This window comes from Passer montanus, unplaced genomic scaffold (assembly GCF_014805655.1).
Source record: "Passer montanus isolate IOZ18808 unplaced genomic scaffold, ASM1480565v1 scaffold18, whole genome shotgun sequence".
Lineage (NCBI taxonomy): Eukaryota > Metazoa > Chordata > Aves > Passeriformes > Passeridae > Passer > Passer montanus.
This window is the reverse complement of record NW_024365381.1, coordinates 6,781,173-6,852,721: the sequence shown is the minus strand read 5'-3', so window position 1 is coordinate 6,852,721 and position 71,549 is coordinate 6,781,173. Positions and strand designations below refer to the sequence as shown.

Here is a 71,549-nt window from a genome sequence, read left to right as displayed (position 1 = left end):
GATAAATCAGTGCCTGCAGTGGCAAGCACAAAGGCACAGGGGCTATTGTGCCACTGACTCAGCAGTGAACACAGGGAACAATGCTCTTCCACTTCAAGAGTCCCTATGACTGTTGTGACCTCATGGAAACAAAGAGCAGCTCTGAATTTCCCACCTCGGGGCGTCAGAAGGCATTCAAGACACCAGCAGACTCATCAGGACATCTTCAGCCCTCTGAGTGGCTTCCCTGAGCTCTCTGAAGCCCAGAAATCCCAGGCTTCACTACCTGTGCACCTGTGTGACTTTGCAGAAGCATATTGATGTCTGTGGAGTGCACTGGCCATTCCAACGATCCTGCAGGCTTGGTAATCACCTCTCATCCAGGAAGACTGAGAGCACTGAAATGGACTTTAGCACAATTATAAAAATTTTTCACGAGGTTTCTTTTTGTGGTTGTTCTTTTGGTTGCTTATTTTTTTTATTCCCCCTGAAGTACTGTGCTGCTACTACACAGAAAAGCCTTGCTGAATTTATAAGAAAAATGCCTACTGATGTTTCTTACAGTTAGCCTCAGGAAAGTGGAGCTTTTTTAGTGTTCTTATTGAGATGTACTGCTCCAGAGAAATAACCTGGAAAGGCCATGAATGCTATGCAACTACTTACATCAAAGAGCAACACTTCAATTAATAAATCCCTATTAACATCTCTAATTCTAATAACTTCCCAACATTCATAGAAATCCCAAGCCTTCTCCTCCAGTTACTGTTTTTATGTACTCTCAGTTATTTTTAGGAATTTCAAATGTTCAGTCCCAAAGTCCCAACATTTTGTAAAAAGTCCTTGTTCTTGCTTTGTGCAGCAGAAGGTATTAATTTAGCTTAGAGCAAGAAATCTTGTGAAGAACTGTAGGCTGGAAAATAAAACCAAATTGCACGTTTGCTCAGAAAAGGGTAACAAGGTCTTTGGAGATTATACTACCACCTAGAGAGTGAAAGCAGCTACTTGAAACAGTATGTACATAGCACAACTACAAACTCCATTTTTTTTTTCTTCCTGGTACCTATTTTTCCTCTAACTTCTCTATCCTGTTTCTTACATCTTTGCCTTGTATTCTTAATGTAAAGATGTGCCCAGTGATGTTATGGAATTGTATAAGCTAAAGTAGTTGCTAGAGAACAAGCAAGGAGAGGTAGTTTCCAACTTCCACAGCTTTGTGTTCTGAAGTCTCTAAAGCCCTTGTTTTGTTTTTTCAGCTGGTTGATATAGATGTATTGAGCTTTACTTGGATTTTTCTGCATATATCAGAGATAAGAAAAAAGAACACATTTATCCTGTAAGAGCAAGAAAGAATTTTCTCTCCCTCTGTAGCAGCATTAGCATTACTTGGGTTTTAAAGAAATCCCAGAATATTGTTTTGGTTGCTCAGATAAGAATGATTTATCTTCTTAGATAATGACAAAAGTCTATGTATAGTGTTGGTCTAGAGAGCACTCTTCTGGAAATGGGAGACAACTCATCTTCTGGGTGACAAGCAAAACTAATATGGCTTCCAGAGTAATAATTCCCTTCAATTTTACATAAGAGAGAAGGCAGTTTGTGATTTGTTTTTCCATTTGCCATAAATTTCATTTGACTGAGAATGGCTCATGGTCACTTGTCCCAAGATAGCACTGAATTTGTATAATTACTCACAACAGCACTCCAGCTGACAAATTGAAGCCAAATTGAAGCTGTATTTCAGCTGCACTTCAGTAGTGGTTTTTATTCCCATTCAGGAATTAACCCCATCTGTCTTCATGCAGCACTTCAGTGAAGGCACAAGATGACTGCAGGATCAAGATAAATACACTGTACATCCAATCTCTTTTCAAACACTTCTGAGTGTAATTGCAACACATCCATCTTTGATTGCAAATTCACCAGGCATCTAAACACACATAATGGCAAGCACATAACTTTTTTCAAGAATGTTTTACTTACCTTTATTAGAGACAAACTGGTCTGGCCTTGCTTTGGACTCAGGTAACATTTTATGATGAAGGCTCAGTAACATTCCTGCACTTATTTCAATCATTTCAGGACTCTTGACAATATTTCACAGAATCACAGAATGGTTGGGTTGGAAGAGACAAAAGTGATTCATCTGTCCCAGCCTCCCTGCTCAAGCAGGATCATCCTAAAGCACATTGCACATGATTGTATCTGGATGGTTCTCGAGTATCTCCAGTGAGGGGGACTCCGCAACCTCTCTGGGCAATCTGCTTCAGTGCTTAGTTGCCCATACATGAAAGTGCAGGACCCTGCACTTGCCTTTGCTGAATCCCAGGCAGTTTCTTCTCTGCCCATCTCTCCAGCCTGCTGAGGTCCTTCTGAAGGGCTGCACAGCCCTCTGGGGTATTGGCCACTGCTCCCAGCTTTGTGTGCTCAGTGACATTGCTGAGGATGCATCTGCTCTTCATCTAAGTCATCATTGATTAATTCCAGTAAACAGAGAAGAATTATGAGGTTTGTTATGAAGTTTGTCCAGCAGTTCAAGATTGCAGTGTCTAGTGATTACATCACACAGATTTAGAGTGGGAAATTACTCCTTAACATGAGCTTCTAAAGCCTTTTTAATTTCAAATGTTCTTATAGCTCAAGTTTGTCACAGTCAAAAGCTGCTGTTGTTTATAAAATTATAAAAATAAATTTAAATATTAAATAAAGCTATTTCAAGAAGAAAAACACAGTTATGAAAGAAAAATTTGGAGGTGAGAATTGCTTTCTAATTCTGTCTTCAGTTCAAGGAAAGAGAAATCTTTTTCTTCCTATCCTGAACAATTATCTCTGATGTGAAAGTGTGCTAATACTGAATGTGCAATAGATGGAGAATCCTTTCAGAAAATATTGGGAGGAGACACAAAATGACCTGAAACTGAACTCCTCAAATAAAAAGCAAAACAGTCTCTTAGATGCCAAGAAGTCCACAGGGAGTCAGTAGTTCATTTGTCTTCTGTGCTTGTTGTTCAAGATAGGAAAAATGGGATCTCTTCAACCATCACTTCCATGGTATAAAAACAGATACAAAGCTAGAAGTGCTCTTAATTGCCACACAAGTGGGACCTCTCCATCATTTATTACATCTTCATAAGTCAGACACAATGGGGTCAATTTGCAACCCATACTCATCCAAGTGTTTGACCTCATAACTTTTCATTTCTTTTATGACTGCCTAGAAAAACCCTGACAAGTAAGTTTTGCCAATTTCTGTAATCCCAGGGTTTGAAGGACTTCATGCCTAGCATCTTTAACTCTCTGCTACATCTGGTAGTCCTGAACTGTGCTGCTGAGTCTGCCCCAGGCCCAGTGATCTTTGTGCCTTTTCAGTATGCACAGTTGTTCATCTCATTCTAGTATCCTACAGGTTCACACCTAACTCCATAACCGATTTCTGTGCAACTTCAACATCAAATACCCAAAACATCCTTTTTCCCTACAATTATCAAGTTTCCTCTGCCTCAACATGATCACAGCTGCAATTCTCACGCCAGTGTTTTCAATTTCTTTTGTTATAGGTACTATAAGTTGCATCTTGCTTTATGCACTACCAGTATCAACCTTTCTAGTAAGCTGGACTTAGATTAGCTCACCTAAGTATCTAAGTATCTAAGAAATACTGCCTTACAGGGTCTACTTCAGTCAATTCTTCTCCCTCCTTCTACCCATATTCTTCTTCATGATGCAATATGCTTTCCTTAAAATACGTGGTACAATTTCATGAGCACTTGCAAGACTTGAATTAGCTGCTGGGCAGTACAATACATTGCTTATTAACATTTACATGTTAATAAGCAATCACGTCTTCCATTGTGGAAAAGGAGGTGGGAAAAATTAATGTTTGATCAGATTTACAAGGTTTCATATTGACCTGGTCTAGTGGTAGTGGTCTATTTTGTAGTACTAGAAATAAATTTACAGGAGGGATGCACCTTATAAAGGGGGAAATAGAATAACACATGGCAATTTCATTATGACTACAGATGGAAAGAATCCATTTGAAATATATTTTGAAACTTTGGTTTGGAGATGTTTGGCCTTTGGAGGCTATGCAAGGACAGTACACAGCAAAAAGCCATCACTATGGAGTCTGACACATCTGATGGGCAAGTTTCTGGAGAATGTTCTGTTTGTGACAAGCTTAGCAATAAAGCATGGACATGACATCAAGTCCTACCCCTGCAGATGGCAGCAGTACTTCAAATTTCAGTTCCACAGCACAGGATGTGGTAGAAGCTGAGTCAGATTTCCAGAGTGAAGGTACTGTTGACTGTCAGGACCCTAAAGTGATGTGTTGTTACTCATCAGCAGGTTACTGATGATTTTTCCAGATGGAAGATGAAAATTTTAATATTTGCCAAGTAGCAGAAAGTTATTCCTGAGCCTTGTGGAACCCCTCTTGGTTCCAAGCATAATCAGCTCTTACCCTGCTTTATCTCAAGTACTGCAGATGTTATTTTGAAACCAATTTATATTCTTCAAGCTAGCAACAGCATTTGACTTTGTTGGCTTGGAGGAGACAGCACAGTAAAAAAAGCAATACTTCAATAATAAATTCAGCTCTAGCAAGATGTTGCTAAAAGAAATCCTTCCAGTGGCAGATAGCTAGCCCTAACTACTGCAGGATGAAGCAGGATGATCAAACAGACCAAGATACCTCTTTATTCATAGTGTACAAAAAAGGTCTGAAGTACTATAATTCAGCCACCTGGAATTTTCAGTGCTCTGCATGGATTCTGAAGGGTTTGAATTTAGATGTAAACAACTTCACCTCACACCCCCAAGATTAATTGTTAACATTAAAACATTGACAGTAAAATTTTTTTTAATGTTAATAAAAATTAACATTAAAAAATTTCAGTTGAAACATCCAATTTTAATTGGGGTTTGAGTAATGTGAGAGATTTATGCAGAGCCATATCCTTATCTGCTGCCAGCACAAGCAAAGGGAAGACCAGCAGTACATACTGGACAACCATTTCAGCAAGGTCCAAACCAGGTACCTGCTCTTGTGTCTGTTGAGTTGTTTGGAAAAAGGACGAGTGAAGAACTGTATTCTCCCTACAACTCTGACAAGCAGCTGCCCAAATGCCCTCAATGTGTATACAACAACACGAGTTCAGCTCCACACCTGCAGCTTCCCAGTCCAAGCCTAAAAGTTCTGCTTAACATTTAAGCCTAGGAAAAAGTCTAACTCCCAACATTCCTACTTCCCAGTGTCTTGTGGAGACTTCACCTGGACAGCGTAGTCTCAAGCACATGAGCCTGTCAGGCAGAGACCCAACATCCTTGTCCTTGTGCCCACCCTGCAGCCAACAAAATGGAAAGATGCCAGCAGGCAAAAATAACACAAATTTCTGCAGTGGTTTTGGAGAAGAACCAAGAACTCCTGCGTGAATTACCTATAAGACATGATGTGAAAAACAGTTCAAATGATCTGAAGTTACTTGTAGTTATCCATACACACCAGCTTTCCAAGTCCCAGCAGACTGTGAGCTACATCTTGGCAACAACCACTTCATCCTCCTAAATTGCCATGGGCAGCTTTTGTGTCTGTCTGTTGCTATTAGAGAAAAAAAGACTGTTTCAGTTGGAAGAGACTACAACAATATTAGTTTTCATTCAGCTGCAGATAATGAAGGCCCTGCAGAGCAGTACAAAACAGAAGAAATCAGGGTTTCAACTCTGCATTCCTGACAAAATATCTCTACTTATTTAGAATATGAAGTAGTTTCCCTTCCTTTTTCTAGCTCTTTTGACCTAAGCTGACATCTTCAGCTTTTATGATTACATGGGCTCTTCTTCCCTCTGATGTGTCTCTCCTTTTTTTGCTTTCTATCTTACTAGAAATAATTCAATAAAATAAATTATTTATATGTAATTATGACAGTAGATATGTCATCATCATTGGAGATGAATAAAAATTCATCTGTAGTTTTCATTTCCTACTTTTACTTCTTCATCCTTTCTGCAGTTCCCAACATTAAATTTTTATTCTACAAAAATTCCAGAAATACAATGAGCAGTCAACGTCATACAAGTAAACCTACCCAGGCAAGCTTACAATTTGTTTCACAGGAGTTCCTCTAACTTTAAGGCAAGGATTAGGAGCTAATTACATTTATTATTTTGTATCGATTCAAGATTGTGGCGTAAGCTTTGGTTTTTCATCTACCTCTGCTACCACTAGCTCATTGCTATGAGCTACTGTTTTCACAAATGCATTGCTTTATGTTACCTAGGGTCCTTTCATTTTAAGCACAAAGTCTTTGCAAGTGAGGATGATGGTATGGCTATCCTTGGTGGACAGTTGTCTATTTCAGCATCATTAGTAGAGTTCATGTCATTTCCCAGCTTAAATCAGAGGCAACACAAAAGCAATAATCATGAAATCATTTAGTAGCAGTTTAAGTAAAACATGGACTGTGAAGTCTGAACTTTAGATTGTTGTGTGGATTTCTGTAGGACAATTTCAAAGTTGGATGGGTTGGATTTCTTGGATTATTCAGAAGATTTGTGACTGAGGCTGTAAATTCTGCCCACTGCTAAGACCAGTTCAATAAACAAGTAATTGCTAGCCTAGTTTAGACTCAGGACTTTTGTGTTCCATCTCCTGCAGTATACTATTTATAAGATTGCTGAGTGCTTTGTAAGACTGTGCTCCAATAGGAGGGGAAACTATCCCTGTAAAGCCTTGGCATTCATCAAATGAAAAGCGTTATGTGATTTGCTACTAGTTTTCCTGTTTAGTGTTCTGTGAATTGATGAAAGAGAACAAGAGAGTGATGGTTACCTCTCAACATAATATAAAATTTGCCTTAGGTGGAGACACTATTTACTGAATATTTCTTTCACCCAAAGAGAAAAACTAATGATGGCATTTGCTGTTTTCATAACAACCCAGGAGAGTGCTGACTCTGACAGGCTGCTACTCCCTGATGGCTAAATAGCTAAGGAGAAGTAACGTGAGAAACAACTCCGCTGAAAATAACTCCAGCCATCATCACTGAAGCACATGGACTCATTCCTGCCATAAGCCAGTTTCCCCTGTAGCAAAATCCCTCTTATTCCCCTCCCATGGTGGTGGTTTGTTGCTCAGGCTCCCTTTAACATTGTCACTTTTGGTTTTTTCCTTTATTCCACTGTGTAAACCAGAGGACAAAGGGGAAGGGAGGAGCTGTCAAAACCGATGTGCCATTCTGCTGCTGAATTACTGAGCAAAGAGGATATTAGTAAAGAAAACTGAAACTTAGGTGCCTAGGTGTTCTGGGAGCTGGATTCTGTTACCAGAATATTTCCATTCTGAAAGTCAGTAAGAGAGAACAAAAACTGCACTCAGCCACCTACAGTGATGGAAAGACAGGTGGAAAAAAATAAAATAAGCAAAGTCAAGAAGAAACAATAACATTGGAAATCTACCTGGGATTACTTGTACAACCCCAATGGAAGACCTCACCAACATACATCTGCAACAGTTGATTCCAGGCAAACCTATGTACTGCCCATGCTAGTCAGTCTGCAAGTATAGAACCAGATGAACCACTGGTTACATTGATGAGTGGAAACTTACTACACATGGACACTTGGATAGTCTTAGTGGGGGTAGCTGAGACACTAATTGTTGCATAATCACCCACACTTTAACATACACTACAATTTTTAGAAAAAAAGCAAAAGGATTAATATCAACAAAATGGCAACAGGGTGAAGCACTAGATTGAGAGTTCCAGTAGCTGTTGGTGACCATCCAAAAAGAGCGTCCCACCATTGGTGTTCTCCATCTCTCTTCACCTGCTCCATCACACAATGTATTTCTTTCATATTGTGATGGACAGTAATCGGAAAGTTTTTGTTTCTAGGTTTTTATTGGGATGAATCTAAAAATAACAAACATTTTGTTCAGTATCAAGACAAATGTCTTGAGCTTTGATGGTGCTACTTTTACAATGGAATCCTTTTTGCTCTCATACAATACAAGCATTGACATCAATAGTTTGCCACTTGCTTTCATCTTTTTGGGCCCATACTCTATGCTCCAGAGGACAGAGTATAGTTCCATTGTGATTTAATCCTAACGCAATGGCTGAGTATATTTTATATATTGAAGTATTGTGAATTGGTGAAACAAAAACTGTGGCTGTGCTTCAGATGGGATCATAAGTAGAATTGTCTGGATACCACCAGGATTGGGGCTTATTTTCAAATTGAATAATGTTATCCCAATTTACCTTTTGAATTTCAACAGGTAAAGTACCTTCTTCACCTTCCCTTGTGACTGGAGCTATCATTGACTGCACTCACAGCTGAGCTTGGATAAAACTAAGAGCTAAAGAAACATTGGTTCGAACTGTGCTAAGTGCATCTGTGATAAATGGAGGATCTTTTTCATTAATTCCCTCCCACTGAGTTAATATGTCCCTTAGAAACCATTGATTAGCTCCCCAAACCAAAAGGAAAGATTGTAGAGGGTGTTTCAGCTTATTTAGGTCACTAATTATTGTGACAAGTTTGCTCATTAATACCTCAGAGTCTGTGTCATTAGAGCTCCCAGTCCTATTCCCAGAATGCCAGTCACATCCTGTCTGGTTTGCTAGGAAGAAGGGAGGGCTTGTTCATGCAACCATGCTGTGCATCCTGCATAAGGGGTTTTCAGGAGCAAGCTGGTTGGACTGTGGAAACATTATTCTGCATTAACAGCTCAACTTACTTGAGGAGCCCTGTTGGGTTGAATAGCTGCTGCTGTTGACCTGTATTTTTGAATAAGTAGGGAAAATGTTGTAGATGTGAGGAGACAGTTCAATAGGAGGCTGAGTTATTAAATATGGCTCTTCAAAAAGAATTTCAAATTGAAGGCCCAAGATCAATCAAGAGTTAGGGTCTGTCTAAAGACACACATCACAAGCATTGGATGGGATATTTTCAAGGTCTGCTGGCACTCATGCTTAAAAGAGCAGGTATGTATGTCCTTTTCCCCTTTGGCATAGTTTACAACACTTATTTCCTCAATGTGGCTCACAACAATGTGACAACAACTGTTGTCAGGCATTTAGCATTACTTTGAATTAGGCATCCTATGGAGGCGATGTTACCTTTCATTCCCTTTAGAGACAGGATGTGTTTATTTTAACTCTTATCTGTGATGATCCACTCTAGCTTATAAAAGAGGATGTTATATTGCAGCGCCATTGCAAAAAAAATTAGGCCAGGCATAGATATGTCTACAAGCACATATTCTTATATCCATGGCTACCCCATTGTACATAAATTTCACAGTTTGTGTTCTGCAATTAGGATATCAAGTGACAGTTCTACACCCTGTTTTTCCCATAAAAAATGCAAGCACATGCTGTGTAAAAGTAAAACCTAAGAGAATTTCTTATTGTTACTTGGTTTAGTAAAATCACTGTGGTACATTTTCATTTCAATGGGTTTTTCATGAGTAGACCCATTGATTGCTCTGCACCCTATTTTTATTTCTTCCCCAGGCATTGTTTGAAGCACTGGTATTTCAGAAATACCATGGTTGCAATGGGTTCCTTTTCCATCCTACTCACTTGTGAGATATAATTAATCTTCGTGTACAACCACAAGGTTCAGGTTGGCCTTACTTTTGTGTGGAATCCCAACTCTTGCTGTATATTTAACATCTGCTTGGGGACCATGGCCATTCTGTACCTTGATTATAAGCCAAGAGGAATTGCATTGTAATATTATAAATAGAATAATATAATAAATCCAATCTATCGATTTGCTGCCCTCAAAATTTAGGTTTCCATATAACTATGCCCAGAAAAAATAGTATTACAGCCAAAAGTAATGATGGTACTCCTTGTAGACATTCAGGGTTGGTGTAGGCTGATCCAACTGCCAGCACTGAAGAAGGACTCACACCAAAAGTTTACAGAATAGCTCTCTTTACTAATAGAAAATTGTGACAGGTAAAGATTTGAGGATAATCAGTGGTGGTATCTGAGTGCAAAAACATTTTCATAGAAATGCAGACAAGCTCTGATCCCCACTAAAAGTATTCAGCACCCATAGATCATGGTTCTTATGTAATGGCCTCCCCTATGGGCAAGAAGACAGGTTCAGTCTGTCAGCGATCCCAGCAGTTATAATGGAGTATTCACTGAATTTTTCCCATTCTCAACTTAGTATTACACTATTTCTTTATGTTTAGATGGAGCTTGAGTGACTCTAGTCATATATGCATTTGTTACTGATTGGTGTAAAATTCTTTCGTCACTGCTAAAGAGTCCATAAAATATGGAGCGCATGCTTGGTGAGGGGTGGGTAACTTTGGGATGGAGGTGTGCATTAATGTCACAATTAGGTTCTAATGAACCAAGTTTCTCTGAGGAGAACAATTTCTTCACAGCTGTTGGCACAGCAGCAAGACATCTTGTCCTCTCTCCCCTGGCTGACAGGTGCTATGCAGTCCATGAGTTAAAAAGCACCATCCACTTCCCCTCCCTGCAAGGCTTTCTGTAGAGCCTGGCCACAGTGTCTGCACTCTGCTTCACCCTTGTTCCACTCCCCTTAGCAGGTGCTATGGTTGCAGATTGTGTGTATGGGGAATCACTATGGAATATTGCATATTGGAATAATTTTGAGGAATAGGAATAGGTTTTGAGCATGCCAACCACATTCCACACATCAACTTCATTTTGTCCTATAATTTCTTTACCATTATAACTTCTGGTAGGATATTAATAGAGCTTCTAGATTTTCTCTGATTTTACCCCCAGCCATTTTTCCACAGCCACAAAATCCAGGACCTCCTACAAAGTAAAACTGTGCTGTGATAAATAAGTGTAACAACAGCTGCCTGAGATGAAAAGTTGTCCCATTAAAACACTTTTCAGCCAACAAGAATGGATAAGGCAGACAGGGAGCTTACTTAGATTGGGTGGTTATTCTGCAGTAGTTATGTTGAACAGTGAGAAGACCTGGGTATCAGGAGTAATAAGCAATTCCAGATGCATCAAAAAAGAGCCATAGGAGGAAACCAAAATACCATCCACTGCCTCTGAACAAAGAGTTTCTCTTAATTCTGAGAGAATGAAAAAAGCTGGCAACTATGCCCAGCAGCACTGAAATATCTGAAGATATTCCTGTGAAAACACCTGTCAGTATGGGCAAGAATGATTAAACACAGCTAGATCTGAGATAGGATTTTCAAAAACCTGAGCAGTCAAATTTTGCAGACTGGTGTATATGTGGTTGTTCACAGTTATTTATGTATATTATTCAGCATAGGATATCTGGATGATAGAGTCAAGAAATAAAGCAGAACTAGGCTATTATTCAAGGGAATAACTTTCTAACTGATGTTTTCAGAGTTTTAAAAGTGCCTCATTATGCTCAAATTAGAGTTGCCTCTCTATGAATGACTGTGTTTTGCCACAGATACTTTGAAAACTGTTGATGGAAGGGAAATTGCTATGCCGGTAGACTGGTTGGGGGTTGTTTTTAAATGACTATTAAGAATTTATATTGCTTGGTGCAGAGCAATAGGTGCAAAATTGCAAAAATTGTATTTTGGCTGCTGAGTTAGCCCAGGAACTGAATTTACAGCCAAAGGATAAACCTGCTTCAGGAATAAGAAAGAAAAATCCCTGAAGTTATTCACAGTGTACATTTCCAAGCCAAGAAACACAGATGAGCCTGATGCAGGCCATCTGGCATGCTACAAGAATTGTAAACATTATTACAGAAAACCGTGCACCTGGGGGACAGTTGAACCTTTTGAAGGGGCAAATGGCTTCCCACCAAACAGAGAGTTAAAAATCCCATTGCCGGACTGTTGGTCCCATCTGAATTTTCTCAAAGTTGATGGGCTAAAGGCTGCAGAATGAACACATGTTCATCAAAATGGGAACAGCTTAAAATTTGAAACAATGTGTTTTCTAGAGATGATAATGGTCAAAGCTGGAAATCTGATGAAGATCTAATTTGTGCTTTTGAAGCTGTTATCTGTCAAATCTGAAGCAGCAGGGTGTGGCTGAAAGACATAGTCAAATTGATGGGTTCATCCACTACTAAGTACTCATATTTTCCATACTTTCCTTGCATCAGCACTCCTAGGATTTCTGGAGAGGAAGCAATGGGGGCACATAGGAAAAAGTGAACAGGTTGGGAAATAATTTGAGTGACTGAGCAGAAATTATTTCTGAGTAAAAGTACTCATCATGACAAAGTGACATCTAATATTTAACTAGTCTGGAAGTTATTTAGGAGAAATCTGGTGATGATCATGGCTGCAATATCTCTGACAGAAATGTGCAATTGATGGGGATTTCTCAAGGAGAAATGATTACTACACAACTAGGGATAAATTCACTTCTGCCTCAAAAAAAATATAACCAAACTCATGCAAAAATATACAAATGCATTTTAAATACTGCAATTTTGTGTCTTACATTCAACCATAAATAGGAAAAACTGAGAAGGTGGCCTGGTGCAGTGCAGGTACAAGTGTGCTGCTAGAGATCCACTGAGGATGTGCCAGGGGACAGTCACAGAGGGAAGAAAAGACTGGGAGGGAATGTGAAAAAGCTCTAGCCAGACAGCACAGAAGACAGAAGCTATAAGAGTCCAAGACCCCTGGGAGCTCAGGTGCCCACAGCTCATAGCTCAGCCCTGTCTCAGCATGTTGCTGTCCCAAGGCTCCTTGGGGGATACAGTAATATTTATCACAGTGGGTTCCTTCTCCTCTTTGCCTTTCCCGGTTTCTCCTGTAATAGTCTCTTGTTTTCCATATCCTTACCTGCAATTAGCATCCTTGCCAGTCTCCAGACATGGCAAGGGACATATCTCTGGTCTAGAAATTCCCCTTGACAGCATTTTTCCTTGCTCTTATGTCTACCTGCCAGTCATTGATCTAAACTTTTTGGGAATAGAATGATACAGTATACAATATTTTCAGATCTAATGCATTTCCAGACATCATCACATTTAACCTCTTACTCAAAGCAAGGCTATTTGTGGTCAAGTAGCTCAAAAACTTAATCTCTAGCAAGGGAGATTGGACCACATGGCCAAAGAAGCTGCACAGTATTTGATCACTCTTATTGCAAAGAACATCATAATTTCCCTTGTAAATGTGGTCCCCGACTCACCCTGTGGTGTTTCACAGAAACTTTTAATGGAAGAATCTTATGCAATCTGCAAGTGTAATAGACACGAACAAACAGTTCATTTGTTTGCTATCTTTTAAAGTTTGATGAGCCTTTTTATAGAGCCTCACATTTGTTTGGACAACTTAAGTATACAGTATAGGAAGCAGGGGAAAAAATATAGCATATTATCCTTTATGCAAGTTTGTTGCTGTCCTATTGCAAAGGTTTCATACCTTCTTGGTGGTTTCTCACACGCAGCCCCTCACAGCACTGACTCCTTCTTCTCAGCACAGCCAACAAACTCCATCTCTCCACTCCATCAGCCAACCTGCTCTTTTATAATACCCCTCTTAACTGGATCCAGCTGTGGCCTATTAAGGGCAGGCTTGTTCTTCATTCTTGATAATTAGCACAGCTGTAACTCCTTAGGGGCCAGATTACTTTCACCACAGTCTCTATTCTCCTACCTTTTATCTAACCACACAAGTTTATCACAGTTACTTTAAAATTTGCAGATTTTAAATATAAGGTGAGGCTGTATCTAAACTCTTTTCAGAGCCCTAGGAAGAGATTAGAAACATGGGAGGGTTTTTTGTCTCAAAGTGCGCTCTTTAGCAGAGTGTAGTGTCTTAGGATGAGCCAGACCTTCAGTGAGGAGCAGAGATGAAAACTTCCTCCTGACCTCCTTCCTTGTCCACTAGTTAGCTACATGAAGGCAGGAAAGATGGGCAGGTCTAATACAAGCATGTCTGGAGACTGGCAAGGATGCTAATTGCAGTTTTCTCTGTGGGATGATTATGGATTGGGATGGGAATAATGAGTGCAAATTTTAGCTGACATACTAGTCCTGAAGCTTCAGGTAAAGGTTTTCACACAAAGCAGAACTTGGAATTTGATTTTGTGGAAGCACAGATATTCCTTCTGGTGCTGAGAAGTGTTGGCATTTTGAAGCAGGTAATCTAGTGTTGCAATCACTCTAGTGGATGCTACGGTGAATCCTAAAAAAAATTCAATTCCTTGAACTGCTATTTTTAGTTTGCTTGCATGTTCTTGTAGCTCAGGTCACCTATTTACATGCCTCTCATGTTTCTCTTCCCATTTCAGGGATTAGCTGCCCTAGGAAATCCACACATTTTTCTCCACTTCTGGAAGTTTTTAAAACAATCACCATAAGCAATCTGAAGAAGAATTAGGTACACAGAGGATACTTTTAATAAGTCAATGAAAGCTTTCAATAAGGCTGAATTTGAAAGACCTAACAACTTTTTTTTTTACTACTGAATGGCTCTGTTGCCTTAGCAGAGTTCCCAGGAGGATCTGTTTTGTGATCTTCTCAGGCACAGAGCTGAGGCTGACAGGTCAATTCCTCCTTTCTAACCTTTTCTAAGATGGATGCAATGTTCCCTGCTTCCACTGACCTGGGACTTCACCTCACTGCCCTGACTTTTCTAATGCCATGGACAGTGGTTTGGCAACTACATTGGTCTATTCCCTCAGGACTCTGGGATGCATCTCATCAGGTCTTAGACTTATGTTCTTCAGGGTATTTTTATTCTGCTTTGAGCACTACCCTTCACAGGTTTTAACAGGAAAACTTAACATAGGCATGAAACTGCTGATAAAAGTCAATTCCTTGCCACCCATCCCCAGACACAGGGCTCTAGACTTCGGTGCTGCTAAGACCTTTCTTCCCTCTAATTACCAGTTTCTGGGGTCTCTAATTTATGAGAGCTTCCTGGGTCCCAGCCATCTGAGATCCTGATTGAGTCCATTGATTCATCCCTTTATTACTTGATTCATTCCTCTGAGATCTGAGCTATATGCTAAAGGCCTGCCTACTTGCAAATTAGTCTGAGTTCTGCATCTTACTGCAGTTAGGTTAGAGGAGTACACAAGCAATAAATATTTAGCAGCTCATAGCTATTTCAGCTTCTGTTGTCCTCAGTGGTAGGTTGTCAGTGTTCATCCCTCAAACTCCTTCTGAGTAAGTTGACTCCCAGCAGCAAGAATGCTGCAGAGATCATCCACATCAAGAAGCATTTGCTGAAGTTTCTTTCCCATGCTAAGGGCTTTTCTATGAGTGGAAATTTACTACACTTGGACATTCTGAAATAGCTCTTGGTGTGAATCTAGGCTTGTAATAGCTCTAGGCTTATACCAAAGCAGTTTTTCCCTAATGCCTGTCCTGATTATTTTAAGTGCAGACGAACTGTAGCAGTAGCTCAGCCAGAAGCAGCAGCGAGTGCTGGAGTAAACACAGTGCAGGCAGCTGCTGGTGTTTTATAGGGGAGGTCACAGAGCCCTGCTTTGAGGTTGGACTGCTTTAAATGTTAGTTGCTGTCTGGAGCACTGTTTACAGTAAAGCTCCCTCCTCTGAGGTGAACTGCTGTTAGCAACAATGGAAAATTCTAGTTGAAGAAAAAATTAAATAGTATTAGACACACCTAAAGAAAAAACATTAAAGGAAATTACAGTAGCACTTTTAGAGAAACTGTTATTTGGCAGTGATGTTTGTAAAGATTAGCAACTGCTTAGATTCAATTATGTGACCTCAGCTATTTATTTCAAGGGCAAGGATAATTTTCCAAGTGTAGTTTAACTACAAAAATTGTCAAAACAATGCTTACCTGATGTAAATTCCATCTTTAATGGCTTTTTCTAGCCTGTCCCTTTCCCCCCTTTCTAGGTTGATGTCTCTAAGTCCAGATGCCTCCTTAGCAGGGAAGGGCTACTAAGCTGAAGGCAAAAAATAATGTCCCTGAAGTCCTACCACTGAGCCTTCCTATCTCCCCGAGCTCTAAATTCAAAGGGTAGTCACTTGTCTGGGGCCCCCAAACACTCAGCGGCTGCTAGTGAGCCAGGCTGTCATATGTGACATGTCAGAATTTATTTTCTTGAAATACAGGCACTGAGAATCTCCATCTTCCCCATGCACAGAGGGGCTTGTCCTACAACTTAAGTCCTCTCTGCCTTTTGATGCCAGATTTTGTTTTGACCCTCACACTGAATTGCAGTTCTGCTCTCCCTGAAGGATTACCCCACTACTTGCTCTGCTCCCATACTGAATGCTGCAGTGAATGTATACTTATGAAGGTTTATTGCAACAAAACTATTTTGAAGATGTGGAGTTTGAAAGTATTAAATTAAAAAGCCACCTTCTTTCAGTTGAGCTTTCAATAAAAAAGCATATGTTAGAGAATCAAAGCCAAAAGAGAAAGGTGTACTTCTACAGGAAAGAAAGGGATGAAAGGTTATACCTGAAAGCGTGGAGCAGGAAACAAAAGACTTTGGAGATCATGAGGCAGTTTGGAGGCTTCAAAAATCCAAGTCCCTGATGGAGAGTATCACCCTGCATTTGGATATAGGTTGTGACCTATATCCAATTGTTGCTTTCTTACTATGAGTGTTATCCAAACCAAGGATGATTTTAAATCCTTTTTTCCCAAGGGAGTATTCAATTTTCTCCAAGTAAGACACTTAATTACAGATGAAACCCAGGTTGCACTGTTATTTTTGAATCTTTCACTATTCAGAAATATTGAACAAAATCCAGAACAAGACCTCCTAATAAACACAAATTTTCTTTGAACTTCTCACATTTCTGAACACAGCTTAAGCAGATTCAAGCCCAGACATACATACTTATAAATGTAGACCCTACATACAAGCAAAAAACCCTAATATTCCTCAATTAGGATATTAAACGCTATATATCTCAAGTGTTTCTCTTTTGCAGTGTGCTGTAAAGTCTCCAGTAAGTAACACAGATGAATCCTGTGACATGTAAATCTTAGTTTCCATGGCTCTGCAGAGAGCTTTTCTAGAGTCAGGTAAAGAATACATAGAAGTGCAAGTAGACTCCAGGTTGCTCAAGTTTAAAGTGCCCTGTGATGAAGGCCTTTGGCATCTCTTTTGTCCTTTAATTACAGAAGGGTAAATGATATTTCTGTGGCACTATAAAGCCTGGAGTTTTCTTTTAATGCCTGGCCTGTTCTCAGCTGCTGACCCTATCTGGCAATATAAATTTTATGCAAATAGGTCAAGCTATGTTTGTGCCAGCTCGGCACTGTTTGATGGTTTTGATGTTCTTAGAGCACTATATCACCTGATCTGGCACACACTGGTTGGAATAAGTCAAATCTAAGCCAGAACGATGATTTGGAGAGGCTTATCTTCAGTGAACCAAGACTGCAGTCATAGCTCACCCTGTCTGCAGCTGGAGCTGCCTCTGCCTGCCTTTAACCACCTGCTGCTTTGCTTCCTGCATTGCAAGAGAAGCCACATGTTTTCCTCACCTTCTCCAGCTGGGGTGATCCAATGTTAAACACATTTATGCCAGCCCAGGTCATTTTGGCTGAAGTTGGTGAGGGAGCAGTATTACAGATAGATACCAAAGGAAAGTAAGGAAAGGAAAAATAGATACAGAACTACAGTACTTGTTTATCTAAGACCTAATATCTTATTTAGAAGAAGAGCTGCTGAAACAGCAAGAAAAACAAAAACAATTGCTGAGTGAGTGTTCATGGTCTAAGCTGTGTTGCACAGAGAAACAGCAGGACTTAATACAATTATTAAATTACATCTACCTTTATTTTTTCAATTGATAGATTAATTGCAACTTAGCTATGAAGCTTACAGGGCAAAATGAAACAACTGTTATAAAAGGTTACAGAAGACAGGTCTGTGACATTGCATGTTACAGAGACAGGGAAATTGTACAATTTTTCTGGATCTCCCACTAAATATCATCCCCTTGTTCTCAGAATTCAATACAGTTATATGGAAGACAAGAGGTCTTCTACCCAAACTGGCAGGTCATACTACTAGAATGAGAAGAGCTATTTTGGAAGACTGACTCTGAATGAGCTCAAGATCATATGGCATGACCTAAAGGGGACCAAAAGTAACCATGTACCACCCAACACAACTATGATTTTGCTACTACCACAAAACAGGAAGAAGAAAACAAAAATATTAAGGCACTAACAAAATAGGATAAGATGCCTCTTCAATCTACCAGATAAAGCTACAACAAAAATTCGATCAAGCACATCAGGTTCCTCTCCATGTGAATTCTTTAAATCAAGATAAGGTCTTTGTGGAAGGTATACTAAGTTCTGCTAAAAGTTGTAGGCTATCCAGAAGAATTGTTTAATAAGAATCATCAGACTATCATACATAAAGTATGACAAGATTATCACAAGTCTTCCATCTAAAGAGTTTCAGTGGGTGGGTTTTGGTTTACTTTTTGAAGTTTTTTAGGCAGGGTGAGGATTTAATTGCAGAACCACAGAATATCTCCAAATGTCACAGCCCTGGAGAGTTGCTCTATGTGATGTACACATATCAGATAAACCAGGCACTTGTCTCTGAAACAGAAGCAAGTATATTAACTGAACTACCATTTACACTCCCCAACATTAGACAAACAAGACAAGACCTGCCTTCACTGCAGTTTAGTACCTAGTACAGGCCACTGAGGCAATGTACACAAGGCAATTTTAATGTTGCAATGCATTTTCTTAGCACCCACACAGAAAAAAAGTGGTTTTACCTATGATTATACTTGCAGCCAGTAGGTAGTAAATAGTGAGTCACTGTGTTCTGTCCAGCTGCAGCTTCCTTCCCTTCTCTGGCCTATCATCTAGGCTTACTCATTTTCATTCTGCATCCAGTGTTTCTCTCCATTTCCAATTATCACAGGAATTAGCACAAACCAGGTCCTTTTCCAGCAAGGGATTAATATAACATAAGGACTTAATACAAAATTGGTATTTCATTTCCATAGCAGCGACTCAAGTTTATTTTGATAGGGCACCCAAATCCCTTGTCAGGAAAGGGCAGCAGGCTGGGATGGCAACTGGGCAGTAATAAACACTTGCCCCAGCCCCCAAAAAGGGTACAGCCATGCTGTATCTGAGCAAGAAAAGCCAGGGTACCCATGGCCAGCAGTGTCAGGGTCACATAAACCCCAGGAGACACAGACACCTGCTCTAACAAGGCATAAACCCCCATCCCCTGAGGTTTGAATGCAGCTCCAGGCCAGAGGGTGGCTGGTGGATGGGTAGGGACTCACGTGAGGCTAACCAGGTTAATCAGTGCCTGCTGACCTGCCCAGGGCTTGTCCGAGTTACAGCCCTCTCCACCTCCTGTGGGAAGAAAAAATCCCATTTAGGTCTGAAGGGAGTTAAACATGTTTAACTAAAGTTTGCACTTTAGGACAACTTAGGCATAAGAAAACCATTTCTGAGGTGTTACTTTATAGATATGCTTTTGGAGGTTATTGGTGTGCTGAACATCACAAGTGAAGAAAAATAACAAATTAATGCCACATTTGAAAGCTGAAAATACTTACACATCACTTTTCTTCTACTGATTTCATGTGGTTTTCATGTACCTGTCTCCTTGGTCAAGGTTATAGTCTGCTACAGACTCACAAAGTACTGAGCACAGGGGGGAAAAAGTCATCCATAGGTAGGCAGCTGGCCCTGAGATGTCAAAGGCAAGTTTCCAGCTGCCTGGATAAAATTCTGCAGACTTTTAAGAAGCCATCCAGCTCTATGGAGCATGTGTTGATGTCTGTGCAGTGTCCAGTGCATGACTGTTTTATGATAAAATGCTTGATGTGGGTTGAAAAAAATCTGAGATTTATCTATGAGCAGTTTTATCAGTTTAGCCCTAACTTGGGAAAGGAGTTACAGTTCTGTGTAAGGCACTCTGTTGACTTTTCTGGTTGAGTCTTTATTGAGCGAGTGTTTTTCTGGGCTGAAATACTGCTGCATTGACAAGCTGACTTGAAACACAGCCCATCTGCCTCAGCAACCTCAAGGGAATTTGCTGTAGCTTGAAGCTATTCTTTGCTCACTTCTTTGAACAGCACTGGGAAGATGAGCTGACCCTAATTTTCTGCCTTGGAGACAAATGCTGGTTAGTAGTGCTGCATAGAATTTGCTGTAGTGCATTACATAATATCTGCAACGAAAAGGGACAGCCCCTAAACTGTAAACATAATAATAATTATGCTAACAATAACAGATAATAGATAAATTAAACTGAAATAGAGGTAAACCATATTGCTATATAATCCTGTATAATGCATACTTATTAATATATCTCTGATAATATATATGTGGATAATAATTGTATAGATCAAACAGTATTCTATATAACAATGTATAGATATCATTCTGAGAATCTCTGTCAAGGTCTATTTTTTATTAAGATAGAGGGCTAAAGATCTCTAAATCTAGAGATATATAGATTTGTATGTACAAAAATTGTATGCAGAATCTTCTTCAGAGTATTTGTTGGCAGCTTGCAGTGAGAATATCCTGTATCCTACAGAAAATATCCTGTATACAAGAATTTCTACCTCTTTTTACCTGAATAAATCATCTTGTCTGTCCCTAGGAAAATAATTAGAAATTACTCATTTTATCCTGACCAAACAAATTTACACTACGGAACTCATTCCATGTTATTTGGGCAATCTACTAAACCATCCTTTTACAAGACCAGTGTGCTGTGTATGAAAGTCGGGGATCTGGTGGTTGGTGGGTTTTATAGAATCTAGCAGCTGATTTACTTCAGTTATACTAAATCTGGTAAAGTCTCTATATTACTAAGTTTCTGAAGAGGAATGAGGTATTACACTTCTCTGGCAGTTTTACATTGGGCAGTGGCAATCATAATGGCTTTTTAAAACTATCTAGAAAGTCTTGTAAAGGTTGATATGAAATTTTGTGCTCTTACTAGCTTGTTTATTTTACCAAGCTGAATGATTCAAGCTAGATTTGAACCACCTTGTGCTTGCAAGACATTCTGTCTAATAATCTAGCACAATATTAATTACAAAACAACTTTGAGACAGTCATGAAACATCATAAAGGATATCAAAAAGCTTAATGCAAGGACTGATACATCATCTCTGGCCTATCAGAAACCTTTTGAAATTTGAGAGTATAAATGGCTATGGCTCCATCTTTGGAGGAAACAGGAACATATGAACCTCTCATTTGCAGGACTTTGCTTGCAAAAAAGGTAATTAGATTGCAAGAAATTGGGTTGCACTGGCTAAGTCTTATTAAGACTGTCAAGAGAGACTGGCAAGCAAAGCAAACTTTGGGCACAGCAAGAAACATCTTGTGCTGCAAAGCCACTGACCTGATTTCAGATGTTGATTGCTAAAAGTGAATTGGCTTTTGACAGCTCCCCTTCATCTGAGCGGGTGATGGCTTGGGTTTGGAGGTGAAGGCAGTTGCTAATTGCCCTCTCACAGTGCTGTTTGGCAAACCGGCACTGTCCTTGTGTCAGCAAAGAAAGTGTCAGCCAGCATGGCAGCTTCTTGTCTCCAGCTTTGAACGGGAGTTATATACAGGTGGCAGAATCCCAAAGTGCTCTTTTGCCAATTTAGTAGGCCAGTAAGGATTCACAGTAATGTTGTTTCTAGAAAAAGAAGATACAAGAAAGGATGTAGGACAGGCTTGCAAATACAGCAAGTTCCTGTTTGTTATTACTTTTTTAATAGTGGTAGCTCAAAGAAACCTCAGTCAAGAGAAGTAAACTCTCCTTTTAGACCTGCAGGCAGGTGTACTCCTTGACCTAGCAGCCTGAACTAAAGGTGTCAACTGATTGATTGTCTCATAGGCTGGATATTGTGTACTCAAACATTTTCAGAATTTCCTTTAAAAGGAAACTTTTCAGTTACTGAAAAGATAATCTTTTAGATATACACTCACTGCCAAGTGGCACAGAGTTCCCTTTCTAAAGCTACAAACTAGATTAAATAGGGACTGAAAACTGTGAATCTCTTATCCCTTATTAAGATAATTGAATTATAGATGTATGCACCTATATCCATCTACCTCCATGTAGTAACATCATGCTTAAGTAGTCATACTGCTTAAAAATTATACTAGTGTAGATAAAGTAGGTCTAATCTTGCTTCTCCTTGATTTTGAGCTCAGTGGGAGAACATAGCAATTTGTTACTGCAAATTGCATCATTCCTAACTAATATCAGGTAAAACAACCATTACTCTTTGGTTTATATATTTGCTCTGAGAGAGAAATTCAGATGAGAACCCTAACAAGAACCAATTAACTACGTACCTCTAATGAATTTCAGTAACATCCTAAGAATTATAAGGGCCTAATATCCCATGGGAAAGAAGACAGAGAAGAATCCTTTGGCAAAGCATAAATCTCATTTTAAACAAGATCATAAACATGCTGACTAGATACCCTAATTTTGCTTCGGCATATAATACTCTGTGCTTTTCCTCACTTGCAAAATTTTACCTCCTATTCATGTCATCAATAGCAGTATTTAGTTTATTTCTAAACCAAGAGAAGCCATTTTTTGCTACCATTGTTGCAAGAAAATTCTGCAGGGTAATATGATCATATTTAAAACAATAGGAAACTAATTTTTCTAGGGAATAAACACTTCAGGGGTAAGTAAAATGTTCCACAATTTAATCAGTCAGTTCTGTACATCTACATGGAAAACACAGTTTCTAACCTGTGCTCTGAGGGAACTGGGAGGAGAAGTTTTAAAACTGCAAGATGAAGCTGACACCGGAATGCATCTCTTCTACTCTATTGTTGTGGCCACTGGTAAACTAAAATCATGCATGATACTTAGGAACAAACAACATTGCATTAATTCAGTTTTTTCATTTATCGTTCTCAAAATGTGGCTGCTTTTTTCAATACTTTTAAAAACCTTAGAAATTTTGACTTTTGTGATAACATACTTTATATTTCTTCAGATTTGGCTTTTACTTATTTTACCATTTTTCCTGCTTTTTTTCCCCAGCCTTCTATCTTATTTTTTCCGCAAATATTATCCATCTGCCTTTCTTCCCTTACTTCCTTTTCTAAGTGGAAACAGACGCACTACATGTTAGCTTGATGATCATCTCTGCTTTTATTTTTTTCTGCTTTGAGATAGCACTTACGGGATGAATAAGAACCTGCCTGGAGACTTATGTAATTTAATTACCAAAAAGGTTCCTAAATTCCTCGTGTGATTGAAAAAGACAGAGAAAGGCAGAGAAAAAAAAGAGAAAAGTCTTGTACAGAGCCGTACAGCACTTGTGAGACGTTATCATCACAGCTGGTGACGTGCCCTCTCGTGGTCACACTGCTACAAGAGCAATGCCTTGTTTTAACTAAGAGCAGGCTACTGTTCAGCCAGTACTTCAGCATTTTAGTTTGGTAAAACAGGTTTTAAAACATATCAGTGCCCTAAAGTGTGAGCTGGTTGGACAGAACAATGCTACAAGCAGAGAAACAGTTAGGAAAAAGTGAAGTTGCGTGTTGAACTGTCTGCACAGTTTTGGAGTACAGTTTTTGTGGCAGTATTCTGGAAATGCAGATCAACTTGCCCTAATGAGAAATATAAAGACCTTTATCAGATTGCTTGATGCCCAATGTTATCTATCATAAAGCACAATAAGCAGACTTGGAAGACCTAAGACATGATTACCATATTTAAATTATTTCCAAATATCAGATGTCATTTCTGATCTACAGTTGAATATAGATCAGAAGTACAGATTTAGTCTGCAGGTAAATATTGTTGATTAGTTCCACAATTGATTCTGATTGAAATTTACAAGGAATTCTTGTTTTCTAGGATAAGGTACTCGGATTTAATTAGGAATATGCACTTATGTTATTCTTTGCATTTGAATAGATAGTGCATTCATTTTAGAGACTGAATCCAAAACTGTCCACACAAGATGAAATAGCTACCTCCATTTAGTCTGAGCTAGGCATCACAACCCTCAGTCACTGCAATTTCTGCTAGAATTGTAGTCCCTGGTTGCTCTTGCTACAAGTGTGCTGAATGATGCAGAAAGCAGCATGACATCTGCTATTATACTACTAATTAAAATGGTTTTTAATCCCCTAAAAATATCATAGTAGCATTTTTATCCTCTGTGCTTACACATACCAATATTACAGACACAAGAGAAGACAGTTTTATTTGCAGCATAATATCTCCAGAAGTGATCGCTGTGATGTACATAATTTCACAGAGCACCTTTTGTGCCCATTATTCAGGAACTTGGCCTTTGTGGCCACAGCAGTCACATAAAGGAAGTTGCAGCAGTTGAAACGTAATGGCCTTTACACTAGAAAGTGTGCTAAAGGTTATTAAATGACAAAAACATAGATATTCACAAAACACAAAGTCAGAAACTCTGTAGCTTCATTTTTGTCCATCCCATGTGAATTTCTTCCAGGAGAACTGTATATTTCTTGTAAACAGTGTCCCAGTCTGGGCACTAGAACAGCAGCCCTACTACACTCTCCATCTTTGTATTAGGGCAGTATAGCAGGGAGACTTCCACCCAGTGTAAAACCCACAATAGCACAATGCCATTTTCTGCCTATTATTACCCCTGCTATATGATTTATTATTCTTGCTTGAGTTAGCTAATGTTTTTCTGTCAGATTTCTCTCACTTTTTTCCCAGATCTTATCTCCAATCTTCTAAATGACTTTGCTGTCTGATTCTGCCATCCAGCCAATGTGTTTTTTTTCCATCAGGGTTTAAGCTCGGTCATTACATGAACTCATGTACCATCTCCACATAAATGTATATGAAATTATTCAGAATTACTGCAGCCTGGGGAACTCCTAGCCACTGTTGCTGGAGATCATGACCTCGCTGCCTCAGAGAAGAAGAGTAGATAACTCCTTGAGTCAGAGTGTCAGCACAGCCTTTTTTGTTCTCTTTAAGAAGTGTTTTCTTCAGGCTGGTGTGCTCCTGCTCCTCACCACTGTACATATGCTCACCATATGCACATCAGTGCTACAGCAGCCGGGTGACACTGCAGCTTGGGGAGTCCTGTCTATATTTGCTGCTGCCCAATTGCCTTCCCTGCCAGCAGCCTCAAGGGCAGGAGAGAAGGGTCTAATGCATCTCTTTTTCCATGCCAGTGCCTCTGGAAAATGCTCCCAAAGCAATCCTATGGCTATTTTTAGCATTTGTGAAACTTGATATGTCTTTGCAATATCAGATAGCAAAAATTCCTTACTTCAAGTCTGAAGCAAGAAAAATTATCATAACGTAAATTGTCTACTAAACCAAGCTTCCATTTTTCATAAATATATCAGTAAAGCAGCTTGCTATCAGTGGCTGGATGACTGCAATTACTGAATACTTCTAAAGAAAAATATCCTTCTATAGTTTTATTACTATGGATACTTTTTCCAATAGAGTAAAACAGTTTAGACTTACAAATCAACCAAAAAGATTTAAATAGATGGATTTAAAATAAGACTGGAAGATAAGTGCATAAAACAGCTCCAGAAAATCCAGGCCATAATTCATATATCTTTGATTATGCACTTCTCAAGCTGGGAAGTGCTCATTGAATTTAATGAATATTTTGGTTCTTTATCAACTTGCGGATCAGAGCCTTGATATAAACACAGCTGGTGTGTGTTCAACGACATCTTCTACTGCTTTGCCAGTTATAGGATGTTATTTAATGGGATCTTCTGAGGATGTTTATCAAGTTAGCTTGAGTTCGGCAGAAGTAGATTATGTAAGTATTTTGCATCAGAAACATACACAAATTATGCCTAAAGTTTTAAAACTTCTTCCCCAAAAATGCAATTTAAACATGAAGTTGTATATTACATATTTAATAAAATATCATCATACTTAGAAATTCCACGTGAAATTTATGGGACAAGGTTCATCTATGACAAAGAAATAACTAAGATTTATATTTAGTTTCACATCATAGTAAAATCAAATCAAATCAAATCTGTTTGATTTGATTTTTAAATTCTCTTACTACTGATTAATATTTGAACTTTATCTAAGTTGTCCATGTGTAACTTCAATGGGGACAGTGGCCCTGCCTAAGATATTGCCATGCTGTACCACGTGTTGCAGTGACACGGATGGCTAATACATAAATAGTTCAATGCTTTCTCAAAAGAAAATAAATTAACATACCTACTTATGAAATTTATGGAATTTGCTGGATCCCAAGGTTAGGCAATATAAGAAAAGTAGGAAAAATACCTTGGATTGGGGTTTAAGTGGCTGCAGTCTGTTTTCATCACAGGGTAAGTACCATTTGATATTTATTTTAGGAGCACAAAAAACAAAGGATAGGGAGAGGCTGCCACTGGCAGAATCAGCTGATGTTAGAAATTTCCTGTGCTTAGGGGCTCCTGGCATCTTGTACAAACGTACTGCCTGTCACCTTGATGCTGCCTCACCAAGGCATGGCTACTTGGTTAGGTTAGTGATGTCAAGGTGAAGGAACTAGTGCATCAAAGGTGATGCATAAAACTTGCTGAATGCTCTGACTGGGTGACTTGTGAAAAAGAAAGAAAGCTCACTGACAGCTGATATGTAAAGTGCAGAACTAAGGCCATTTCTGATGGGAGCACTGATTTTAGCCTCTACTGAATTCTGAGCCTGATATGTTGATGTTCATGTTCGTCATGTGTCTAGGTGAATTGGCTAAACTCCCTGTTTAGTCTCACAGCCCTTGTAAGGCAAATAAGGAGAAGGGAGTAGCTGGTTTTGTGGCAAGAGACAGTATCAAATTATTTTTAATATTACCAGTGGCAGTTAGTGTTGGTTCTGTTCATCTGAATAAGAACTTGGACTTTCAGGGAAACATGGGAAGGTTGTGCTGAATGTGCCTGAAAATCCCACTGACAGTGTGACTGTTCAGAGTGAGAAATTATTTCTATGCATACTGTATCTCTGCTTCTGCATTACTCTCTTCTCTGAAAATGCAACTCCAGTTACATTGCCAAGTTCCTACAAATCTGGACTGAAAGTGAACTTTGTAAATTAAATTAATACTTCACCACAAATAAGTCTCCTTTAAGAAAATATTGATAGCCTCAGTATGATAAAACACAGTCTAGCTGTTCTTTCTGTTTTCTACTGGCTACTGCAGCTTCTGAGAAAACACTAGTGGATGACTCAGAAAAGAAGAAAATGAAGTTTTATCATGAGAGGTGAAATATGGGAAACATTTCAATAAGTATTCTAAGCTTTTCTGTCTTATGCAGAAAACAAAAGTGATAGTTTCAGCACATGCACAGGAAGGTGTATGGGGTGGGACAGAAAAAGGCACAGATACAATCTGATTTTAACATTTCATTTTCGTCATTCTTATAAAGTAATAATTCCTTTATTCTCAGAGTGAATGCCTGACTTAAATTTGCTCGTTTGCTTCTGTAGTTAGGAACTTCACTTTCTCTTCGAAGGAAACCCCAGCTGAGATTGATGTGGAGGTGAAGTTTTCCCTCAGGCCACTAGATGCTCGCACAGCCTCACAGCTCTGGATGCTCCCAGCCGCCAGGCAAGAGTGGGCTTTTTTACATTAAAAACAAAACAAAGAAAAGGCCTTAGACTAGAAGAATACCAGGGGAAATTTTTTTAAAAATTAGAAAAAAAAAAATCAAGAAATTACAGAATCAAATTGTGTAGGCTGATTTGATCCATATGTGTGTACATGATGACAATCATTAGCTTAATAATCAGACTTTTTCTAAAGAATGTGCACATTTGGTGCACATAAAATGTTAGTTGTTTACTTTTCTTCACTTCGGCACATATATTCTGCATTATTTATTGTATAAACCATACATGCTCTGCTTTCAATGTAGAATTCTGTGTATCTCTTCATAGCATCTTTTGTGTTTACAGTATCCTCATTTTCTGCCTGGTTAATAACTTTCCATTTTTCTGGATAGCACTTAGAAGGCCAGATGATCTTATTCTGATCTTCTGGATAAGAAGCTGTGCCACAGAGGGTAAACCCAGCATTTGTGAGTGCAACTGTTTAATCTCATATCCAGTATAAGAAATCAGTTCCACAAACTTTGGTGCTCTAGAGCATGCACCCTATCTTCAAAGCCCAAGTTAGTTTTGGTTACTGCAAGGGCTCAGGATGCATCCTAGATTTGGGAGCTAGAAGGAGCAGGAGTGTTTGTCCCTCTGTGATGCTGAACAGATGGGGTGGAATGTGTTTCTCCAGAGAAGCCCTCAGTGGTCTTGGGTAGTCCCTTCTAGAATTTTCTTGACACCCGTGGCCTGGCCTGTCTGGGTCCTTCTGCAAGAAATGAATTACAGGACACATTCCTGACACAAAGGCTGCTCTCGTTGCCTCGCTCGGAAGCAGTGGCACAGCAGAAGCCGAGAGCGGTGGCAGCCCTGTGCTACAGCACGATCACATCACCGAGGGGCACTGTTGCCTTTGCTTAAAGCGCCAGCCCTGGAGAATGACGGCTCGGCGTGTAAAGGAACTCCGTCCGTCCCCAGCTCTGCAGCTTCTCAAACAAGAGAAACTTGCCCTACTCCAGCAAGACTGCGCTTCCCCGGTATCCAGGAATATGTCAGAATTAGAAAATTAAAGCCTAGTACTTGGGCTTTTTGCTGAGATTACTTCTCACTAACAGCTGTGAAATTGCCTCCGAGAGTTATCCAGCGGGGACTAACACAGACCAAGTCATTTTGCATTCAGTGAGTACACGGTATGAGTCAACCTGATCTGAATAAAGGTAGAAGTAGCAATATCTCATTTCCAAGCTCTCACAGGTTCATTTCTCAAAGAGACACCAAACCTTGAATTAAAAAAAAAAAAAAAAAAAAACCAAAAAAAACCAAACCAAAACAAAACAAAGCAACTAACCAAACAAAAACCCCCAAACTGATTTACCAATATAATTTCAAACACCTTCCATGAATGCTGCAGACAGCTTCAGGAATCAGATCCTGATCTTGCTTGCTGATATTGTAGAGTGAGAAAAACACCAGTAGCTTCAACAGATTTTTATTAGATTAGTTCAATTTGTGCTGAACTACCACAAAACTGTTTTAGCCTTGGAACTGGCAGCTTAGTTACATGACTGTGAAGGTCCTGGTCACTACACCAGAAACAAGATTACAGAAGGCTTTTCCATTTAATGGCACTTCTGCCAGTTTGTACTTCTGGCATGAATATTCTTTTAAAATAGCTCTCTGAAGGCAATTAAGGAAAACAAAAAAAAATAAGGAGAATAAAGAGACTGTCATTAGTAATCCAAGAAGGGTTTCATTTCTGAGAAAGGATTAACAATGAAGACAAAGAGCAGAATGAGAAAGCAATTGCTGTTGTCATTATCAGCAATTTCTTCAAATTAAGTTGGCAAGTCTTGTATTCAGTGTGCAATATTCATTGTGGATTGGCATTTGAAAAGATTTGTAAGAATTAAAAGTAAGTCTTTAGAGCAAAGCAGCAGCAATATAGTCTTGGATTGTGACCTTGGGTAAATTCCATCAGGACTTCAGTGCAGCTCTAGCCATGTAATATATCACTTGGTCCTGGGGAGATCCTGTATCTTTTCACTGTTCTACTGATCCCTTAGAGAAAAGTTAAGCACACAAAATTTTTTGCAAACTAGCCAAAACTTTGCTTTCTGCTTTGCAGATCTATGTAGAAACAACATAGCAAACCTCTGCAAAACTAAATGCAGACCAGTTCAGAGTGAAGGATGCATTAATAATAATATTAGGGTGAAAGAAATTGAACTGGGACTTTCCTTCTCTGCAGTAGTGCAGAGCTTCACCATGTAATAGTGAGGGATGGCTGAAGAATCCCAGGTAATTTATATCATAATAGGATCTGCTTGGTGGGGAGCTCACTCCAGTGGGAGGAATGAAATGTCACTGAACATGTGTGATTTCTAAACAAAAAATACCAACCAATGCACCATGGTGCAATATTAACATTGTTTCCTTCAGCTCATATCACGAAGCAAGTATCATCAAGGAGATGGGAAATGTCAGGGTGTGGCCTGTATCCATCCTTCATGATCTAAGATACTGCCCAAAAACAATTGGGCTGGTGGCTCCTCAAATCTGCCTTTTCCCGGCTTTGCCAAGAATGCATTGGAAAACCTTGATTTCACCTGATGCAGAATGAGAAAACTGCAGGTTGTGAGATTAGTTCAGATCATGTCATCACGAAACCTGATGCCTTTGTTTCTGTCCTTTAATATCTTCTATCTTTGCTTAGCCAAGGCCACTGTGTTCACAAAACAAAACGAGACCTTGCTATTGTCATTCAGCCTCACAATTGCTCCTTGCAGTGCTTCTCTTGGCATTTCCCACCATTCTTTCGCGTCCTGCATCTCTGCTGCTCCTGCCACTTTTCCCCTCTGCTTTCCCTGCTTTATCTCCTGCTTTTGTCTGCTGCTCCCCACTGTGCCTCTGTTAATCCTTTTGTTGTGTCCCTCCCGTCGGTGCGAGCACGGCTCCTCCGTCAGCCTCCTCTGCTCTTCCTGCTCCTTCTGGCCGCGCATGCAGCCGCTTCCCCTCGCAGATCTGCCGCTCTGCCATGCACAGCTGCTGCTCTTCTCCCCACCTCCACCACTCCCGCTGCTGCCGCTGCTCCAAAAACAGTTTTGACCAGCTCTACTTCCAAACAATGAGGCTTTGACCTCTTTCCCCTGGGAGAAGATTTCACAGCCAAACACGTCTCACTGGCAGGAGCTTTTCCTGATATTCAGCCTGTTTCCTTCTCCCATTGCTCCTACTTAAATCTCTTTATATTGAACTAACAGCTCATGCCCCAGGCTAGGTGTTTTAGCCCTCCTGTTCTGCCTGTTGCAGAGAAGGGCTGGATACAGATAGTGCTGCCAAAAGGAACAGGGACACCCTCCTAAAACGCAGCGCTGGCTGTCCAAGTAAGCAAGCTCCTGTTGTACCCAGAAGGAGCAGAACAAACACTCTTACCATAATGAAAAATAGGCCACATGCCTTACAAAAATTCACCAAGGGCCAAATCTTGATCAGTTTTTATTCATCTGAAGGAAAGATACTCGTACGGACAGCTGTGTCAACAGCCTGTGAGCCAGGGGCTGAGTGAATCTGAGCTCCTGAAGGGGAACAGGGATCTGAAATAGGTGAATAAGGCCCAAACAGAGTACATTTGGACATGGGGAAGTGGTTTGGGCCCAGGAGGCAGAGGAGAAAAACACTGAGCTCGCACAGAGTGCAAAAGCAGGAGACACTGAGTTTAATTAGTGAAGGAAGAAAAAAAAAGGAAGAAATAAACCAGACCGTATGGAAGGGAGAGGGGTGGGAGCAGGGTTCAAGCAGCTGGATGTGGGCTGAGGTGCATTAGGTGACCTGCAGTGGGATGACAAGGGTTGAGTGGGGCTAAAGGTGAACGCACCCCCCACACACAGTGAGGTTAACAAATTGTGGAATGACTGAACACAACTGTGAAGAGAGTTGTGTTTTAAGGGTGAAGACTGTCTTTTAACAAGACATCAGAAAAGTGCTCAGTCAAAGTGGAGATTAAGACTGATAGTAAAGCTCCACTTAGAGCCTAAGGCAGCCAACTGCTGTCTGTAAAACAGCTCCATGGCTGGTGTGAAACAGAAGTGGTCATCTATCCACACAACCACTGAGACTCCTCCTTGCTAGGCTCAACACACATACCAGGGATAGAGAATGCAGTTTTACTGCGCAGAGCGAGCCAACTGAACTGCTGAAGAAAGGTGGAGATTTTCTGTTCCTTCCTACCCTCCCAGCTGCACCTTCTGGACACTTACTGGGCTCTGGCACTTCTTCATACCTTTCATCTATGGATCTCGCTCACTAAACTATCACAAACATATCCATTTCTTTTTTTGTGATCAATTTTCTGCTGGCTTAGCGAATTGGTGTATAGCAAGGGTTCAGAGAGTATAATTTTTAAAGCACAAACCACAGCTGTTTGTGCACAGGATAATGAAGATGAAGGGAAAATAAAGCGTTGTTTTTCCTCATCAGAGGCAATATTGAATCTAGCTGAGTGTACACTAAAACCTGAGTGAACATCTTCCTTTTCTCAGGTGCTTTAAAATGTGCCAACCGATATGTTCCCATTAGCACGTTGGAAGGACTGCTCATTTTCCTAGTCTAGACAGGCCTTTCAAGCAGACGTGCAGATCTGCCTTCAGGCATTTTGTCAGGGCAATCCTCAAAAGCACCTTTCAGAGGCTCAACAGACAACTTCAAATGGCAATTTGGAATCTTATTCTTGGTGGTTAAAATAGCTTATTTTGGCCAGTCCAAAAGCTAAATTATTAATACCAGATGAATTAATAGCAGTGAAAACTGCTCATTGGAAATGATAATGGCACTGAACACCATAACAGATCCCCTATAGTGTAAATCAACCTGGTCCCATTTATTTAATGAAGCTACAACCACTTACAGCAGCCAAGGACCTGCCCTAACATTTTCAGGCTTTTGCATGTACCTAACATACCATTGCAACCCTTCTCCCTCAATTTTTCTGCCATTCTTATAATTTTTCCCTTAGAGGGCTTCTTTAGACATAGCAAAGACTGCTTGGTAATTTTTATGTCTAGCCTCCTATTTCCCTTGCTACTCTCCTGCACAGTAATTTGTGTGAGGAAAAGGTAAATCAGAGCCACATGTTCCCTTTATAAGCCCGAGATAAAGGACAGCAGCAATATTGTTTGCTGTGAATTCACTGGGATTAGGCAAAATGCTGTTAACTGTGGAGAAGACCACAGTATCAGCATGCTTCCTCTGTTTTGCATGTTATTTGTTGGGGCAAGCACATTTTCTTCTATCAATGTAAGAGGCAGCTGAGGGTGGTGCATCATGTCCTGGACTTCCTAGGCAGCGTGCCCATTGCCCTCAAACAAGCTGGCACAATTAGATATGCCATACTCAGCCAACCAAACAAGTTGTACCTAGTGAAGGCACTAGCTGAAGGTGTGGAGAACATACAAATATTTTACAATTCTTGGTTACTCCTATAACAAAAAGAGCTAATCAAAACCAGAGTTTAGTTTGTTAATGAAAAAATAGGAGAGGGGGATTACTTTGAGATATTTTTCCAAGTAAACTGTAATACTCATGTAAATCTGAAAACATGATATTTTTATTTTGAAATGCCACCATTGTAGTGTGAGTGTATGTTCTAACCTGTTTTGTCTCCTGTAGTGGAGAGGGAGTTGTGTATCACTTGCATCACTGGTGACATCCCACCAAGGGAGATACAGTCCAGTCAGTTTCTGCAGCCCTAGAACAAAGATGGGTATTATTACTGGATCAAAGGAAAACCTCCTTAATTAATATAACATCTAGGGTCTGACAGTCCACCAGGCCACAACACAAAGAACCATGATCTGTTCCAATAAAGTCAAGAGCATCACTGTGGAATTACGTTTACATGAGTGCAAACTAAAACTCTTAGTCTTATCCTGGCTTTTTATCTGTTCCCAGTTACTGTAATTAGCAATTCCCTGCGGAACGATTAATCCACCTATCTCCAGCTGAAGAGTGCAAAGCTGACTATTTGAACAAAAATTTAATGCTTCCCACCACATATTTTTAGGAACTATTTATTCCATGCCACACTTCTTTAGTTTTGTATCTATGTTACAGTTACATATGTGCAGAAAGGTATGTATGTCCTGTGCTTACATCTATTCTGGAAATAAATTAAATCCACAGGTGATTTTAGCATTTCAGGTAATGCTCTTGCACTAGAGCTGCTGGCCAGTGCTTGTTTGTAACACATTTGCTTAAAATCAGTGTTTTTCACAGTGTTTCAAGAACTGGTTATCAATAACATTTAATGAACACTCAACAGTCCTGGACTAGTCAATTGTACCACCTGTGGCTTCAAAGAAGTCTCTTCTGCCACATTCGGAGTGTTGAAGAGACTTAGGCATTGTTGACACTGGTACTGGAACAATTTTGCCCAAATCAGTGCTTTTATATTCATCTCAAGCTTAAAGACTTGGGGGATGTTTTCTCCCACTTCATTTTGGGCTCTGAGACATGCAGTGCTTTCCTGAAACTTCTAGCACTGAATCTCAGTGAATGATACCTGGATGTGTTTGCTTTGAAGACAAGAAATTCTTACATACAGTGGGACCTCTTAATACTTCTCTAGGGCATTTCCATCACCTACCATAACTTTGCTCAGAGCCACGGTTTGCTGTAGGCCTTGGTTGACGGAAGACGCTGCACCAGAGGTACAAAACCATAAAACTTATCAACATAAGTATCCCCCTTCCAGCAGAAAACTAACCACAACTGCTGTGTATAACGGCACCAATATTCCCACCAGCTTGCTGGTGTAAATGAGGATAGGGACACATCCATTTACAGCACAAACTGCTGGGCTATGAACAGAAGGGTGCCAGCACCATCTGCACAGTGCTTACCTGTCCAGCAGTCACCCAGCACAGCCCAACACAAATATGAGGTGGCTGCCTTTCCTCCTCCTCCCAGGACCAAACAGTCTCAGGTTACTCCACGCTGGCTGTGGGCAGGAGAATGTCTCTACAGTGGAAGTTTCACAAGCTTTGATGATTTAATGTGTCTGTACCCTGAGGACAGGACTAGGTTTTCCTGGTTTTCAGTCACAACCTCTGATCTTTTTAAAACTTGCTTAGCTCTTCTTTGCTCATTTCCTTTCCACCTTGCTGGCTTAATCCTGGCTTTGGTCAGGTGAGATGGCTCTGGGAAGCTTTCCCACTGTGAGATAGCTACTCCATTACCTCTGTTACTGTACATTTGTTTAATTAATTGCTCATTTTGTTCCTGAGCTGTTGTGCTGGCCCAGTGCACTTAGTGTATGCATGAGTGCCTAAAAGGTGACGAGGCTCCTAGGGATGACTCTGTCCCTTTCATTTATTTATGGAAGTTGAGCACATGATCCCTTATAAATTGCAGGCACCACTTTCTCAGCCAGACTGTGGATACAGTGCCACAGGCTCCAGCCCCTCTCAGCTGGCACTGACAGCAAGCAAGGAAGGCAGCAAGGACCATGCTGCAGAGAGCAGGACTGATCAGCCCAGATCAGGAAAGCAATTAAACTTTATGTGGCATTTGAACTGTGGACCTGGAGGTGCACAAAATAGCCTTTGGCCACTCTAAGATTTTTTTTTTTAAGTGCTGTGACTACTTAACAGAGGTAATTGTAAGAGCATAAATCAAGGGTTCTGTTATTCCTCAAGAGGCCAACATTTATTACAGCAGACTTTAAAATTATTTTGAAGCATAGAAATGATGAGAATTTACATAGCAAATTACTTATTGTCAACAGGCAATATGGCAGAAGCTTCAGCAACAGCTGCTGAGACAAGCAGCCTCATCAGTATATGAGCTTATATTTAAGCACTGAACTGTGATGACAGATGTTCCTTCTGGTAGGAATGCTGACTTAAACAGCACAAACCAATGGTTCTTATCCCTGAGCTGCCTTGGTCAGTCTGGGTCAGCATCCAACCCCACAAACAGCTACAATGAAAAAGAAGGAGGGGCTGGCACATGGTGGAAGGAGAGAGGGTGTGAGGACTTGTCTTGGGGTGACTTGAGCCAGCAGTGCTGCTAAAAGGCATCCTAGTCAGACTAGGTTCCAGCTGTCTGAAGCCCTGGGATCTTTGCTTCTTTTCTGCCTACAGTAGAGACAGCTTCAAAGGTTGCTCAAGTGTCAAACTGGGTGTTTCCAGGCCCGCTTCATCCACCTTCCCTATCTCTGGCATGTAAGCAGGGAGTGTGTACAGTGGGATATTGCAGGACATGCTGCACCTGTGTAAAACAAGTCAATAGACATTTCACTAATGTACACTTGGAGGATGGGATGAGGGAAGGTGACAAGAAGTTGTCCTCCATAGTAGATCCGTGTGTTGAGAGAGTCCACTGAGGCATAAAACCTTCCTTGCAAGGCTACCTCAAGTCCAGTGCAGAGAATTTATTGTCCTGGATCCAGGCCCAAGGAGTGCAGCTCTGGCTCTGCTGCTATTTGAGTAGTTTGGGACCAACAATTTACCTGTAGTTCACTTTTCACCATCTGTTAAACTTCTTAAGACAATTGTGCTGAATGTCAAACATGTTGGGTTCTGTATCAGCTGGGTTATAATTAATGAGTGTCTATGATGTGGCTGTTGGAAGACTTCCACAGAAAGTGGAACTTCTTTTATCCACAACTCTGCTCCCCCTGTTCATCCTCCTCACTTTCCCTGTGGGTATGTGTACCTGAATACTGAGAGCTGATCTGGTTTTCCTTGTTCATAAGCACTGCTTTTTTCCAGTACAAAAGGAGATGCCAAAGAAGGTTGTTGGCTTCATGTAATTTCTCTGAGATGCTCAGATACTGAGTTGCTGCACACACTCTTGATAGATGAGATTAGATAAAGGAATGAAGTCAAATAGCAATTTTCTGTTACTATCTTCCAGGCAGTGGAGATGGAGCTAATACAATGGGCATCCTGGGAACACCTAAGAAGGAAATGTCACTGGGAATCAACTAAATAAACCATTTGCTCCTCCTAGAACTGCAACTATGCAGACACTGTCCCCCATCCCATTCAACTCTTCCCTATTCTTGAGACGCAGCAGTAAGTACAGTCTGAGTCAGTAAGTACAACATTTCTGGCCCTTTTTTTTCTTCTTGCAGTGACTGTTGGAAAAGTGGATTTAAAAGAAGTATGTAGCAAAAAAGCAAATTTGTAGTTATGAAACTTTAAAAATCCACTAGCAAAAATGCTATCCTTTTTTAAAATTAGCAAGTATGATTATTCAAGTTCCAGGATATTTGACTGGAGAGGTAGAAAATTTGCAAAGTATACTTCTGCTAATGGATTGAACTTGACAATGTTTTGTGAACTAATCCTAGGCCTTGGAAAGGCTTGGATATATATTTTGGTCAAATGAATTGATTCCATAGAACACAAGTTGTCAGTAGCCTGTTAACAATAAGTAAGTTCAGAAGAGTACTGCTCCATTGGGATTTAAATCTTTATCTCAGCAGTAATACTTGCCATCTAATTTTGATCAATGGTTAGAAAACCATTACTTACTTCCAGGAAAATCTTCACAAAAGCTATCACTAGAATTACTTTTTTCTGAAATGCTTGGAAGCATTTTTGGGAAAGACATGAGGAAATGATGGAGAATCTAGTCTTCCTGCATGAATACAAAATATTAGAGAAGCATTTCAAACAATTTCATTCAGAGACTTCCCAGGTCATCCTCCTCCTCTTTCCTCTTCCCCCTGCACTCCCCTTGTTCCCCAGTAAACCTGTGACACCATCTCCCATGGCATCCTCCTGGATACACTGGCAGCCCATGGCTTGGGGAGGTGAACTGCTTGTGGGGTTAAGAACTGGCTGGATGGCCAGGCCTAGAGTGATGGTTGATGGTGCTGCATCCAGCTGGTGTCTGGTAAACAGTGGTGATACCCAGGGCTCAGTGTTGGGACCAGTCCTGTTTCATATTTTTATCAACCATCTGAAGGAGGAGACTGAGTGTCTCCTCAGTCATTTTGCTGATGACACCAAGCTGGGCAGGAGTGTTGATCTGCTGGAGTGTAGGAAGGCTCTGCAGAGGGATCTGAACAGGCTGGATCACTGGGCCGAGACCAATGGTATGGGGTTCAACAATGCCATGTGCCGTGTTCTGCACTGGGTCACAACAACCCCAGGCAGTGCTAGGCTGGGGGAAGAGAGCCTGGAAAGCTGCCTGACAGAAAAGCAGCTGGGAGTGCTGGTTGACCCTCTTTGCAAAAGCAGTTGATTACAAAGGCTTCTGCTACCTTCTTGAAGAAGGACACCTTGTGTGCCACAAACTTCTCTTGGAGTTCCTTCTTGACTGAAGTCTCTCTGATTTGCAGTTTAGCACAGAACAGATGCTGTGCCAGAAGAGCAAAGAAATATTCCCCTGCATCGAGCAAGTGCAGTACCAATGTCGTTAGTTATTTGAAGAACTTGCCAGTCAGGGTAGCTGTACGTCTCTAGACTGTGACACTTCTGAGGCTCTATTGCTGTCTGCACCATTCAGAGCTGCAGCATCAAAGAATAAACATATCTCTAATTTATCTCTAAAATATCTCTAATAAGATCTGTCATCCAGCTCTTTTCAGGGATCCTCAATACTGAACTGAGCAAGAGGAGGTTTCTAGAGTCTCTTATCTCCTGCAGTATCACAGCTTCAGAAATCCTAGAATCCTTTCCTCTGGAGGGAGCTTCTGGCTATCCTTAGCATCACTGAATGATCCCTTTGTGAACTTGTGTCCAGACCCTGGACCAGTGCCTGGTTTTCAAATCCCATATACTTTGTGCTATGAGGGCTGTCCCTTTCAACCCTGGAGTCTCTGTTTGACCTTGGGCTGAGACCACAGAGGTTTTGGCCAGAAACTTCTCCATTACCTCTACAGTAAGAGTCAGTTCTTCCGATGAGACCCGGTCTCCAGAAGTTCCCGATGTGGTGGTGTGCATTCCAGATTCCACTTCAATTATTCACACGGGACTGCTCTGTGCTACTTGCTACTCAGACAGCCTCCCTCTCTCACTTTTCTTTTAAATAAGACATGCTCTCCTCTAACCACAGAGAAAGGTCTCAGGAGCTGACATGTATTTACTCTAGGTGGGGTTCTCGATCCTACCCTTTTGAAAAGGAATCTCCTGTATCAGGTGCAACGCCAAAGACAGTTTTAGTGGAACACACTAGGAAAGTCTTTCACCATTTGAATTGATTTGTCAATTAAACAAGAGGAAATATAGAGGTCTCCGTCCCTCAGACTTTGGGGACCTTGGGGCTTGCACTTCAGCTTTGAGGCATTTATGTTCTGTATGTTTCCTATACAGTGTTTTCTGTTTTAAGAACACGAAGGCCCTGTCCTTGTAAAGCTGCTTTTTGTGCTGAAGGATTTGCTGTCCTTGATCCTGAGAATCCAAATCAAACTGTTCCAAGTCTGGTCTTAGGAGTGCTGCTGGTTCCCTGTGACCTGTCAGAAGCACTTTGCTCTTGTGCTCACACACCTCAGAGAAGATCAGTGATTGGCATCACTGCACAGGAACCCTGTGAGCAGCAGCCAGGTCTGTGCAGCACAGCTGGGGTTATTAAATGTCCAAATGGTTAGACATAAAGTCTTCCTGGACTACTAAAAATTATGTGATAGATTAATTAGAGATGACATTTAGAAAGGATCTTCCATTGTAGTCCCAGAAAGTCTCAGATTTCACCTATAAAAGGGATGCTCTGACTGGCAGCTCAAGGGCCACACTTTGCCCAGAGAAAATTCCTTTGCTTTGCTGGAAATGGGGAACATCTGCTAGTACTGCACGTATGGCCCAGCAGCTGAATGACCCCTGTAGTGCCTGTACATAATCAATTATTAAGAGTCAGGGCCTGCCATTCTTGTAACCACATGACCAGCAAGACAGGTTGTGGGGAGAGGGCTGATGAGGGATTTAGCCAGGATCACCTGGAAAGGCTCTATTGTCCCACCCATGGCTAGCATGTGTGGGGGAGCACACAGTTTGTTTTACACTAGGCTGCTGGGTCAGACAGGGTCAGCAAGACAGTAGATCATACAGCTTTTAACTGTGTTCAAATCCTACAGCTTTGTAGCAGAGAAAAGAACAGGCTGGCATCAGCCGTATCAGTGCTGATAGCACTGGCTGGCTTTTTTCTGTGTAGTAAGGATTGTTTGCACTAAGAGCAGCTACTAAACACAAGCTGGGGAAAAAAGGTGCATTTTAACACACCAAGCCCAGACACATTAAGTCTTGGTTTTGCCAAACATCTTCACAGCTGCTTTATAGGCACTCGCTTTGGAGTTCCTGAGCCCCAATTAGATGGCCAACGCCCAGAGCAGCTGATAGCTGGAATGAGATTTACAGCAGCCAGGGTGCTGAGCAGGGGAATACCAGAGGAAAGCAGCAAGGCTGGGGTGAGTATGGAGCCTTATTGTTCCCTAGAACTTAAGCATTTGAGTGACCCTGAGGTTGGGTACCTGCTGCTTACAATGGGTATTTATGGCCACCGAGTTATTTCCCAAGAGTAGTCATCCCTTTGGGCATGAGTAACTGGCTCATCAGGCACGTACTTGACATTGTAACCAACCTAATCATTAGAGTAAAGCACAAGATGGAGCAGCTGTAACCACTTTCATTCAAAAGCAAGGGTGGAGGATGAGAGAGCCACATGCCTCGTGTGTCATTGCTGGTGGATAGCTACCACACCAGGAAATGTCAAGAAACAAAGAGGCATCTTGAATCCTGGTCCTGCTCATCTTCACAGCTCCTGCAAATTCTGTTACGTTAAGCATGGTGTGGCACGAGCCTGGCAGTGACTCAGAGCCTGTGAAAGCCATCATGCCTAGTAGGCTGTGTGAAGTCCTTATTCATGTCCCTTCCAGGACACCTGTAAGTCAGTCACACTGTGAACAAAGGCACACATAAGAAAAATGAAACTCTTGGAACAACTTTTCCTAAATTTCCTCTCTTCAAAGTCTGTGTGTACAGTCAGTCTTGTTTAGGTTATACATGAATAGCACAGACTCATTTGTAACACTCTGTACTCTTTGTACCCCTTTGTACTGCACACCTGCCTGACCACACAACCACACAACCTCCTTGCACCTCCGCTCTGGCCATCTCTGGCTGTTCTAGTTGAATCACAGCACCAGCTTTGCTAACAGTGTGTTTTCACTGTGGTTGTGTGAGGGACTATCAGTATCAGCAATGCCAAATACCTGGCAGCCAAGAACCAAGCCACAAAAAAGCCAGAGTTTCCTTTAAAACTACATTTGTAAGAAGTAATAACTGTACAGTAGGATTCATTCTACCTGACTTCTTGTATTTCAGTATTGAGACTTCCTTCCAAGTTTTCTCCTACATCACCATGGTTAGAAATAATATTTTGGTCCATGCTCTGGGTGTGCCAGAAACCACTAGATAGCTAGAGGCTCACAATGGATTGTTTGAATTGACAATGTTGTTCAGCTGTTTATAAGACTATCTGGCATTTGAACCCAGTGCATGAAAAAATCTGAAGTGGGTAGAAAATGCAGTCAGACTGGAATGGTAGCTGACTTTGCAAAGGTGGAAAGTGCAGTGAAGGATGAGTGGTGCCAGCTGCCTGCATGGTCCCTTGCCTGCCACAAACTTCCTGTGTGGCCTTGGGCAAGTCACATGGCTTCCTTGGGCTTTAGTTCCCTATCGTTGTAAAAGGTACAGCATCTGCTCACTGTACAGGGGTGCTGGGGAGTTACATGCTTCAAGGGAGATATATGACGAGGCAGTTGGGTTTCTAAGATTTATTCTGTAGGATCAAAGTAATAGAGAGACTCCAAAGTATTGGTTAGCCTCCATTCAGAAACAGAAATTGTTTATCTTGTTAAAACTCTCCCAGGAAACCAAGATATTAAGTGAAATACTTCCCTTCCTCCCTCTCCCCGCCTCCCAAAAAAAAATAAAAGCTACAACTTGATACTGCTAAAACACCTTATAAAATCTCGCTTGTCTTTTTCATTATCTTTCCCTTCATTCTTTGCACTTCAAGGGAAATAGAGCCACAGGCCTGCAGCACTGCCTTAACTGAGGTGAGATGTGTTAGTGATGCTTTCAGTCATCTGGTCTCGTGGCAGAAAAGAGAAGCCGGCTCTGCCCGTGACACTCTGCCTCACCAGCCCCAGCTCAGGAGGTAGCTCAGTGTGAACACAGCCAGGGACCCTGTGCCCCAGAGCCCCACTCCGGGTCTGGCTGCCCCGGAGCTCGCCTTACCTCCTGTCAGCGTCTTTCACTTCTCCCCATGGGTCTGTAACGAAGCTCAGTTACAAACACAATAAAGATGGACCTAAAGGACCATGTTTTGTAATCAACCCTCCAAAACTTTTGTGGGTTAACAACACGGTTCCACTTTTGACTCATCTCTAGAAATGAGCCTCCTTTCTTTCTGCCAAAAAAGGTGACCTGCCAGCCAGTCTGACGCAAGGTAATTTGTCCTGTTTATCTGATGACTTCGATAAGGCATAGAGATTACTGCTCTTCCTTCATCCTGAAGTACCAAATTGTTTATATGCTGTAATCCCGAGTGACTTTTTTTACAGTGAGAGCTTGAATGTGACAATAATTTGGAGAAAAATCTTGGTTGTAAAACTAAAAAAGCACTTTAAATATGTTCTTGGTGCATTTTCTTCCAGTTTGCACATTATCCCTAGTCCTGGCCCCTCTCAGCAGTCACGAGATAAGCTTCGAAGAAACAAGGTTGTTGATTGACGGCTCATTAGAAGTTGCAAGAGCAACAAAAGGGAGGCTGCAGCAGCCGGAGCTCACCGCCTGCCTGGCTGTGAGGACGCTGGTCAGCACTGGCCTGAGAGGAACAAAGACCGCGGGAGACACTGGAGGAAAACAACATGAAATTTTCATGGTGTGCGAGAAAGGCCAGGTGTAATGGATCAGGGCCAAAGCCTCCCCTGCCCCCACGGCCCCGCCGCATAGATTGGCTTTCTATATTTAGGTGCTCACGGAGAGCATAGGTTGTGCCACACGGCACGTACACGCGTGCACAAATCCAGGGTACCCTGACTCCTCTGTGCCAGACTGAATTTATCTGTCAATCCGTTTAGAAATGAAGGGCTCCAAGTACATACAGTGTTAATATCTGTACATATTAGATGTCACGGCTCCAGCCTTAGATAAGGTCACACACTGAGCCAAACTCACCCCTGCAGTGTAAGCCAGGCGAGGCTTACAAGGAATGATTTTGGCTTACTGTGACTGCCCATAGTTATGTTTGTTTTTACAAATCCAAATCTTGTTTATCCTTCATGTAAGCATTTCCTCGTAGTTAGGAGACTTCTACCAGGCACACGCCAATCCACCTTCAATCCACAAACTGGGGCGTCTGCTTCTTTAGCTTCCCACAGGGGTCTTTCAAGCCCCCTGATTCAAGTGCTAAAGGGCACTTGCTCATCAGACATGCTGGCTGGTGACAGCCTTCCCTCAATCCTCTCAGAGCTAAACAGTAGAGACACGTTTGTAACAAATGGATGCAAAGAAAATTAGCCTTTGCCCTTTGTATACAGTGTCATCTGACAATAGTTGCAAGTGAGTTTTAGTTAAAATTTTTCAGTGGAATCTTTTTGCTCAAATTCCGTCTTTTCCATGCTGAGGAGAATTCTGTTTGAGGTGTACGTAGGTGTGCTTGATGTCAAAAATCATATTTTAATTCTAGTAGGTCACTTAGACTTCTTCAGTAAGTGCTCAAAAAAGAACAGTTATCTGTCTTATCTAGTAGTTATCTAACTTCCATTTATTTGCTTTTCATGAATAGTCAAATACAGGGCTTTAAATTTATGTCTTGTAAGCTTTCGTACTAGTACAAATTCACTATGAAAGTGGATCAAAATGCCTGGATCATGCCTTTTTGATTTTGCATTTTAATATATTAAATATATGCAGAAACATTTGTAGGATGCTCCTCAATGTGGAACACCCAGCAGAAACACTAGACTTGAAGAGAAAATTAGATTGTATAGGTGGTGTGCAACAAGGTGCCGTTAGATTATTTAACTTTAGAAACTCATATGCTGCTGGAATTTAGATAACACTTCTGGTTGTATTAAGACTTTACAGGTTGAGCAGAGCCAGTATTTTGTGAAAAGGATAAAATGACACCAAAGACATTAGTCCAAGACCATGGGATTTACTGATAAAACCTAAACCTATTACCTCTGTTCTTCAGCAAGTATAACTTAATATTAGATTGTGTAAATTTAGTAGTGTTATGTGAGCATAAAATTGGGATAAACACAGATATAATTTGGAGCTTGACTTTAAATTAATAAAATTCCCTTTCCTATAATACATAATAACCATTTTCTATCTTTAATATGCTTTCTCTTCAGTTCTTGAAGAGCTACAAGGGTAATGCCTAAAACTGAATCTTTATTTTAGCAATAGAAAGTGTGAGTCCTGAGTCCAGGCAAGGTGATTTGCCTAAGATTGCCTGTAGATTCATTTTGAGCCATCTTTCATTCCTTTGTTCTGCCTTTGGCTCATGCCAGATCTAATTTTGCTTTCACTTAAGAATTGAATTTACTTGTAGTTAGCTCTTCAGAAAAACTTCCAAAGTGTTATCTGCTGTAAACCACAATAAATTGCTAAGGATTGAAGCTTGCGTACAGAAATCTGCTGATTTCAGTAGAAGTTTGGGGATGGGGAAGGGAGCTCTGAGAGAATCACCTAGCACGCAGCTATAGCAGAAAGCTATCACCAAGTTGCTGTACAAAATTGCTATCGCAGCACAGCGAAAGGCAAAAAGGAGATGTAACCTTTCTCCTGTATTGTAACCCACCCCTTCCCGAAGTGGCCGCAGTGAATTGAAAGGAAATATTGGAGCAAGCTGTGCATTCTTCAGCCGCGGGGCCGTGTGGGCTTCCTCGGGCCCTGCGCCACACAAAGGCGAGCGCGGCTCTGCGGGGACCCAGCGGTCCCAGGGGGGCCCTGCGCGGGAGCTGCCATATCCCTCCATTGTGATTTCCCCTCGAAAACAGTCCTCTGCTTTACAAAAAGCCCAAAACACAATAGTGTGACTCAGCAGTTCGGACCTGCAGGCCATCGAGCCGGCTCTGTAAAGGTGTTGCTGCTTGTGAAGGAAGATTCCAGCGCTGCATGCTTTTGGACCTCACTTTGCCATCAGCCTTGGGTAAAGGTGACTCCTGTCAGTGCTGTGCTGAGCTGCCAGGGGCCACAGACACATCTGCCTGGGAGATGCTGTAAGAGCATTCAAGGAAAACACACATAGAAATCACACAATTGTCAAACCTGCCCTGTGATTTTGGAAAGCCATACCACAAATCATACGGCAGGCAGATGAGGCAGCTATCTTGGATTTACTATCAACAAAGTAGGTCAGGCACTGGCTTGCCAACCTCTCAGTTACCACAACAATACTATTTGTAACACACTTCGACAACAAAAAGCACCAAAGCTAAAAACTACAGCTAGTAACACTCTGTGCCCATGCTGGGGGCCACTCACTGGTCCCCTTCCTGGGCAGGAGAGAGCAAGAGAAAAACAAATGGAAAATGAGACCAGGTGGTGGTAGAAAGCAAAGAGACTGGCACAGCACCAGAGCAGCAAAGCAGATGAGAGGAAGAAAGTACAAGAGGGGAGGCAACATCAGCAAATAAGCAGAGAGGTGAAAAAGTAGCAGAAAACTTTAACAAAAGTGAGGGGGGAAAGAATATGAAAGTCAATTTAACCAGAAATAGTCCTTCTGGCTAGTCCCCCTAGAAGGAGAGTGATGACTTAGGTCAGAAGAGGGGCTGTGCAGTACCAGAGGGGAGGGCAGGGTGTGAACAAACCCACTTCCCCAGGGACTGAACAAACCAACCCCGAGGCACAGAGAGGCAGGGCACTGCCCGCCCATCTGCTCACAGCTCCCCCTGCCCCTTGCCTTGCAGCCACTGAAAGCTGGGATCCGCAGCATTGCCTGCCTCTGCTCAGGCTGGCTTCTCCCCACTTCGCCCTCTGCTCCTGCCCTTCCTCTGCAGCCAGCAGTGAGCCTGCTCTCTATGTGAAATGCTCAGGAGAGCTTCTATTGCCTCAAGCTTCTGCACAGTTACCTGATTACCTTTCAACCTCCCCACTTTTGTTCCCCACTTGTTTTCCCCTTAAGTTTGCTTCTAACCAGAAGTTCTGGGCAAGATTTTAAAATCTGAGGCAATACTCAGGTGGGACTTCTGTACCCAAGGTACAGATGGACATTTGAAAATCCAACCATTCAGGGCTTGGGACTTTTCAATAAAGCAGTCCTTTGAATTACTGTGCTATTTACTCAATTGAAGACCGTTTTTTCTGTGGAATTTTTTTAAGCCATTATGTTTAAGTCTCCCTTTAAAGATCAGACAACTCTTGTGCTTCACTGTTTTGGGGGTTTTGTTTTGTTTCTTACAGGCTGCTCCATTTTCACTGAGCACCCCCAAAATTTTTATCTTTTCTTTTCTTTTCTTTTCTTTTCTTTTCTTTTCTTTTCTTTTCTTTTCTTTTCTTTTCTTTTCTCTCTTCTCTTCTCTTCTCTTCTCTTCTCTTCTCTTCTCTTCTCTTCTCTTCTCTTCTCTTCTCTTCTCTTCTCTTTCTCTTTCTCTTCTCTTCAAAATAGATCATTCAAATAATTGGAAGCAAGTAATGAAAACTGGTCCAGGGAGTTTCATGTTCTATTATGAGTTTTCCACATGTGTCAATCTGCTCTGCCTCTGCAAACCCTCAGCACCAGGCAGGGAGGGAGGATGGGAGTTTGAAGGAAGACAAGCTCCCTTTAACAGAAAGGACAGAAGTACTATTTGCCACCTGCTGGCACCCTTTGAAGGAACTCAGCATGTTTTCCACCACAGAATCGTCCATCTACTACTATACACCTGTAGAACCTGAAGCACAAAGCATGTGAGTGGGTCCCACTGCAGTATTGTGTCTTTTGCAGAGCTGGGATGCAGGCATCACCATTTCCTTCACCATTTCCCTGCCTTCTGCATCTCTTCTTGCCCTGTCTGTCCCAGCAGTGGATGACTTGCTGGACTTTGATGAGGCGGCCACAAAAATTAAACAAAGATTGCAAAAAAGAAATAGCAAACAGTTCTCTCCAGATTTAAGGAGATACTTTACTGTAGTTTTGTAAGAGGATCTCATCTATCTCTTTAATAAGTAAAGAATTTGGGTGACACAGGACCTTCTTGTCTCCAGTGGAGAACATTTTTTTTCCCAGGGAACCTGAAGCTCAGTTATTAAAAATGAAAATCTGTCTCAGCCTTTCAACTCTGTTCTTGGAAACACCAGCCCTTAAAAAGGGGAGAGTTAAAAAGGAGCCAAACAGAGAGACTTTTTCCAGATAAAGCTTTCCTGTAATCTTGGTATCGGGACGTCGGCACTCGGCTGCAGAGAGGAGAAAAGGTGAGCTGTGTTGCTTTTTACATATCACAGAAAATGCTGTGTTTCCTCTTTGGAATTGCTGCCCACCTGGAGTGCTGAGCTGCACATGGACAATTAAAACCCAAAGAAAACCCTCTTCCCAAAAGTGCCTTATGCAACTCCCCAGGCTGGTGTGGGAAATGGGTTTTCACGAGCATTAGAGATACTGTGATGAACTGGTGAATCGTTAGTTGCAAACATTCCTTCAGGAAAATTGTAAAGCATCCTGCTCTACCAAATTATTTTCAGACTTGTTTTCCAGGCTTTGAGATTTGTCAGGAACTTGTTTGTTTTTTTCCCACCCAAATTGTAAAGTCTATCCAGTCTAGTTGTACTGGCATTTGGAGATGATTTGCCAGTGGATTCACTGGAAGAAGAATAAGATCCTCAGTTTTATGTTAGTCCTCATAAGTATGCATTAAAATATACTGCATTTACAATTAATACAGTGAAAACAAAAACTCAAGGCAGCAAAAGGAAATTTTTCTACAGAAAGTAGGATTTTTTTGCCTACATAGAAAACTTAAACTTTTGTGTTTTATTAAAAAAAAAAGTTTCTAACACAAGGAGAACATATTAATGTCATTAACTGAAGACAATAAAGATCAAAAATTACTTGAAGAATATTCTCTGGGTAGTGGAACAGGGAACACCATAGATTTACATAGGAAAATGGAGGGTCTGAATTTGCAAACAACAAAGTCCCTAGATGGACTCTTCTAAAACATATTCTGAGCTGACTGAATATTCAATGTCCTGTAAGCCCTTTAAGATAGGAAAGCTTGCAATTGGAGAAAAAAATTCTATTCCATATTTTTAATGTTTATCTTTCTTTTCATATCTTTAAATAGGTAACAATGTGAAGTACTCAGCAGCTTCTTGCACTAGATCTTCCTTTTGAACTATCAACAGAATTAGGCAATTCTGGTTTTATATTCACTTTTACTTTCTAGCTTCAGTTTTAATTTTATTGCATCTAGGACTTAATGCTTCAGTACGCTGAACACCCTGAATGGTCCTGTATTGCAACATGAACAGTCAGCACTAGGGGTCAAATTTCTCGGCTTTACTGTCACATTCAGGATAGCTGAGTGCTACTTTTCCACCATTTTCTATCCAAATATGAATGATTTTGAGGTCAAACCTCAAGAAATGACACTGAGCATTTACCAAAATAAATGAATTCTCTGCTGGTTCCAGCCAAAGGTCAACACAGCACAACACAGTCTCTGGCAGTTGTGTGCCAAAACATGTGACACACATAAATGTGATGTTTCTCTTCTGCATGATGACAACAATACAACAATTCAACAGCATCTACAGGATGACAATAACTGTATGTGGATTGTGCACAATGTACTTTGTTAGGACCTGATACTGCAAGGACTTTTCTGTTTGATGACCTATGAGTAGCACTAAGAATAATGAAAAAGCTGAGAATCTGGAATCAGTGTATGTGCCCCAAGATAGGAACAATCACTGTCATTACTTTTAAAATAAATGAAAGAAATAGATTTGGGAGTTCTTAAAGAATGTAATAAAAATGTGTCCTTTAGGTATTTTGAACTTGGGATTCCAAAAGAATTTTCCATGCAAGCTGATTTGCACAGGCACAGGTTGGTAAGGGAGGCAATGGACTCTCCATCCCTGGAAATAGTCTAAAGGCATCTGGACATGGTGCAGGTGTAGGTGGCCTTGCCTGAGCAGTGGGGTTGGACCAGATTATCTCCAGGGGCCCCTTCTACTTCAGCAGTTTTGCAGTTCTGTGATAGTCTCACTCCAAAATCAGATAGTCTCCACCAGGCAGGGAACCCTTACAGGCAGTGAAGTGTGGTGTCAAACCACAAGCTTACACATTGCCCAGCTATGACATTTAGCAGCACCATAACTTTTCATGCAGTGAGATAAAGACCTGATTCTGCCCTGCCCTGAGTGTATCTGGTGAGTCCTGAGTATAGTCAGTGTTCATCACCAATCAGTCGAAAATGTTCTTAATCTTACCCCTCTGAAGTCAGCTTGTCTTTGCAAGGAGTGGGTCAGGCCTTCACCGAATGAGGCTGCAACTCCATAAAGATCAGATACAGATTTTCTTTTAATATAGCTCTCATGAAGTCCCAATAGGGGAGTCAGACATCTGAGGAAGATTATGCTGCAGGAGTCAGTCCTGAATCCGAGAAAGGAAGATGATGAAGAAGAAGAGAAGTCATAAGAATGAGATGGGAAAAAGCAGGAGAGAGTGCACAGGAGTACAGAATTAGGAGGAAAAACATGGGCTATGGAAGAAATCCAGAGAGATGTGAGCAAATGCTGTTGTTTAGTCTCTTTAAAAACAAAATAAAAAAAAAAAGTAAGAGAAATCTTCTTGGGAACTTCCCCCTACATTATTAGCAGCCAAAAGAAATCGTATTATGTGCAAAATCTCTGTAGAATTGGACAACTGCTTAGAGAAGATGAAAGTGTATAGCAAGTGTTTTGAAAAGGAAAAGGAAAAGGAAAAGGAAAAGGAAAGGAAATTCAGGCTGACTCCAGCATACAAGAGCATGTTCAGTAACAGAGAAACGCAGACACCTCAAGCCTGGTTGTCAGTGTTTCCCTCAGCCCAATGTCTCTAAGGCATGGCTGAATTGGCAGGGCTGGCTGTAGAAAGGCTATATGGAAAATGCAAACTCCTGTCTTCAGTGTTTGCAGTAGGAGTCAGGCAGAGCACCCCAAGAGAGAGTGAAGCATTTTCCCAATCCGATGACATTATTTGGGGAGAAAAATTGTGCCTCAGTTTTGGTTTCAGAAAAGCAAGAAGGAGTAACCTTGGCAGGCTGCCTTAAAATTTGCTCCCTTCAGAAAAAAACCCCAACAGCAATAGCCTCTCACTTTTATTTATAGACAGCAAGCGATCTTGTTCTCACACACATTGACTGAAATGTGCAGCACTTTCTCCTACCAGCACTGGGTGCTGAACACAGCGAGCCTTTCCATCAGGACACAGGCCAGCTTTCTCCCAGAGTCTGGCTTATGTGAGAAATACACAGGGATGGTCAAACATGAAATTGGAGACTTTTTTTCTGCCTCACACAACAATAAAGTGTGGCAGAACACATTTAGTAAAGCCACTGATATGTGTCAGGGCAGAAGACACTGTTTTCCACTCCTCTGCACTCAGATTGAGCCCCCTGAAAAATCACCCCATTGACCAAATGTTTTTAAGATAACAAAATAAATAGAATCAACCCCGAATGTTTTTCTTGTTCATCCTTTGCTTTATGATCCATGGGACTACCCTTAATTTCCCTATTCCAACCATGAGAGCTACAAAAATAGAAAAATAGAAATGAAAACTGAGCTCATTAGACAAGACTACCCCCACCAAAGTCAAGTTGGCCCTGTGTGGGTTTTGGAGCCCACCCAGGCAGAGCAGCTTGCAAGGCCTGTGCCTAAGATCACAATGTACTCTGCAATTACAGCACAGTGCTGACAATAGCATTTTGTCAGTAAAATAAGAAATAGTTGTGAAGACATGTGAAGAATATGTAGGGGGGGATGACCAAATAAAAGAAGCAATTTTGTTCACTATTCTTTTGAGCAGTAGAGCAGGCTGACAGAAGGGTTATAGGATGGCACAGTATTTCCATCCACAGATGTCACAGGGACACTGCTGCACGTGATTTAAGATTAATCTCTTGAATCAAAATGTCACCATGTACACTAATGAGCAAAAACTCTCTGGCAGAGAATCCGTCCCTTGGGCTCCTGTTCCCAGGTAAGAAGCTTGTCTCCATGCTATTGTAGAAACTCTCTCAGCTGAGTGCACTGAGGTTGGTGGTATAACTTGCCCCTGGTTCACAATTTTCCATTTCAGACTCACTGTCTCTGTCTTGGTTTCGGTCTATTTACTTGGAGCCATTTCTTAACAATGTCTAATTTCCTCAAGGAATCCCTCTGAGTCCCCTCTCTTAGAAATGCTGCCATATCTTTTTTTTTAATCACTGAAAGGCACAAATATCCTTCCTGAGCCCTCTTACCATCCAGCCTGATTATACACATAGATTTCAGTTTCCATACATTTTCTACACAGTAGGAGTTCCCAAAATGCAGCCTCTGGGGATATAAAGTGTGGCCCCAACTGCAGCTCAATGAGATGAAAACAAAGCCGATCAGGTACTGTTTTACTGTTAATGAGCCTAACCAGCAGGCAGTTATTACTCAGTCTGGAAGACATAAGTGGTTGGAATCACAGCACATTCATTTTTTATTTATAGTGATGCACATTCAAATTAGAAGTAGCCCTCCAGCAGCTGGCATTTTGCCAGGGTCTGACCATCAGTGTGATAAAATTTGACTATCTTGAAGATATAGAATGCCTTTTGTTGCCTTTGTTTGTTTTTTTTAATATCAATCTTCTCCTACTCACAATTCCCTTGACTATCAAAAAGTGAACAATGAGGCTTAATTAATTTAGGAACCTTGTCCCTTACTGAAAATGAAAGAAAAGAGTATTTTATCTTTTTTACTTGATGGTGAGGTACAAGTCAAACTTGATCTGACCTTGTAAATAAGTAGACTCAAGCCTTCTGGCAAATAAAAGAGTCAAAATGAACACTTGGACGCGAACCACAAAGAAATGGGTTTTTGGAGACAATGAACATTATTAACCTGTTAATCTATTAATGGCAACTGTAAATACCTCACTCCAAATCATAGTGACTCTGAAACATTTAACTGGAGGCTCTGTGAGCCTGCCCAGGACAATGCGATACGAGGAAAACGTAGTAATTCGCCTCACCTTGCCAGCCATCGGTTTGCAATCTAACCCCTCCCCTGAGTTTAAGTTACAAACCTCAGTAACTGTGTGGCAGACTTGACAGCAATTAACATTACTCAGCTGCCAGCTGGGTTTTAAAACCTCCCTTCCAAGCGATCTTGTTACGTAGGTTTTAAAAACAGCCTGACAGGGCGCTGCCCTGCGCCAAGGAGCGGGGTCCTGCCTCTCTTAACATGGTGAGATTTTGCCACTGATTACAGGGGGAGCCGATAAATCACTGGCAGAGTAAAGGTAAATGCACCGAGCTGTTGTCTGCAGCATGAGGCTTGGGGGTTTTATTCTAATCCCACCGAGGGGGCCTCACAGAAAGCGCTATAAAGAAATTATCCTTCTCAGTTTAATTCTTTCGTCCTGTGCAGTCCTGTAGTCGTACTCATCCACAGGAAAGAGCACAACACACTGCGAAGAACTCCTGGACCCTCACGCCTCAGCGTTCAGACTTTACAAGTCAGGAAGAAGTTTCTAAGTCATTTAAAGCTGAAAAACCAAACTTTTGTTGGAAATCAACTACCTGGAGTGGCAGTCCCATCAGATTTAAAGCTAGCCCAGGGGCGGCGGCTCAGCTCCGAGCGGCGGGAGCACTCCCTCCCGCTGAGGGCCGCCGGGCGCCGAGCCCTCACTGCTCCCACCTGGCCCGGCCCGNGCCGTCAGCTGTTCGCGGCGCGCCCGCCGGCGCCGGCCGCAGTTTGGCGGCGCGGAGGCTGCAGCGGCGGCGGCGGCTCCTCCCGGGACGCCCCGTCCCCGAGGGACGCCCGTCCCGCTTCTCGGTGAGTGCCCGGAAAGCGCCTTCGCCACTGGGGGCCGGCCTCTCTGTGCCAGGTTGCCGTTGAGGGCGGTGCCGAGGCCGGGCGCGATCGTGACAGGGAAGGGGGTTCGCCTCGGGGCAGCCCCGGCCCGGCCGGTCCTGCCCGGAGTCCCGGGCCCGCTGGGGAGCGGGAAGAAACAGGGAGGGTGCGGGCGAGGAATGAGCTCGGTGGGCGCTGAGAAAGCAGCTGATTCGCTGATGTAGGCGATGGCTGATTCCACAGCCAGCGTGCCCCTCCCGGGCCGCCCCTCCGAGCTCGGGAGTCTCGTCCCACGGCGCTGCCCGGAGAAGTCGCGTTAAACCCCTTGGCGGGGGGCACATCTGCGGGGCTAGAGTCCGGGCGGGGAAGAGTTAAGGGCGGCCAGCGGTGGCGAGGCGAGGCCGGCCAGCTTTGTTTTGGGACGCTGGCACGCACGTGTGCGCTGAGCCCTCCCTCCGCTCCCGGCGCGCCGCCTGTCAGCGCGGGCGCGCGGCTGCCCCGGCCCGCCGCTGTCGCCGCTGCCTTCTGCAAGGAAGTGCCGTGGGTAGCACACGGCACCGGAGACGCGGGAGCTGCCCGGGCAAAGACCTAGCCCGAGCTGTGCGGTGTCTGTGGCTCCCAGCGTGAGCTGCGTTTGGAGGTTGTCGAAGGAATTCCAGTGAGATGTAGGACGAGCTGCCCTTCGCGCTGCCTCGGCATTCCGTGAAAAGCTCTGAAAAAGGGTCGGACCGTATTGCAGGAGGTCGAGTTAAACTTCTTGCTCTTTAAACTCTCTTTTGTTTGGGGTTTGCTTTGTGCCTTTGCTGCACTTTCCTTGAGGAATGCCCGTGTCCCAGTGAAGCTGACAGATGAGATCTGGCAAACTTTCCTGCAAAGACAAAATACATTCCCACCTGCCTCTCTGTCAGGTGACTGATCCAGCAGAAGAGCTGGCAAGGAAATCATCCATGCCTGCCTCTTGGGGCTCATAACTCCTTTCAGTGTGCTACTTTAAGCCGTGGATGAGAATGTTATGAGTGCTCTGCCACTGTTGTCATCCAGCAGAGCTGCATCCAGCTGTGGAGCTGGTACCTGTTCTGCTCTGCAGAAGCTTCTTTGGGAGTTGTGGCTCAGTTGAGTGAACTGCTGAGATGCGGCAACTTAAACAGACATAGTGCCCCCTGCACTATGTCAGTCAGAGCCCTGCAGAAACAGTTCTTGCACTGGTCCTGTTGTCTCTAGTGTGCTGGTGTCCAGAGTACTGCTCACCTGGGGGGAGATGGGAGCACCAAGGGCAGTGCTGAACACATCCTTATAAAATTATTATTAATGTCTCCTTCAGGCCTGAAATTCCTCTTGCTAGTCTTCCATTCTGTTAAATGCTTCGCAAACCAGAGCAAAGGAAGAGACATGAAGAGTTGAATTTCACTGCCTTGTTTGGAACTGGGTGGAAATCCTGGAGATGGATCTCTTAGGAGTCTGTCTTCCAATTGGGTTAGATGCACAGGTAACAGTAAAGGGACTTGTGGCATTTTTGGTAATACTGCTAATTGCTTTATGTTTGCAAAGAGCTCTGAAATAGTGATGTAGGGTTCATGGGGTTTTTTTCCCTCTACCATCTTTGTTCAGCTTTGTGCTGTAACAGAGCTCAGGAGTGTTTACTGTGGCAACTACAGAAACCCTGCTTTAAACACTGACACCAGCCATGTTTTTCTTTAGTGGTAGGATGAACCACTGCACTAACAGTGCATGTAGGCTTGAGGGTAAGAGGGATAAGGAAGTGACTACATTGCCAAGTTTGGGACATGTCTTAAGTTGAGCTGAGGGGAGAAATGAGAAGTTGAAAGGAAAGCTGGCCCTCATAGGGAGAAGTAATGGAGAGCTTCACTGAAGTGGCTTTGACAACTCTTATGTTTTGCAACCACTGGGGTTTCTTAAAAATCTGGCCTTGCAGCCTTATGATTACAAGGTTTTCTTCAAGCCTATTTCTTATTGATTACAAGCTTTTTTTCAACAATAAGAAATAGGTGGGAAAAAGTGAATGGGATATACCATAAAGTTCAAGTATAGCAGGCCAAAACAAAGCAGACCCCAAAGAAGCTGACTGGCCATGGGGCTATTAGAAGAATTTGGGTTGCTTTTTAAAACGTCTTTTCTGTTTCTGTGTGCTGAGGTTGGGGGTTGGCTTTCTACTTGTGAGCCAGCAAGTAGAATGTGGAATTGGAGCTGTGGACTTATACATGTGTGAACTTTGTCTCTCTCTGGCCCAGCACCTGAGGACTTTCTGCAAAGCCTTCACCTTCACCACAGGTCACTCACCTCTCCTGTCCATGCAGATGGGCAGCACTGGGAAGTGGGGAAGAGGGAAGGTTTGGTAAAATCGGTTGTGTTTTATTGTTGGAGCAGAAGATATTCTCTCCTGGACAACTTTCTTGCTGTGTCTTAGCTGTTTCCTCACATGTCCCTTTATTGCAGGAGCAATGGATCGCCCCAACTACCTGGAAGAGGACTATTCTAGCCTGGATGGGCTGGACGATGACGTGTTTCACTCTGATGACTTTGGACTTGCAGGTCAGCCTGGTGAGATGACTGCAACTGGCTTTTTCACACAGAACCAGTCCTACAGCTGCCTTCTGGGGAGGTTTCAACTATTCCCCCTCACACACTGCTGTGGTCCCGGTATCAGGCATCCTGAGCAGCAGGACAAGGCAACTCAAACACTCAGCCCATCCTCTTCCAGTCAGGATGTTATGTTGCCTTGTGGAGTCACTGAAGAGCCACGGAGACTCTTCTATGGTAAGAGCACTCCAGTGTCACTAGCTTTGCAGCAAAGAAACTGTCCCTTTAGCTTCCCCAATCAAGCGAAGTCTCTTTCATTAGGGCGTTTTATTAAAGGACTGAAATTATTTTGCTTTAGTCCTACTCCCTCAAGAAAGACAAGAAACTTGTATTTTCTTACCATTGCTTGTCTACTGCAGGAACCAGACACTTGCTCATTGCTTCTGCTTGTCTTTGATATTTCTTTTCTCTCTCTTTGGTTTTATTCTATCACATTTGATCTTACTGCTAGATGTCTAAACGTTCACCGTACTTCATATCTTACAATTTGCCTACATTTTTAACTACCAGTGGTCTGTCTCATCCACGTAGGAAGTGGAAACTCCTAGAAGTTTTCAGTGAAGAGAAGAAGATGCAAAAAGTTACAGCTTTTAGGCTCTTCACTGGAGTTAAAGTTGCTGAATAAGTAGCATGTCCATCTGGTATTTTACTAGTAACTGATGGGTCACCACTCAGCTTTGTGTATCCAATTCAGCTTTAATTCAAATCACTAAAATCACTAAATTACAGAAAAATAAGAAAAGACTGACACAAAGATACTTCTACCTTTGAGGGGAGACAACTTGAGGCAGAGATCCTGTAAAACTGCAAAACTGTCCTTAAAAAAAATCCCAAGCCACAGCATTTGGCTGAGCTGTAAGCAAGCAAAATTAAATAAATTTTAAGATCCTGCCACTCATTTGACTATGGGAATCAACACAATGCTCTGTTTAATGAATATAAGTTTATTTGAAAGCTGGGCAAATCTTTTACTGCACTGTGTTACAGTATACAGTCATTGTTTGGCCTTCAGGAACTAGACTTGAAAAGTCAAAAATGTAGGACTATGTACAGCTCTTTCCTCCACAAAGTGTACTCAGCAGAAAAGATAATCTTTGCACTGAGAGAACGACACTTCTGCTCTGTTTTGTAGGGAGTGCTGGTTACCGTTTACATGTCCCTCCAGCTGGCTTTGTGTTGGATCCGCACCTCCAGGAGGAAGCTCGGGAAGGTCAGCGGGAAGCACGAGCTGAGGTGCAGATTGCACGGAAGTTGCAGTGCATCGCCGACCAGTTCCACCGGCTCCACATGCAGAGGGTAGGGTGTCTCTGGAGGGGAAACTGGGGGTTTACCTGTCCAAGAGTGCTACTCTGAAGACTGGCTCCAGCCATCAGCTAAGTGAACTGTTGTTTAAGACAGCATACTGCCAACAGTGATAAAATGGCAGGAGTATCCTGATGGATTTTGCTTATGCTAGATTGCTTGCTCTTCCTAAAGACTGGCAGGTGGAGGGAAGAGAATATGAGGGAATATGAATATAAGCATTTACTGCCCAGGAAGGGAGCTCTTCTGTCTTAGATGTTGCTATTCCAGCTCTTCCTGTTCATCAGCAGTGGGGTTTGAGGCTTTTCCCAGGGATCTTCCTCTTGCTTTCTATTACAGCTTTTACTCTTCTCCATTCTCCTCGCCACCAGCACCTTCTCTTCTGTGGAACATGTAGCCATCAGTGGCTTATGTCAGATCCTTGTCTTGGAGATAACAAGCCTGGGTCTGTTCTAACGCTTCTTGTTGTCTAATGGTAGTTCTATGTAATGTTGTAAAGAATATTTAGATCATACTAGACTTGCTAGCAGCTACTAGTAAGACAGTCATAGCTAGTGTCTCAGACTTGTGACTAACTTCCTCACCACAAAATACACCTGTAAGATGCTATCAGGTCTGAAAAACACACTCCAGATTCTTGGTTTCTTAAAAAAAAAAACAAAAACAAAAAAAACTCGAAAAAAAAACAAACCCAACAACAACAAACAAAAAAAAACCCCACCAAACCAAAACCCAAACACTGCTGTTCAAAGAAACAAAATAACCATTACCCCCAGAACCCTCGATTCTTTCTTCCTTGCTCTCCTTCCCCTTTGAGTAGAGATAAAATGGAAATCTCAGCCCATACAGAGATGGTCAGAGGTGGCAGAAGCTTGGCAGTTCACAGCAGTTTGCCACTTCTATGCAAGCCCAACAAGGAGGGTGTGCATCTGCTTGTATATGAAGAAATTTTGATGACTTCAGACAGGGACAGAAAGTTTATCCTAGTCCAAGTGAGTTTGTCCTCTGTTAACTGTGGGATGGTTTGCAGCCCTTCTCAAAGGTAAGTGAGGGACTCTGTCCGGGTCAGAGAGTGTGGCTTGTGGCTGGGCAAAGGCTTGGTCCCCTCTGTGTCACCTGAGAGATGAGGAAATTCTGGGACTCCTGCATCATCCTAATAAGTGGATGATTAAAGAAGGAAAAGGAAGATTAGCCTGTAGAAATGTAGATGGGGCTATGAATGTCATTTAGCGAACTGCAGGAATAAAGAGCTACCACGAGATTTTTAACGTGTTGTTTGTGGTTGAATGGGGTTTTCCCCGGTGGCGCCTTTTCGCCAGCGTTAGCTGCAGGCCCCGCTCTCTCGCCAGGCTGTCTCACAGCAAAGGGAAGGTTTAACCAACTTGGCAGAGGAGCCCTGCACTGAACTGGTGGAACTGGTTGTAACTTGACCCCTTTCATCTGGGGGGAGTGTCCCTATCTGATGCCCGTGCTTTGGAAAGGCGTCCGGGAGCGCCCACCCGCCCCGGCCCCACTAGGGCGGGCGGGGTCGGGCTGCCGGTGCCCGGCCGCGGCTCCCGGTGCCGGCCCGGCCGCGCAGCCCCGGCCGGCGGCCAGCCCGGCGTGTGGAGCCGTAGTAAACAAAGGCGTCCGGCTGTGCTGGGCGGCGCGGCCCGGCCCGGCCCCCGGGGCCCGCCAGAGGAGGGGCTCCGCGCTCTTTGTTTGAACTGGAACAGCAACAAGTTGTAAAGGGGACAGGAGCGGGGGGCCTTCAGCCATTTAAATTTGAAAACAAAACGGGGAAAAAAATACCAAAACCAACTAGAAAACTTAACCCGAGGACAGAGTAGTTCAGCCAGTGGTTATCCACAGCCTGACCCTGGGATAGGCCTTGGCATTTGGATCTGCTAAGGGATTCTTTCTTGTTTGTCAGGGAAACTGAGTATCGAGCCACCTATTGGTGTCCAAAGCACTGATCCCTGTGGAGTGTTTTGTTGTCATGCCCACTCCCTTCCCTCCCAGTCCTGCATGGAGGATTTCCTTTGGCTTTTGGCATGAATCCCTCTGGAGAACCCCCTGTCCTATGTGCAGTGACTGCCCAGCCCGTTGCTGAAGGAGCAGGCGGTCTGCCCTGGAGACACGTGAGCAGTTCACAATGTGCTGTGGTTTGGAAGGGGCAGTCTCTGAGGCATGGAAAACTGGGCTGTCGTTTATCTTGCTGTAAAACTAACCCCTGATTTGAAAACCCCATTTCAGCTTGTCTCAAACATTTGGTCAAAACCAACTTTCCAGAGTGGTGTCTTGAATCAGATTTAGAATACCACAAAGTTAGTCACACCAGTGTGGTCTTGTGAAGTCCTGAGAGGGAGAGCAAGCTTGGTTTTCAACAAGCTGTGCCTGTTTTCAGAGCCTAAAAAACATTTATCTGTGAACCTGTGAAAAGAAAATGTGTGTGCCCTTCCAGTGGAAGTTAGGAAAGGCTTTTAGCACTGGAATGGTGCATCCAGCTAGCTCAAGAGCTGCCTTCTCATGGCTCTTGACTTCTGTGAGACTCTCCAGCAGTTCAGGTATGGCCCCCATTCTGCTGCTGCAGCAGCAAGGCTGTGTTGACACAAAGGCTGCTGGTTAATGTACATCCCTGGCTGAGAGAGAAACTGAGCAAGCAATTGCTGCTGAGGCTGACATCACTGAGTTGTCATTGGACTCTGCTGCATGCATGGTCTAACCCCATCCTACACTTGGAGCCCTGGAGAGTCACTGTTATCTCTTCTCTGGGTTTCTGGAGCTAAATGGTATTTATTCTGTGGTTCTTGGCTATACAAAAGATTTTTGGGTATGCATCTAGTAAGAATAAGAAAATTGGCTGCACCTATGCTTGCTTTTTGGCATGAAAATCACTTTCAGAGTTTCATTTCCTATTAATATGTTAAACAGAAAACAGTAATTTAAAACCTGGCTATTTCATCCTTAGAACAGTGCTAGAGCAATAACACAACATTCCCTAGAACTCCATGTCTTTCATCTACTTAAGATGCTGAATTTCTTGTAAGAAGACTTGAGCAACACTCTGTGTTCCTAAATAGCAGAGCCTGCTACAGGTTGATCTAGATTGCAAGGGCTCTGCAGAATGACATGTGAGGCCCATCTATGTTTTCTTGAGTTCTTTACTGTCTCTTACTTGATTGAGGCTGTGTAGCTTCTAGCAAACTTTCCCTGTTTTATTTTTTTCACCCTGCCCCTGGAGAGCAAAGGTAGAGGCAAGTATGCTTTCTGCAAGAGAAGCCAGTACCTGCCACCTCCTCCTTGGTTTGAAGCAAGTGTGTCTTTGCTATGGAATTGGTGAGCTGCTGCTGTAGCTCAGCCTGTGGCTGAGGTTATGGAGAACAGAGCTTCTGAGCGTATGGGACCTGTGGGTTGGTTGGCTGAGATGTGCTTCCCACACCCCACATGTCCAGGCTGTGGCAACAAGTGCTTGGGCTCTGCTTCAGGTCCTGAGTGCACTTGGGTTTCCTTGCCTGTGAGGAATGGAGAGTGTATTTCATGACATGAGGGGTTGTTAAATGGGATGTGAGTACACAACAGGAATGGCGGCGGCAGCAAAGCCACCCCAGAGGAGCAGGGGGTTATCCAGGGGTGGAATGGATGACACTGTATATCAGGATCACACCCCTTCAGTTTGACGGGCTCCAATGAGGCACTGGAACTCTATAGCTTTTTCCAAATAAAATTACTCTTTTAAAGCAGGCTGCAGCTTTGAGGGGACTGCTTTTATCGTATTTCTTCTTCATGGAGATAAGATCACTTCACAGGGGATAAAATTGTCTCTTTAAGAGCCAAGGAGTGGTAGCCTTGAACAGTTCTGGGCTCAGGTCCAAGCAGAGCCACTGACTTGCTGTATGACCTCAGACAAGTCTCTTGACCTCCTTGTGCTTCAGTCAACCCATCTGGAAAGCTCAGTTTAAAAAAAGCTGAGCCTCAATGAGAACCAGATGCTGAATCAGAACTGAGCTTTCTTGAGTAAATAAGTGCATTACAAACAACAACAAAGTCCCTTTCCAACACATCAGGAATCCTGCAGTTGATTTAGATATGCTGACCATGCTCAAAAATCCTCTGTGGATCTAGCTGTAGAAAACTTTGTTTCTCTAAATTCCCCAGTTGGTTCAGCAAGTAAGTTTTATCATCACTGCAACAGGGTTCAGCAGCCCATGGAACACAAATCCCTGCATCCACACTGGCTGTGGGCAGACAGCTAGGCATGTACCTGTTTGCCTCAAGCTAATGACACTGAAAATGTCCAGAAGGAAATGTTATTTTCCTTTGAAAGTGAAACGTGTTATGTTTTGCATACTTCTTCCTGTCTGTCTCTCATAAGAGTTATCAAGGCCTCCTCTGAGACACTTCTACTTATGCAACAGGGAGCCTGCATCGCTTGTCGGAAACTTATTGGCACGAGAGAATGGGTACATGGTACTACAGGAGCATCATTTATCTCAAACTCCAACAGGCTTTTTTCACTATTAAGGACATTCAGGGCACTTTTAACAGTTGCTTTTTTTACACTGGCATTGTTTGAAGGAATTTGTTCTTTATGATGACCTTATATTTTAGTAAAAATGTTCAGGAAAGCTTCCTAATAATAATGCAGAGATTCAGACTGTCCTAGCTAAGCCTGTAGCACCAGTAGCTCCACACTTCACTTGTACCTGCAGTCTCTTTAAGACCTGGGGTACGTGTTTTCGTTCATTTGTTTCTTGAGTAGGTCAGTGCGTTTCAGGATCTTCCCTGCTGGCTGGTCCTTGCTGCTGCTGTGCACAGCAGTGGGTCACCTCTTCAGCTCTGCTTTCTGTGTGCTGCCCACTGGTGCGGGACTCAAATCTCCAGCTGAGGATGCACAAACATGGTGAGGGAGAGAACTCCTGAAGTGAGCGAGCCCAGTTTAAAGGATGGGGGGTAGGGTGGGTGTGAGTTTGGGAAGACTGAGATGTAAAACAAAGTTCCTTCAGGGCTATGGAACTGGAATCCTAGGCTTGAGGAAAGGAAGGGGCCATCCTTATGGTCAGTGGAGTCATAAATTTGATATAAGTATGTGGAGACAGTTTTTTTTTGCTTAATATTATTAGATTACTTTTTCCCCCTTTTTGTTTTGACAAATGACAATGAAGGAAGAGGTGGGCTTGGAAGTGTACCTTCCCCATGCATGCAAATAACACAACAACTTGCTGCCACTTGCCTAGCACTTGTTTTGACATCCTGCTGCCCATGGAGCTGATTACTTGACATGCAGGTTAACAGAAATGTGCTGGACCATTTCACAACTACTCTGAAATTGTATTCTTTGGTATGTTAAGAAAGATACTGAGAACAAGAACGTAATTATGCCACTGTATAGATTCATGTTTCTACCATATCTTGAATGTTATATGAAGTGCTGGTTTTCTTCATGATGCAGCAGAACTGGAAAAGGTTCAGAGAAGGGCAGGACGAACGATAGAACTTCCATATGAAAAAATGGGCTAAGGACTGCTAAGTCTAAAAAAAGATACAAACCAAGAGGGAAGCAATATTAAACAGAAATCAAAAGTGACATGAAGGAGATGAATAGACTAATTTCTCCCAGTACAAGAACTAGGCAAAATCAAGTCAAACTAGTGGGAGCCAGCTCAAAGTAAATGAGGTCATTTTTCATGCAACAGGTGAAAGCAGTGGAGCTCCTTGTCAAGGCATATTGTGCATCCTAGTGCTTTATCTGGGTTCAAGGGGAATTGAGACAAGTTTATGGCCATTGAAGCAGACATTAAATAAACAGAAACCAGATCTGACTCAGGAAATCCTAAGCTCAAACTAGTTAGATGCTGAAAGAGAGTACTAGTGGAAGCTATTGCATGTACTTGCCCTTAGCTTTTCCTCAGGCAGCCATGTAAGGCTGCTGCTGGAGGCTGAGCTATACGAACTCTTGATGGAAGTCACATGTAATCATTGTATATCAGTTTAATAAGACCCACAAAACTTCTACATCATCCTAATCTAGCCTCTTCTATGCTTTCAGCTGACAAAAGATTTAAATATATTGCATGTGTGTTCCTGTTATTACGTGCTAAAATAGGGGATAATGTTAAAAAGCAGTACTTCCTGCCTAGCTCTGGTAGAGAAAGTGAGCAGAGGATAAGGGAGCTGGTGGCAGGAGAGCCGTGCAAGCTCTGTGCAACTGTGTGCCATGAATCCTGCTGGACACGGGACTGTCTTGAGGCAGTGGGGCCACAACCTCAAAAGACCAAGATTGCCCAGAATAAAGAGCACAAACCAGTTCTTTGAGACAGTGCACGTGAATCATTCTGCAGTATTTCTAACGTCAGTGTTCAGTGCTGCTGTCTCCCCTGTACAACCCCTTCAGTCTCTGCAGGTTCTTCTGGATTTCCTCAGCTCTTGCAGCACTGTGACAGTAGTAACATGCTTTCTGCTTGTAGCAATATGACAGCTGAGAAATTATTTTTCAATTAAGAAATAATTGTGGTAATGCCCCACTTATTTTTTATTGTGGGAGAGTACAAAATGCAGGTTATAACTTGACTGAGATCATACAAGGATTGCTGATAGGAACCTAGTTGTTGTGCCTCCAGTCCTCCACCTAGGTTGGTTGATCTTATTAAGATAGTGCCATCTTTGAGGGGGATGATGAGATGTTTGGACTGATTATTTACGGTGAGGAGTGTACATGTTTGTATTTTACTCAATTAAATTTTACGGTGGAAAGGCAGGAAAGCAAGTGCCCAAATGCAGAGTTCTCTTTTGTTTCAAGCCACTGAGGAGGAATGTCCTGCCAGCCTTTATAGTCTCCGTTTGGATGTTGGTTTTTTTGTTTGTTTGTTTGTTTGTTTCTCCTCAGTAGCCGCCTCGCCAATTGAAAAGGAATTCTTCCGAGGACCGGACCACGGCAGAAAAAAATAGCGAACCAAAAACAAGCAGTGAGGCAACTCCTATTAACCCCAGTTAGGTTTTCCGTGATGGGAGCCAGCCCCGAGGGCGTGCTGGCAGTGGGGCTGGAGCCCCCGAGGGCCAGCGGGGCCGGCCGGCGGGCGAGGAGCGGCGGGCGGTGCGTGCGAGGGCCCGGCCGGGCCGTGTTTGCGCTCGGCGGCTGTGTTTATATCGCGGGCTAAATTTAGCCTCTGACTCATCGGCGCTGCTGACGAGAGCTGCGCTGCCCGCAGGCCCCAGCCCTGCACCTGCCCTCCCGCCGCCTCCCCGCGCAGCCGGGCGGCCCCGCGCCCACCCCTTCCCCCCGCGCCAGGATATTTTTCCTGTAAAAAGTTTTAAAGTGTTATTTTAAGCAAACCCCGAGGCAGACTTTAATCACTAGGGGGGGTCTCCGCAGCAGTGAGCAGGTTTGGGAGCACCTCCCTTCTGCTGGCGAAGGAATGGATGCCAAACACAGGTCAGCGGGTCCCGCGGCCGGCACAGGGCAGGCGATGAACACCGGGAGCTGTGGAACAGCCCTGCCCTGTCACACGCAGGTTCAGTCAATAAACCCTTAAAAAAGTCAAAAACTCCTGCAGCTGCCGGCTGTGGCTGGGCGGTGTGGAGTGTCCTCTCCGGGGTATCTCTTCCAGCACTCTCACACACACACCCCCATATCCAGAGCATGGGGGTGAGCCGTGCCAGACCCCGGGCCGCTGGTACAGAGTGGTATCAGGCACAGTTCTGTGGAAATGTGGGATCTTTATTTACTGCATTTGTGGAAAATAAGCCAGCGTGCCCCTCGGGATGGGGAAGGAGGGGAAGGCCGAGGGCCTGGGAACGCGGTGGCCGGTGGTTGCCCTTCCCAGGTTGCCGTCAGCTGGCTGTTGCCATGGCGGCTGTCTGCTTCCCCTTCCTGCCGCGCTGGAGAGGAAGGCGCGAGCGGCTGCGTGTTTGTTTTTAAACGCCGAGAAGCTGAGAAAGGGCTCACCTGCGCAGCTGCGCCGGCAGCAGGTTTGGGGCAACAGCCGTCGCTGTTTGCTGCTCAGAACCAGCGCCTCAGCCCATGTCCTGTCCTGTGCGTGGGCTGGGCAGCCCATACATGGGTTTTGGGTTACCCTGCACCCTGCGTCCTTCCAGCTGGTGCGTGGGCTGGGCAGCCCATACATGGGTTTTGGAGGGGCCCTGCACCCTGCGTCCTTCCAGCTTTGCCCTGTACTGTCTATCCTCTCTCCATAATTACACGTTGCAAAGTCTGATGGAGGCTTGTGAGAAAGGAAGCAATACTTGAGGTGATGCCTCCTTTTACTACAAGTTGAGTCCCATGTAAGTCATTGCAAGAGACAGAAGGATGGAGTTTCCCGAGGTAGAGCTCTCATCCTCTTTATTGTGTTACTATGAGAAACCATGTGGCTGAGCTCCTCTTTCATTTTTTTCCTCTGTTACTGCCTCCTTTTTTTCCTCTGCTGGTTCTACACATGCATTATACTTTGGTCATTAGGAATCACAGCTGGAAAGATTTGTATTTGACTTCCAATGGCCTGCATTTCTCTCTCCAGTAGGGGACACCTTCTGAAACCTCTGTTGCCTTGGGGACTGTGACTTTCTAGTCTTTCTAAGCTAAAGCATATTTTGTGGTAGCACAATATGCCTCCAGCCACCTGGCAGCCAAAACAGCCTTCAGCGATGAGTCAGCAGCTGCTCCCAGTGTGCAAGTATTTTTGTATTCAGTGAATAAATACAATCCCAACAACTTGTTGCTAATACTTGTATTAGTCATTAAAGGAAGAATAATGTTTTTATGTACACATATGCCATTATTCTTCTTTTGCTCTCACAGCACCATTTACAGCCATATTAATCCTTCTAGTTAAACTGGGATAGAATATGACCCTTAATTGTCTGGAAGCTAGGAAGCAAAGTCAGAATCTGCCCATGAGATCAAGCGGGTAGATGGAGTGTATCAGACAGACACACATACAACATGTGTGCATATGACAAGCATATTTACTTTTTTAAACAGGGATGTTAATGGCATGTGTATATCAAGTGTAAAAATGAGTCTTATTAATCTGTTAAACATGTATGCTCCTGGATTCAAGCAGCTGTGTCAAAAGGACAGCATTTTCTTTGAAGTGCATCACCTGTCCTGATCTTCCCTTTGATCACCCTGTGCAAGGGCTTGGTAGGAGTACAAAAGGTTTCGACGTCTGGGGTGCTATTTGCCAGATATGTATCTGTATGCTTACAGTGTGAAACATGTATTAGGAATTAATTATGGGCAAGGACTAAGTGTCGGGTCAGTCGTGTTCCTCTTTCATTTGTTTCCAGTAAAAGTCTTGCTTTTTTTTTTGTGTGTGTTTGTTTACAAGTAGTCTGGCTTTTGGTTCAGCACAGTTCATGGAAGAGGCTTCACTAATGTACTGTTGCAGAGAACACTTTTCCTGTAAAATGGCCTTTTCTTGTGACTCATTGAAGCATTCATGCTTACGTTTCAGACAGTCTCTTAAGGATATCCCCTTTAAAAAGCAGCAGCTGCAATAGGAAACGGTTTTATGTGTTTCCAACTTTGTGTTGACTTACTGTATTCACAAGTCTACTCTTCTTTAATTACAGTTAGTGTAGAGGGCAAAAGGGGCTTCTTTCCTTCTTGGGAAGGAAGCCTCAAAAGGGTCATTTTGTTGCTCCCACATGGAGGTGGCAAAGTGTTCATCCCTGGTATTTTTGTGCAGTAGTGACTCTGAGGATTGAGTTATTTTGATAAAGGGCAAATCAGCCTTGTGAAGCTTAGGGAAATGATACACCACTGTCACAATAGTTATGAATCTTAGAAAAATGTCACAAAACATATCACATTAAAAAAAATATATATATGTATGCCAATTTCATGGAATCACTCTTCTGGGTTTTCTGTCCATCCTGAAAGCTAAATTATTGCACACCAAAAACTCCTCAGTCTTGAAATCTTTAAGAATTTTGGTCTTGGCTGAAGCATATCTGGGGGAAAAGACACGGAAACTTGTGAAAAGGGCATTTTTTTGTTATTTCCATAAATTGTTTACTGCAAATAATATTTGCCATTCCGTTCTGTGGCTCTTGTCCCATGCTGAATTAGTACCACAGAAAGCAGATCAACCCAGAAGTGAAGCTATAGCTCCAAACCCCATTAGCTGAGCTTGCTGCTGAAGCACTTAGTCCCAGCTTGCTCCTCTTCACAGGTCATCATTTTTCTGTTGTCCTGGAACAAGCATCAGCCTGAGTACACCATGCCATGGATCAGATAGTTTAGGATGATCTGTTAAACACGAAGGGCAACTTCTTTATCAGATTAGTTCTGGCCTTGGTCATTTGCTGCTCTAGTTCACTTTCCAGCACTGCTATGGAGACAGGACATCGTGAGTGAGCTGCTCCAGTATGTGGGCCAGTGAAAGTGTGTGTGGGACCACATCACCATGGAAGAAAATGCTGGCTGAATACAGACCTAGGGAAATACAAGCAAGCCCTAGGTCTAGGAATAAAACCTGGAAAGCTGCCCTCAAAGTAGTGCTCTATTTTTTACTTCAAAACAAAATGGTGTCAACATTCTTAAAAAAGTTATGTGAGATGTTGTGCTTCTTATAAGCAAGGAAAACCAAGAGTAAAATATTTCCTATTCTGCTCTTGCATGGAAATCTCCTTAAGTGTATTAGGCAAATACAGGAAACAATTTTAATTGGAAAAGGACAAAAATGCTGTACCAAAAAGTGACTTCAAGAGGCAGTGAAATAAACACAGTAGAATATAAAGTAAATGCATATTACTTTTTCTCAGTATTAGTCTAATCACATCCCACTGATTCTCTTGCAGGCCTGTAAACCATCATAAAGAACAGTTCTAAAACTCTATTTACCAGATAAAACCTAAACTTAATACCTTCCTCAAAAAGTACCCCCTTAAAAAAAAAAAAGGCATATGAGCTCAGTCTCGGTCCTTCCACTGTTTTTTTCAGAACATGGCCTCTTTTACCTATCACTGGAAAGAACAGGTAATCCTTTTCTCCCCAGGTGAGGTATAAAACTTGAGGAGCCAGAATAATTAGAAATCTGTTATTGTATGAGGTGCACAAAGCAGCTTCCTGCATGAAGGAGGACATCAACATGGGGGTTCTTACATGTGTTTATGCTCCCAACAGTGTGAAATAGTAAAACTGTACATGCCAAATCAGGACTCCTCTTGTGTGCCCACAAATTAACCCACTTTATAAAAATTCCATGAGAGTTTCCATTAGGGAGGGTCCACCAATGAAGCTGAGATGTATTTCAAGCTTAGGATTTCTGTGCCAAGTTTTAAACATCCTTTTGCCTTTCCCTTACTAGATCTCTATAAGACAAGTTTTTACCCTCTTGGCTGCCAATAGAATAAAATAATCTAACAAAGCAGATTTCTTCAGAGCATCTGCAATATGTTTGTCCACTATGTTCTCCTAGCATAGTTCCTTGCTTGTGGAAGCTGCAGATGACCACTTTGTTCTTGCATGCCACTTCATTGAGGTCTTACTCAAAGAACTCTGTTTAAGGAATCTGCCTGAGCTGTAATAGCTTGCTAAAAACGTGGTATCTAGATGTCACAGGGACGTTGTGGTTCCCTGTGCAATTTGAGCAGTTTTAGGAGTATGGCTGTATGGAGGAGGGTGCTAAGTATCACCGGAGTTTGATGAGGAAGGACAAACCTGGTCAAACTGAGATTCGAGTAAAAAATCAAAAACTTTGCTTTTGCTTTTTCAGACCAAATTAGTGGTTTTTAACCCAGTCCTACAGAACACTTTATAAAAGATTGTTTTCACCTGTAAACCTAGCAATGCCTGTGCAATCAGTAAGGACTGAACCCAGGACTAGTTACTTTGAAATAAATAATAAAAGGCTCTAGAGCCACTGCTTACAGGTTATGCTACAAACACAGTGCTCTTGAAATGTGTGGTGGGATCTGTGTGAACTTTTCCAAATCCATTTCTTCTTATTATTAAGTCTTGAGGGCAGGAATAATGGCCCATTGCTAAGATGCAAGATGAACACAGGTTTTTCTGGAAGCATGTTTTGTGTGTGCTTGTGATTCAAATGGCACAGATCTACTCACACTGAAATACAAACATAATTTAATGGCTATCTGGAAGGGCTTTGAAGAGCTGTCTGTTGACACATCTCCCATACACCAACTCCAGTTGCAACTCTCTTATTTGTGATTATGTAAAAAATGCCTTGCAACTGTGTTGTTCTGCCCTGTTGGGCTAATCTGAGTTGAAACATCTTGTTCATATAATGTGCTTCAGTGCTCTTTTATGAACTCCTGTGTACTGAAGCAAAGTTGTGGGAAGCCAATCTTCTGTTTCCTTGTCTGCTGGGGATTGGGGAGGGGGGTAGGGGGCGGAGATTTGGGCTGGTTTGTTTTGTTTTCCAGAAATGATCATGCCTGCTTAGCAAATATGGAATTCTGGATGAGAAAATGAAGACTGACTTCTAATAGAGAGTTGGTTATTGAGGTGAAATAGTATCCTAGACTGGGCAATGTAAGGAGAAACCCACCTGTTTGTATGAGATGCCATTAAAGTGCAGGAAGGTGGGGGTATAATCGGAGCCACTTTTGCAGGGGTGATTACATATAACAAAAGGAGGAACAGCGTCCTTGTCCCAAAGCTGTATTATGTAGTCTGGTGTCCCCCTGAAACTCAACTCCCATGTTTCTTCCTTGACAATGGGACCTGAAATAACCTCTTGGTTTTGGTTTTTTGTGTGTTTTCAAGTATGTTCTTGCTTAAGGTTTAATTGGCTCCAGTCAGTAGGAAAGGGCTCCAAGGCTGATTATTTATGGCTTACTGTCAAAAGTGGCTATAAAAAGGGCAGTATTATCTTGGAGATGCTGGGAAGGAAAATGTGGTGGGGGGAGGGTGGGGGAGTGTGTGTGTGCACGAATGTGTTTTCTTGTACTAGATGAAATCAGAGTTTTGCTGTCTCAGCAGTGTGGTTTAAATTGAAGATTAACCCTTTGACCTTCACGGTGTCAAATCACTTACAGATGGATCACCAGTTATATTTTTTCTTTTTTTTACTTTCGGGGTGAAGGGGGGCTTTTTTTTTTTTTTAAAAAAAAAGGTTGTTTGTTCATGCAGCTGGGGCTTTTGAAAGGCTCAGAAGCCAATCTGATTAAAAACAGCACTTGGCTAAACTCTGCGAAATCCTACAAGCAAAAAAAAAAGTTTAATCCTCTTGTGCACAATGCATAAAGGGTCTGCTCTTTTCTTTTTGTAATGTTAGAGCTACAATTATTTCTGGAGAACTTATCATTTCCCTCTCTCCCCTCATCCCTTGCTGCACCCCCTTGTTATGCTGATGGGATTAAAGTGTCTGCTCTTGAAAAGTGTAACTGAGTTGTTATTGGAAAAGAGAAGTGGTATGTTGCAATTTTAGAAATATAAATAACCTTGCTTTAACTGTTCTTCTCTACAGCATCAGCAGAACAGAAATCAAGTGTGGTGGCAGCTCTTTCTCTTCCTACACAACTTGGCCTTAAACACGGAGGTGAACAGGAACCACACTGGGCAGAGGTGAGCTTCGCCCGCCTGTTTCAGGCCACATCCAGTCTGCAGGGAGCACTGAACAAACACTGGTTCGGGGGCGAGACATTGCACACCGCCGGCCGGATGTGAGGACTCTGACTTTCTGATCCTCGTCTTCAAGTTTGGGTGTTTTTACGGACTCTTCTTTGCTGCTGCCTGCCTCGCGAGGCGGGGAGCTCTTGTCCAACACTGTTGAAGGAAAGCCAGAATGTGGGTGTGTTTGGTAAAGCTTGCTGCTGGCTCCCCGCACCGGTGACCTCTGTGCAAGGGAGGCAGGTATTAGACTGAAGGCTTCCTCTGCCCTGGGTAGTAGTGGATGGTAGAGTGCAGGAGTGTCATTTTGGCTGCTAGTTGAAAGTGATGCCTGGGATTGATGACTAAACATACTTGGGGTATCTTTTAGAGCAGAGATGCTCAATTCCTCCACATTTTTAGCAAAGAAAAGCATTCAAGTATCTTGAATAGATAGGTTGATAGGTTCCATCAAGTTACTTGTTTTATTCATTGGTTACTGTTCATTTCATTGCACCCTGTGTGAGAGAAAACCACAAAGAAATCTGACCTCTTCAGCCATTCCATTGGGCACCACTTGCAGCTCTCTCACAAGAAGTTGTTCTTTTTCATTGCCATCAATTAAAAAAAAATAAATCAGTAGAAGGGTCTGAAAAAGAAACCTCCTTGGGGGTGCTGGTGGCTATTAGCTTCTGCCACTGCCTGCCTTCAGTTCAGTGTTCTCAGTGCCCATGAGCCAGCAGGAAGCCAGAATTCATGGAATATGGCACAAGTGTCATCCTTCTACAATGCTAATGTATATGTTTTTAGTAGTTTTATGATGGATGTTTATTTTATTTTGGTTTTCTTTTCTCTTACTACATAATGTGGTTGGTCACGAAGGTTTAGATCCCAGGCATCTGATAATTTTGCTTCAGGATTTGACAGGGAAATTAATTAGCATCTAGTCTGATATGTACACTGTACAAGCAGTCTGTCCATTACTCTAGTGTGTAGTGTTTGGAGGCTGCTGTAAGCATATACTGACTAGCAGCAGTAATGTTATTTCAAGGGAGATCTTCTGTCAGTTTGTATGCACTCAGAAGTTTGTCCATATGGCTGACACTATTGGACCAGCACAGGGAAACTACCCTACCAAAAGGAAGTAGCCTTAAATATTGATGGCAGCTTCTCTGTAGCCTTAAATATACTTAGTTCACAGACCCAGTGACAGCTAGGGTAAAACATGAACAGAGAAGCAATACAGACCTTATTATTTTTTTCTGAAAATTTCCATATTGCCACTGCACCTTTTTGTAGGTCTCAAATGATACAACCAGGTTGAGGAAGAGCTGTCCAGAGAATTGTTCTTCAGTTGTGTTAGAAATGTCCAGCTCCAGGTGTTGAGAAATTCTTCTGCTCTTGATCCACTCTGAAAAATATTCATTACTGTACGGAAGAGTCGTTTACTTGCACATATGCTTTCCTTCTCCACTCCTCTTTGCATATTTGTCTCTAATTCCTGCTTTCTCTGGTATTTGTGTAATCTCATCGTTGCACTGTAGTGTCTGGTAACAGTTTGCTGTACAGAGTTAAATTTGGACCTTCTTGCTTTCTCTCAGCCCCATT

The 71,549-nt window shown here is 42.5% G+C and overlaps 1 protein-coding gene and 2 long non-coding RNA genes across 7 annotated transcripts in view; 2 read left to right on the top strand and 1 right to left on the bottom strand.

Annotated features, from left to right (window-relative positions):
* Nucleotides 1–422, top strand: part of LOC120500543 — a 4,210-nt gene extending 3,788 nt beyond the window's left edge. The window contains exon 2 of the long non-coding RNA XR_005627126.1: nt 1–422. This exon is cut by the window's left edge and continues 631 nt beyond it. This is a non-coding gene — a long non-coding RNA (uncharacterized LOC120500543).
* A 21,038-nt stretch (nt 423–21,460) lies between these two features.
* Nucleotides 21,461–52,333, bottom strand: LOC120500545. Its single transcript, XR_005627127.1, has 4 exons — nt 52,234–52,333; nt 48,908–49,070; nt 33,123–33,219; nt 21,461–21,581 (listed from the first exon to the last, which is right to left on the bottom strand). It is a non-coding gene; the product is annotated as an uncharacterized LOC120500545 (long non-coding RNA).
* A 32-nt stretch (nt 52,334–52,365) lies between these two features.
* Nucleotides 52,366–70,357, top strand: BMF (Bcl2 modifying factor). 5 transcript variants are annotated; one of them, XM_039705384.1, is made up of 5 exons: nt 52,366–52,489; nt 53,829–53,993; nt 55,058–55,282; nt 56,238–56,401; nt 69,820–70,357. In XM_039705384.1, the coding sequence occupies exons 3-5, from the start codon at nt 55,072–55,074 to the stop codon at nt 69,919–69,921; spliced, it is 477 nt and encodes a 158-aa protein (XP_039561318.1). In that variant the 5' UTR covers nt 52,366–52,489; nt 53,829–53,993; nt 55,058–55,071; the 3' UTR covers nt 69,922–70,357. The 5 variants fall into 5 exon arrangements, with proteins under 5 accessions (XP_039561318.1, XP_039561319.1, XP_039561316.1 ...); XM_039705385.1 differs by lacking the exon at nt 55,058–55,282 and adding an exon at nt 54,962–55,057; XM_039705382.1 differs by having other exon boundaries at nt 54,962–55,282.
* The last annotated feature ends 1,192 nt before the right edge of the window (nt 70,358–71,549 follow it).

Bases quoted from the DNA above. Each gene is read 5' to 3' on its own strand.
- BMF (XM_039705382.1), top strand. From the start codon at position 54,967: ATGGATCGCCCCAACTACCTGGAAGAGGACTATTCTAGCCTGGATGGG. The intron at 55,283-56,237 runs GTAAGAGCACTC...TCTGTTTTGTAG, and splicing joins GCCACGGAGACTCTTCTATG to GGAGTGCTGGTTACCGTTTA. The intron at 56,402-69,819 runs GTAGGGTGTCTC...TCTTCTCTACAG, and splicing joins ACCGGCTCCACATGCAGAGG to CATCAGCAGAACAGAAATCA.